This window comes from Brassica napus, chromosome A10, assembly GCF_020379485.1.
Source record: "Brassica napus cultivar Da-Ae chromosome A10, Da-Ae, whole genome shotgun sequence".
NCBI lineage: Eukaryota > Viridiplantae > Streptophyta > Magnoliopsida > Brassicales > Brassicaceae > Brassica > Brassica napus.
Genome location: NC_063443.1, coordinates 4,627,256 through 4,699,344, shown reverse-complemented (window position 1 = coordinate 4,699,344; position 72,089 = coordinate 4,627,256). Strand labels below are relative to the sequence as shown.

Sequence of the window (72,089 nt, the reverse complement as noted above, 5' to 3'; positions counted from 1 at the left end):
GCGAACCATTCGAGCGCTGCTCCTTCGAGATTTTCGACGAACAGGCGGCAATAGCCGGCATCTTTTTCGCCGTCCTTCAGTCTTGCTCTTCCCATCGCGATGTGGAAAGCCTGAAGGTGCGCTTTTGGATCGGCCGTACCATCGTACTTTGGTACTTTGATCTTTCCCGGATCGGACACCCTCATGTCCGAAATGCGACTGGTAAAGGGGGTCTTTCGAGCTCCTTCCAGCAGTCGATCGATCTCGGGGGCAGCACTAGTAGCATGATGGATTTGAGACTTTACGGCTCTCACTTCTGCCGCAGTCTTAGTGATGTAGTCGCGAAGATCGCGGATATCCGATGTCTCGTCAGTGGATTTCCGAGCCTGTCGGCGTTTACTGCGAGTGAGCTCGGTTTGCCTTTCGGCCAGCTCCTCTTGTTCGTTCCAATAGGCGACTTCTTCTTCTTCCGTCATTGGTTTTTCGAACGGGGAGCCTTCCCGAGCGGATCGGCTTCCGGTCCTTCTTGGATGTTTGTCTACATCCTCGTCGGTGTCGTTGGAGACATCGCTAGGATCCAGGTCAATGTGTTCGGCTTCGTTATCCTCCGAGTCCTTTGCAGGGGGCGGAAGATTTTCAGGGTTCCCCTTTTCGACGGGAGATTTCTCGCTAGGGTTTTGACCGGAAGGTCGTTCCCGCGCGAGTCCTGCTCTATCGAGTGGGGTGGCGATGTCGAGCCTCTTCCCGCGGATTTTGGTGGTTCCGTGGGGACAGATAGCTTGGGTTCTTGCCGTTAAGGTTTCAACCTGTTTGGTCAAGGTATTCACGAGCTTATCATGTTCTTCCGACCTTTTCTCATAGGTGGCGAACATCTTTTTGAACTCCTCGAGCGTCACGGCATTGGCTTGCGCGTTGGCCGCGGATACGTCCGCTACTGGAGTGTGGATATCGGTGCCGCTGCCTCCATTAAGAGGAGTTTGCACGTTATCCGCGTCGTTGGTTGACATGTCAGATTGTGTGTGGCTTTTGCGGGTTAGATTGATCCGTAAGTCCCCCTCCTTCTAGCGCCAAACTGTGGGAACCGAAATTCACACTGTCGATTTCCGTTTAAATAAGAAAACTAGGAAAACCCTAATTTCCCAGAGGACCCGGATATCTGCTAATTACCACACGTCAAGCAATCAGAACACGAGAATAACAACGATAAAAATAAGAAATAGAAAAGAGAGCAAAGTAGATCTTATTCCGAATCTGCGTATGAGCGTTACAACAAGGTATAAGCCTGGGCTCGAGAGCTGTCGGCGAGATTCCTAGTTCTAGCAACCCTAAGACGGCTAAACCTAATTGAGTCGCAGCTCGAAATAACAAAAACGGAAAATTGCCTAAATTGCTCTAAGTGCTAAGTTTTCTCTCAAAAAGTTCTTTTTCTTGCTCCTCGCCTAGGACTCCTTATATACTAGCTCCAAGGTCGGTTTACGCTTTTACTCTTCTGCCCTTAAGCCGTCATAGCATAAAAATGGAGGTATTCCATTTTTCCCGATCTTCACAATTATCTTCAAAACTTCCGTATTTATCCGCGGAAACTTGATATTTATCCTTCCTCGTGGGCCAAGCGTGAACCATGCTGTGGTTCACGGGCTTTTGGTTAGGAAAAATCATAGGATGGGCCTCGAGTCGTGTTTTAGGTCCCTTTGGGCCGTCTTCCGACTCGACACGTTTACTACTAGTTTTCCGCGGTTTCTAATCCGCGAAGTTTGATCGATGAATTAGAATAGCGGGAAACATGGACTGAGCTTGCTACGGTCTTCGGGAGATAGCATTCGAAGGTTTGACGAGAATGCAAGGACTGGTGTCGTATCGATGTTCGGAAAGGTTCAATCGCTACACAGCGATCGAACAATGCTATATATTCCTATAAATTTTATTTTACTTTTTATCCAATATATTAAAAATTGTCTTAATTTCTTGATATAAACAAATCACTGGAATATTTTTCATCTATAGTTTTTAAATTTATAGGAATGATCCGATATTTTTATCCAAAAATCCAAATGTAATTTTTACCTGAATTATTTGAAATTATCTCAAAAACGGGAACCAAACAAAAACCAAATTAAATCCAGAATTTATCGGATTCTTAACATTATTATCTGAACCAAACCGAAAGCCAAAATAACCAAATTGAAACTGATCCAAATTGATAAATAACCGTACAATACTTATATCTTTTGAACCGAAAGACCAAAAACTGCAACTGAACCAGAACCAAACCAAAACCCCAAAAATAAAAAGAAACAAATTGAAATCAAATGAAAAATCGAACGTCCACGCCTAGAGATATTAATGAACAACCAGACAGGTTAATATATTTCTTAACAAAAAATAATTATGCGCTTTTAAAGTGCGGGTCAAATCTAGTAGGTAATTATGATCGAAATTTAGGTTAGATCTTAATATATCCTTAGATATGGAAAAAAATTGTATTTTGTCTAAAAGTTTTAAATTTTAGATAGATTATGCATTCTGTGATTTATGGTACAAATAATTTAAATTTGAAATTTTTATAGGTAATTACGCCAATCCTTAATTTATGAATGCTAATCAGTCTCAAAAAAAGATAGATTCTTAGAAGATAACTTCTTATAGGCTTCCAGTGAATGGGATAGAGTCCGAGAGGGCATAGAGGAGTAATTAAGCAATGGCCATGTGTTACACACAAAAAAAAAAAAGCAATGGCCATACTTTAGAAATAACGAAGAAGAGTACTGACTTTTGATCAAAAAAAAAAAGAAAAAAAAAAGAGTACTGACTACTGAGTGATCCCCACCTGAAGAAATAGACAAATGGAATCATAAATGAAGATTCATCCTTCTTTCTCTTGTAATGCATGTACTTTCCAAAAAAACTATCCTATTCGTATCTCGACAATCTTAACTGGCACCGTACTCAATATATGACCTTCCGTACCTCTCTCATCAATCAATCAATCTAAAAAAAAAATAATAATATAGAGTTGAAATAAAAGCTTGTTGGGTAGAAAAAAGAATCAACATTTAATGGATACCGGCTAAGCCAGAGAGAAAGTAGGGTCGTGATTAATTACTAAGACTCTTGTTTTGTGTTCAAATATATATAAATGTGGAGAAAATCAAGTGGTAGAGATTTAAAGGAACGTACGGAGAAGTTTCATCAAGGATTAAAGAGTGTGTTGGATGGTGTAGAGGCAAATGCACGTGTGGATTGTGACATGACAGAATCAAATCCTCTGTTTTTGATATCTCGAAGATTGAGAAATTTCTTAGAAGGGAAAAAAGGATTGGGTGGTGGTTGCTGAATGACTTTAACCGGAGATTAGAGCCATTTGCATTGATTTGTCTCTCAACAATGAATCTCTCCTAATTTAATATTATTATAGTTAACTATAAAAATTAAATTTTACATAAATATATTAACCCAGTAGTAATAAGGCAGTTGTTAGAGCATGCTCTCAGAATACAAGGTAACGCTCCGTGAAAGAGCTGCTCTCTTCCATTTTCTCATTCTCTCTTTACTTTTTCATTTTCTTTGATTATTTTAATGACAAATCTAGAGCTTGCCAATAATGATGCTCTTAGAGCATCTCCAAAAGATACTCTATAACTCCAAATATAAAGTTTTTTGCTCTCCAAAAATAAACTTCAAAATTTCAAATTTAAAGTTTTGAGAAGGGAAACTCTATATTTGAGATTTCACTATTCAAAACTTCAAATTTGAAGTTTCATATTTTTATTTGCATTTTGGTCTCTATAATCACACATCACCTTTATGATTCATAAATATTTTCTTGTTTATTTTTTTAATTCTTAAAAAAATTATCTCATAAATATTTTAAATTTTGTTTACAGATTTTAAATTTTACACATAAAATTAAATAAACCTTTAAAATAAGATTTAAAAGATTTTAAACTAGATTTAGACAACAATAATATACAAAAAAAAAACTTAACAAAAAATTACATGAAAACATAACTATTACACAAATTTAAACATTACAACAACACTAATAGTCAGGTAAGTTTGATCTGGAACCTTCAAATTTTCAAATATTGTCCAATTTTCTTTGTGTAACTGAAGATAGTTGTTGTAGTTGTTTTTGATATTTTTTCGTACAATTCTTTCTTGTTCATATCGAATATATTCACGAGTATTAATATCATCGAATAAAATTAGTCTTTTAGCAATATTATATGTTTCTCTTTTATTTTCTTGTTCCAAACTAATGTATTTACAAGTATCAATATTACCCGATTTCAACAACTTTTAGCTTGTAATCTACAAAGTAAAAATGAGGGGAGCCATTTTTACTTCGAAATGCACTAATAGAGCATATATGCATTACGAAAATCATTTTATTTGGTTTGAAGTTTAATATTAATTAAGTTATTTTTATTTAATTTTTTATATTTAATAAAAAAAATTATTAATTAATATTGTTGTAATATGTTTTTATATGTCCTAGTTATTTACAAAAGTTTTATGAATTTAAATTAGTTATGACAAATATAACGACCATATTATAAAATATAAATAGTTTTGAAGTTGAGTTTGAAATTTTGCTTTTAGAGAAGAACACCTTTAAACTTCAAATATAGAGTTTTGAAAACTTCAAAATAGAGTTCCTTTTTGAAGATGCTCTTAGCATGCTCTGTAAATTTCCGAGTGGTAAGTTGTGGTATAAAAGCTAGTGGAACTGTACAACGTAATGTCGATAATCAAATAACACTGGTTCATTTCTCCCAAGTGGTACCGTGGTAGGAGCTGAAATTAAAGTTTGGGTTACTGCCAACCATGGAGGTCTATAGATTTTTATTGTAAAGCATTACTGGATTTTTATTAAGGGTATTTTGTCATTGTTTGTTGGTCACAAATATGTAAATATACTTTAATATATTTAGAAGTCCATATCAGCAGAATCTTTCAGTTAATTTTATTTTAAATTAAATGAATAATTTTTTTTATCATATTTTTAATTTTTAATGTTTATTTTATACATTTATAAATTACATTATTATTATTAAATATCGTCATAAATTATATTTTAATTTATATGATGAAACAATAAAATATTCTATAATATAAACATATATATTTTAAATGCAGAATTACATTAGTACAGTAAATAAAATATTTAAGAATTTAATAAACCAACTGTTTTATGAAATTTAAAATAAGATATTAAAATATCTAATATTTATATTATGTAATTATACAGCGGATAATATTAACTTTAATATTTTTATCGTTGCAGTTTTACTATTTATTCCAAAAAATATGAATTTTGTATTAAAAATCAGTTACATAAATTTAACATAACTTATATACAAAATTTTAAATTTTATAAATTATATACAAATTTTTTAATTTTTATCAAAAAATTTTGAAAACTGTAAATATAATTCCACATTTTCAAAAGCGGATAAAATCTAGTTTTAATCTAAAGGTTTTACCCAAAGAGAAATATAAGGTTATCCATATTTGGACCAATATTGTAATTTATGAGATTTAAACATTTAAAGATTATAAACTAAATGATCCATGAGGAAGAAAAAAAAATGATCCATGAATATCTAATCTATTAATTTAGGGACATATTTGTATCTATAATTAACAAGTCATAGTAGAAACAATTAAAGAATTAGTAAATATAATATATTTATTATTTACAATAATAATAAACCAAATATAAATTTGAATTTATTATTTTAATTATAATAAAATATGTTGAGACAAAATCTAACAAAATCTTACTTAAAATTTTAAATATTTTTTATAAAATAACATATTAATTAATTTTTTAATTAGTAATATAAAATTATTTATAAATCAAAGTTAATTAAAATTTTATTATAAGAAGAAAAGAAAAATTATATACTACTTTTTATAAATTATATAATTATATTCTGTATTATAAAAATACAAGTTCTATATGAATTAAATATGATATAATTATATTAAATAGGTAAATTAACAAATTTAAATTTCTTAAATTGTTTCTTCAAATAAATTATCACTCATCCTTAAAATGGGTTAAAATTCGTAAACTATATAATAGTTTTATATAAAAATAAATTTATTAACATAGGTTAAACTTTTATATATACAACTATATACTATCTTCTATTTATTTTGAAACTCTCAACAATATATTGTTTATAATGTTTATATACAAAAATATAATAGTATATCAAAGCCTATATAGTTCATATACTATTTTAAAATATGTAATTAAAAACTATGAAATTTTAGTAATTCATATAAAATATTAATCACAAATCCAACTTTAATTATATAGTTTTTAAATTTTAACAAAGTCTGTTGAGAAAAATTTAGAAGTTATTACCAAAAATTCAAATTTTTTTTTTTTAAAACAATGTATTACTGTAGTAACAAAACCAAATTCAAAATTCATGTAATCTTCCAAACTCAAAAATAGTAGTATAAGTTTTCAAATTTTCTTGACAAAAAATAAAATTTTGAAAATAAATATTAAAACTCAAAATAATAATATTTCAAATTTTACAAAAGATAAAATCATAGATAATAAAATAACTTTTAGAAATGCACCACGAAAAAAGAAATTATATATGTTGTAAAAATTAAAGCAACATAATGTTTTGAAATTTTAATTAAAAATAAAAAATAAATATTAATATCATAACATCCAAAAATATCTTATATCAATAAAGTTTATAAAAATAATATGAGAGATGCTACTATGTATAAAATTTACTAAAATAGTATTGCTATATTATATAAACAAAACAATTTTTTTACTTATAAATTCCATAAAATACTAAAAATACATGTTAAAGTATATTTTTATAAAACACAACATGTAAATATAAATTATCGTAAACATATTTATTTTTATATTATAATAAATTTATTTTAAAAATGTATTAAAGGAAAATGTAAAAATTAAAGAAAAAACATATTTCAAAAGATGTTATCTATTTGATTATTTCATATTGTTATTTTATTGTATCTAACTCAAAAATATATTTGTATGTAATAAAAATTAATAACAAAATAAAATATACTCCCTCTGTTTTTAATTGTAGTTAGTTTTAGCGAAACAAATTTTATTTCACAATATAAGTAGTTCACACATTTGAATGCACCTTTTCATTTATTGGATATTGGCATATTGTGTGACCATTGAATGATGAACATGAGACAAAACTGAAAAATTTATATAAAGTTTGGTGTTTTCAAGTCAAAGAGATTAGAGAGAGGTTGAAGAGTTTTAGAATGATGAACATTACATTTTTGTTGCAGCCATTGGAGAGGAGGAGAGAGAATGTGTAAGTTTTTCTTTATATAGGGAGACAAAAATCCAATTAGGTTAGATATTTTTGATTCAGACGACTTACTAGACGACTTACTTGTAAGTCGTCCAAAAGAGTTTAATATTTTTAGCGGGAAATTACAATATTTTTAGCGGAAAACTAAAATAGAAGACTTTCCAGACGACTTACTTGTAAGTCGTCCGGTTTAAATTATTTAAGCGGGAAAATATTTTTTTTAAAAATTTTAGGCGGGAATATTTGGACGATGTATATGTAAGTCGTCTGTTTTAATTTCTTCACCAGACGACTGAAATGTAAGTCGTTTAGACCCTAAACATAACCCCTAAACTTAATTAACTAACTAAACACTTCATAAAATCAAATTAAACTTCAAAAATGTTTACTATACACAAAAATAAATACGTATAGGTAAAAAATTAATGTTTCAAAAAAACATTCAAGCTTTTCAAAATCTAACCCTAAGAATACATACAATACTATAACATATGTTCCCAAACCCTAGACCAAAGAATACCATGATTCACTACCTACACTCATCTATGTTGAAAACAATTCAATTTTGTTATATTTTAATGTATATCACTTAAAACTGTTTATAATTACATGATTTTAATTTTTCGCTTATCAAAATATTTTTAAAAAAATTTATAAACTATTTTTAAGATCAGCTACAACAGAAGACATACTTTGAAGTTGTCCAGACGACTTCCAACATCTCAGACGACTTACTACGGCTATATTCGTAAAAATAGCTTATGTTTTTTTTTTTTAGTCACAAGGGACTGGGATGTAATTCAACAAGGCTTTTAGGTTAGTTTTGCATTTGATTCAAGTTTGGGTATAGGTTTAGGGTTAAAATCAAGTTGTGAGTTAGTTTTGGCAAAAACCTCTTTTTATAATTGGTTGAATTCATTGATTAAATGATGAATTTTTTTAAATAACAATTTTCTTATTATTGGTGTTTTTAAGCAAAACTAATATTTTAAAATAGAAGAATTATTGGAGAAATTACATGTTTAACACTTTCATTGTACCACTTTTCATTTTTACCACCACTAAGGAGATATTTTCAAAAATATCTTCTTCATTAAGTGGCAAACGACTCTTATGCTCTTGTTATTTATATATATAATAAATTATTATTTAAATAAAAAAATTAAAAAAATAAAAAATATAAAAAAGAATAAAAAAAATTAAAAAAATTAAAAAAATAGAAAATTATTTTTTTTTATGTTTTCGAATTATACTTTTTCAAATTCGAACTTTTTTCTAAATTTTTTTTCTGAAATTTTTTTTTCGAATTTTTTATTGTTTTTTTTAGAATTTCTTTTTGAAAAACGAAAATTATGTTTGAAACTATTTTTTAAAAAAAATTATATATTTTTAAGTATTTATTTATATATTTATTAGAATCTTAAATTTCACATTCCAAAAACCCTACCCCACCCCTCAACTCTAAACCCTAAGTCTAGATTAGTTAACCCTAAGAGTATAATTGTATTTTACCTTTCATTAAAAGTGAGGGTAAAAGTGATTAGTGTAAACATGAAAAGTGGTATAATGAATGTGCTATTTGTGGCAATTTCCTAGAATTATTACACAAATCATTATATATTAATAATTCCAAATAAGAAATATAAACAATAATATTACAGAGTTACACAATATATAATACTAAAATAAAAAGTATATATTTAAAACATTTATAATAATAATACATTTAAAAAAAAATATTTGCACGAATGTGCAGGTTAAAATCTAGTTTTTAATAAATTTAGACATATAACCACTTCAATTTTGGGACCGATACATTTACTTTATATATTTATATCTAGAATCTCATACTATTAAAACATAAGCAGTTTTTATCTACTTATAAATAGTCTAGGTTGGACCGGTACATTTAACTAACTTTCTTTTTATTTCTACATATACCTAACTTAATTATTATTAAATACATACTCTAACCTAAAATTAAGGAACTAAATAACCAATTTATTTATTTTTGACATCAACTAATCTACTGTTTAAAAAATAATGAATTCAATTTATATTAACATTAAATTTAAGTACTAATAAATTATATTTTATTTATTAAAATAAAAAGAATTCTATTGTGCAACTAATTTGTAAATATACAAATATACTTGATATATGGTGTTTTTGATATCATTGTATATATGTTTTCTAATTGGTTTTTGAGTCTTTATCGAGTCTTTCTAGTCATTTTCAAGTCATTATAGGTCTGGAGTTGCACTGGATAGGAGATAGACTTGTTGGAGCAAAAGAGGCAGAAAACAGTGCAATTTGGTGATTTTCACGCAGAACAATCTAAAGTGACTGTTCCCTATTTTCTCTCTCAACCGTCTGTGGCTTCTATATATCTTCTTTTTCTCTTTATTTTTCTACGTTGTTTTTTAGAAGAACAAGACCCTAGAGTTTTATACTTGGCGATTTGCTACTTGTTAGGGAAAAGACTCCATCTCTCTCGTCTAGAGAAGATTATCCTGAATCCTCTTTTTATCTCTTTTATTTAGATGCAATATTATTCAAAATCAATCTCTGTGTTTTCTTGCTTTATGGCTGATTAGTCAACTTGCTTAGTCTAGAGTGTTAGGGTGTTAGATCTGTGGGCTAAATATGAATATGTTATAAATCGATTGTCTTCATTCATTGCAAACTTACTGCTTGTGTTAAACTGGCCATTTAGCATCTGATCGCATGTTTAATATATTCATCAAAAGTGTTATAGGTTGCTAGACTTTGAATGAATGAGCATTGCATCCCTAACCAGCAAAAGTAGATGTTAGGGTGTTTTGTGAACATATCGGACTTGATCTTAATGTTTGTCATCGCGTCTCAGTCCAAATGATAGTTTAGGTACTGAGATTGATTGCCAAAAGGTGAAGCTCCACGACAGTGGGCTGATCTATTAGTGTGTTCTGAATTCTAGACTTGCTCTTAATTGAACTTGAATAATTATTTGGCTTACAAGTGTTTGACACCCGATGAAACCACCCTTGGCTAGCATTCTTAATCATCTGAAAACCTTACAACATCTCTTACTTACTTGTTTTGATACCATAAACTCAACCCCCCCCCCCCCCCCTTATTATTTTACTTTAATATTGATCCCATAAAGATAAAGTGTAACAGTTGGTCTCTGTGGATTCGATCCTAAAGTGATACATCGACATACCATTCGATTGTGGTAGTGTGCACATTAGGTTAATTGGTGTGTGTATACACGTAATATCAATTTGGCACCGTTGCCGGAGACCAGCTTTTTACCTTTATTTTTCGGTTATATATTTAGTCTCAGATCTCTAACGTTCTATATCTTTTTTGTTGGAGTTAATATTCCAGGTGGATGACCAGTAGACATAATCGGAGAAACGCACAAGAAGAACTAGTTACACTTACCAACCAGGAGCTAGCAAGGTTAGAAAGAACAACCATCAACATCCATGGCCGACCAACACCACTATGCTTGACTACGGCAACTAGGATGAACTCGCTGCCACAATGCAACAGATGCAACAACATATGCTTCAGATGCAGTAGACCATTCAAGCGCAGGAACAAACTGCTCAACAAGCTGCTGAACAGACTGCGCTAGAGCTGGAGCAAGCTGCTCCAATCGGACAGAGAAACCTTCCGCGTAACTTTCCTACTACCTGCTCCGCCATTACTCCTACACCCTGCCTCAGACAGGACTTTGACATCAAGCATGCTTTGATCGATCTGGTGCAGAGAAAAGTGTTCATTGGTCTCCTGACAGAGATTCCAATGAAACACATTGAGAGCTTCAAAAGAGTATGTAGCTTTACTAGAGAAAATGGCGTACCACCAGACTACATCAAGTGCATGCTATTTCCATTCTCTCTTGATGGAAAGACTGCACGGTGGTTGAACTCTCCCTACCGGATCTTTTATTCGTGGGAAAAGTTCTGATCATTGTTCCTAAGCAGTTTCTACACGAAGACGAGAACAGCTGCATTGAGGAACAAGATCACGTCTTTCAGACAGCTCACTGATGAGCCTTTTTGTGACGCATGGGAGCGTTATAATGACTACTGCAGAGAATGCCCTGACCATGGATTTGATGATGATTATCTCCTGGGCATTTTCTATGATGGAGTAGACTGGAAATACAAAAGTGCTATAAACTCTTCGAGCAAGGGGACTTCATGACTCAGACCACTGATGGAGCATTTACGCTGATTGAGAACATGGCAGCTAGCTCAGCAATGAGAATCAGGAGAACAATCGCTCCAACAAAGTCAACAGTGTCGACACCCAGAAATTAAATAGATGAGCTGACAGCCAAGGTTGATCAGCTACTAAAAAATATATCCTTTTTTTACAAAATATATCCTTTCTATTCTTGTTTGATCGATATGTTACAAAATATATCCTTTATATTCTTGTTTTTATTTTTTTCTGATTTATTACAAACCAGGGACGGTGTGAAGTCTGGGGAGGGTTTTCATCGACTCGTTTCTTTCTTTTGTTTTTCTTTTGAGTCAGTTTTTAGGATCGAGTCAGGCAAAACTTTATGGGAATTAGGACCTTATTTTGTGTTGATCACTAACCACCTTGTGCTTTAGTTATGTTATTCGGTGACCTTAGTAGTGGCGAAAGACACACATGTGGACCTAGAACACCTTGACATCATCTCATTTGGTTCTCCAAAAGCTTTCGGCTTGTCGAGGTTACACTGGAAAGACTTACCTCCATTTAATTTGAACCTAATCTTGACTGCAATTCTTCTTGTTATGGGCATTAGATCAGGGAAACGAGAATACACTCAAGACTTCTTATTCTTTCTATACATCTTGCTGATCCTGAGTGACTTGCTCATATTTAGCTAGGTCTCACCCTGCACCTTAGCTTTTATTCTACCTTCATGCATTTGTTTTTCATTGTCATATGTGCAGATATGTGCAAAAAGGCCAGAGAGGAAAGGATCAACGCAGCCTCTTACTTGTTATTGCTGCAGAAATTCAGTCATAAACGAGAACAAGCAGACTAGGGGAGCAAGCGCTCCATAATTAATAAACTGCGCATGAGCAAGGGTGGAGAACCAGAATGGTTGCAAAATTAGAACCTCCAGTGGCATCCATAAACATCATATGTTACCTCCTTCTTCGTCACATGACCATATCTTTTACTATTTCATGATATGGATTTGATCCTAAAGTGTTATATTGACATACCATTCGATTGTGGTAGTGTGCACATTGGGTTAATTGGTGTGCGTATACACGTAATATCAATTTGGCACCGTTTGCGGGGACCAACTTCTTACCTTTATTTTTTGGTTATATATTTGGTCTAAGACCTCTAACTTGCTATATTTTTTTGTTGCAGTTAATATTCCAAGTGCATGACCAGTAGACATACTCGGAGAAACGCAAAGGGAGAATTAGTTATGCTTAACAACCATGAGCTAGCAAGGTTAGAAAAACAACCGTCAACAGCCAAGTCCGACCAACACAACTATGGGTGACTACGGCAACCAGGATGATCTCGCTGCCACAATGCAAAAGATGACCTGAAGGGGCTGGGTATGATGATGCAACAGTTATTGCAGGGTCAACAGGTTCATGCTAAGGCGTTGAATCAAGTTACCACAGACATCAACGCCAGGATGGACAACATGTTCACCGAGCTGAGTACAAAGTACGACACTGTTGCTAGCCACATAAAGAAGATGGATGCTCAGATTGCTCAAAAAGCACTGTAATGTCAAGTGGCAGCAAGATACCTTTCTTGGAAAGAGTGTGATGAACCCTAAGGTTGAGCACTGTAATACAACAGAGCTGATATGTGAGAAAGCTGAGGGAAAAGAACCAGAGTAACTATCTGTGAGACTATTTCAGGCGCATAAGAGAGAACATAGCACCCTGCTAGCTCTGAAGTGACTGCTCCTGACAAACCTACTAACATTCCACCAGTGCGAGTCTATGTTCCTAAGGTTCCATATACAATTCCACCTAGACATTTGTTGGATCCCATTAGTGCAGATGGTGAGAATGCTTCTTAAAAATATCTCATTTGTACATGCTTGGGAGATTCGGCCATTGCGTATGTTCTTCAAAAATTGCAGAGAGACTCGAGAGGAAATTAAGGCTCTCTTTACTGAAGCGTTGACACCAACACTGAAAGTATTGCCTAAGGTTGATGACTCTGGAAAGTTTTCTTTTCCATGTTCCATTGTTGGAGTGGAATTCAAGGAAGCTCTTTATGACTCCGGGTCTAGTGTGAATCTTGTCTCAAAGGCAATTGTGGACGAGCTGGGCATTGTTGATGTTGAGCCCTCTCTGGTGACTTTGGCTTTTGGAAACTCTTCCACGGCAGTCCCTTATGGCACCATTCGCAATCTTCATATCCAAGTAGGGGACTATATTCTCCATACTGAATTTCAGGTTGTTGAGATGAGCAAGGATCATGAGATGCCTTTGATCTTTGGAAGGTCATTTATGGCTACAGTGGGAGCAATCATCAACCTGCCTAATAAGAGAGTCTCCTTCTCCAACATCAACAAGAAGGTTTTCTACAAGCCTGTCCCAACCATATAACAAATCCGATACGCCTCTTGCATCTCAGAGGTTAGTGGAGAACAACTGAAAATTGTTCTTAAGAAGGAGCTTGGTGATAAGAGTGAGATCAAAGAAGTTTTGGATGGAGATCCTCACACTGATACTGAAAAACTCAGTGGAAATGCAAAGGTGAAAGAAAAAAGTCCAGAAGAAAAGGGTCAAGGGCGACCCTACAATAACTTTGATACTGCGGAAGTGTGATGAGAAATCCATTGAATATGAGGTAAAGTGTAAGGGTACCTCTAAACCTTTCTCTAAAGTCAGAGTTATTCTCATACGTGAGCTGAAAGAGAAAGGATAAGCTGTTGTGAAAGAGTTGTTGAGCAGAGTTTTGAAGCTGAACATGTCTGATTGTGGAGCTTGTTTTGGAAAAAGCCCTCATGCTCAACCCGACTGATCTATGTCACCAAGTCAAGCTAGTGACTAAACCAAGCGCTTGGTGGGAGGCAACCAACTGGTAAGTGTAATATAACTTGGTTTTATTTTTATTTTGCTTATTTGATGTTTTAGTTATTGAGTCTCAAGTCAAAAAGCAGAAAAAATCCAAGATACTTCAAAAATTATGGGTTGCAGAAACGGAGCACCCTACCCTCTGAAAAGACCAGCCGCTCCTGGCGATAGAGCACCCACGATTTTTCGGAGAAACCACTCCACTCAGTAAGTATCTCGACAAAAAAAATATATCCTTTCTATTGTTGTTTTTACCTTCTCTCTGATTTATTATATACCAGGGACGGTGTGAAGTAAGTCTAGGGTGAAGGTATTCATCGTTTACAAACTCGTTTCTTTCTTTTCTTTTCCTTTTGAGTCAGTTTGAGTCAGTTTTTAGGATCGAATCAATCAAAACTTTGTGGGAATTAGGAACTTATTCCGTGTTGATCACTAACCATCTTGTACTTTAGTTATCTTATTCAGTGAACTTAGAAGTGGCGAAAGACACACATGTGGACATGTAACACCTTGACATTATCTCATTTGGTTCTCCAAAAGCTTTCGGCTTGTCGAGGTTACACTCAGGGCCGGTTTAACAATATACAGGGCCCTTGGGCAAAAAAAAAATTTAGGCCCTTATAATTAATTTTTTGGTGGTTTTTCCCCTATGACTAATTTATTTTCATTTTCTTATCAAAATATCATTAAAAATATATAAAACAACTTATCTAAATTTATTCATTTGTGTGCATTTTGTGAATATAAAATTTAAACTAATATAGTTTTATTATTGTGTAAATATGAAACTGAAAGTGCAAAAAAAAAAATTTAGGCCCTTGATATCAAAAAGAGAAAAAAAATCTGGGCCCTTTATGTTACTGATTTTTTTTTGACTTGGGGCGGGCCCCGGGCAGTTGCACTGCCTGCCCTGCCACCTAAGCCGGCACTGGTTACACTGGAAATACTTAGCTCCATTTAACTTGAACCTAATCTTGATTGCTATTCTTCTTGTTATGGGCATTAGATCAGGGAAACGAGAATACACTCAAGACTTCTTATTCTTTCTATCCATCTTGCTGATCCTGAGTGGCTAGCTCATATTTAGCTAGTTCTCACCCTGCACCTTAGCCTTTATTCCACCTTCACGCATTTGTTTTTCAGTGTTATATGTGCAGATATGTGCAAAAAGGCCGGAGAAGAAAGGATCAACGCAGCCTCTTACGTGTTACTGCTGCTGAAATTCAGTCAGAAAGGAGAACAAGCAGACTAAGGGAGCAAGCACTCCATAATTGATGCACTACGCAGGAGCAAGGGTGGAGAATGGTTGCGAAATCTGTATCTCTAGTGGCATCCATAGACATCATATGTTACCTCCTTCTTCGTCACATCACCATATCTTTTACTATTTCATGTAATGAAAAAAAACAAAGAACAAAAAAATCTTTCATATTCTTTTGTATAAGGTGATGGAAAAGGAGAAGAATTCAAGGAAAAATGAGCCACTTGGAAGGTCGAGCAGAAGAGTGGGTATCAAATTGAAGGGATGAAGAGTAGGCAGATGAATAGAACAGCCTGAAGGTTGGTCCAGAGCAGAGCAGTCGTTCCACAAAGATCAAAAAAGAGTAGAGGATGCGCGATATCATGCATCCTCTTAAAAAATGGATACTCCTAAACACTCTTAACTTTACCATTAAATAGCATGTTCCACACCTAGACCGTCTACCCTGAATAGTGCATGTAATGAGAAGCTCACGCTACTCTTAAGGGAACCTAAGGAGCTCTATCTAGAATGTATAGCTTTTGCAGGTTTGAGATATAGAGTATGAAGCTGATCTTGAACAGCGGTCAGTGGGGTTTTTCTAAGGGTGTGTTGTCCTAGTTTTACTGCTTGTATGGTTCAGAGATTTGTGGTTAAAGTATGGTTAGTGAGAATATGAGAGTTCCTATACTTTCAAATATTTCTCCCTGTTCTTGATACTTGACATTGTTTGAGGACAAAAAAAGATCTAAGTCCGGGAAAATTGATATATGGAGTTTTTGATATCATTGTATATATGTTTTCAAATTGGTTTTTGAGTCTTTATCGAGTCTTTTTAGTCATCTGAAAACTTTACACCAATCTATTACTTTCTTGTTACGATACCATAAACTCAAACCCCTTATTATTTTAGCTTAATATTGATCCCATAAAGATAAAGTGTAATCGTTGGTCTCTGTAGATTCGATCCTAAAGTGCTACATCGATATACCATTCGATTGTGGTAGTGTACACATTAGGTTAATTGGTGTGCGTATACACGTAATATCAATACTTTAATCCAAATGCAAGAACAAAATTATTCAAAACTCTCACTGAATACATAATAATATAATTCTTATAGATAGAGTAATAAAATTAGATATATATATATATATCATAAAATAAATATTAATAGTTAGCTACTATATTATGTACCATTTGTGATACAGTTGGGTATTTTGAATTACAGCTCTAATTTATATGACATCCTAGGTCTTATTTTGATAAATTTATAAGTACAGATCGGGTTCCGATATAACACATTGATTTTGGTTCTAATTTGTATCACAACCTAAAACCTATAAAGTAATTATACATCGTTTGATACATGTCATATTGGTTTTGGTTTGGATATATCCGAACTTAAATCCAAAATTTAAAAGAAATATTTAAGAAATAAATACTTATTTATAAAGAATTGGATTTCAGGTTTATATAAAATACTTATTTTGGATTATAATTTTTTTGGATTATCCGTTCTGGTTCGGCTAATAACACTTTAGGTTCAGATATGTTTTGTACACCCTACAAGACTTCTTACATTTCAGACTTCATACGGATTGTTTTTTTTTTTTTGGTTTGGGGTTAGGTTCGGACTTCGGATTACATATTTATGTCCAAACCTACTTAAAATAACGGGAAAATGCAATTATAAAAAATTTTCCAAAAAATAAAATTATCATGCGCTTTGAAAGCACGGATCAAAATCTAGTCCACATTTAAAAATTAAGCTTATGGACACCAGGGTGATGAATACAATACTATTTTCATGTTATTTTAATAATTTATTCTTTTAACGTTGTAAATAAAATAATGCTATATACCTAGGCTTATTAAAATATAATTTAAAAACATCAATAATATATCAAACCAATGAGGCATGGTGGTATAGTTTTTTGGTGTAAACATGGTGGTATAGTTATCGAAGGAACTTGGTTGAAAGACCATGCTTTGAGTATTTTCATTGTGATACTAGTTTCGTTAGGCAAGTGTGGATGCTTTAAGTTATAAAGCTCAACTTTTCGTAGGCTTTTAGGTTTGGTGTTGGGTTTTTGCCTATGACTCTTCTGGTTAACCAACCAAAGCAATCTAGTGTAGCCAGTTTAGTGTTTTATGAATATGATTATTCTGCAAAAATTCTGATTCTATTATTAAAACAGTCTAGTATTTTGTTATTCTAGCATTCATCTCACATACAAATCTAGTTTTTTTGCGTGTGTGAGCAAAGTCTAACTTTAACTCAGATCTACCTACTAAGGGCTTGACTTGTTCAAACGCTGCGGTTGCGGATGCGGGTGGTTGCGGTTTCTAGTTGTCTTAAGAGATTTGTACGATTGGTTATGCAGTTAGAAATTGGTGTGTTTGCGGGTTATTTATGACTTGTTAACTACCAAATACCGCAGCGGTTAAATAATAAATCAACAATATTTATATTTTCTATACTTATATAAATATCAAAAATAATAATATTATAAGAAATATAAAAATTATATTTAGAAATAGTTTTAAATTTTAAAAAATTATAGAAAATATTTTTATTTTTAAATTTTATAATATTAATTAAAATATAATAGATATATTTTAGTATTTAATAATTCCAATTTAATATTTTTATTGAATATTTTTATTTTTGTATTTATATTGTTTTCAAAAAAAAAAAATTATCTTTCCGCAACCGCAAAAGTTGTATTGAACCAGCTTTTGAATTTATGAGGTTTAGAGCGGTTTGAGTGATTGTTGCAAAACGCCAACAACCGCTACCAACCGCAAAAGCTGCGTTTTTAATCTGGTGCCGTTGTAGTCATACCAACTCTGATTTTTTTAATCTGGTGCCGTTGTAGTCAACACAAAAACAATTAGGTATATGTTTTGATTAATAACAGTGTTTATCGGAAAATAGCAGAAAAATAACTAAGATACAGTAAATGTAATATTTTCATTATAAAAATTAGATAAAAGAACATCTTATAATATTTATATACTATTTAAAAGAACATATAAAATTGTGAAATGATTTTTATATAATTGGGTAAATTTTACAGATAGCAGAATATAAACTAGATAAAAGAACATTTTATAATATTTTATATACTATTTAATTTATTATAAAAACAACAATGAAAAACAAACTGTGTCATGTGGTGAGAAAAATACAGTAAATGTAATATTTTCATTAAAAAGACTTTATAAGATAAATACAAACACTGACGTTTACATAACTACTAACAAATTTTTGTACTTTTATAGTAATTTAATTTTTGTTGGTTGTTCTATTACGGTCAATCCATGTCTCACTTCTATTAAGAATGATATAATTTTTTTTTTAAACTACTAACAAATACTGCATTAAGGGCCTGACTGGTTCAACCGCAGCGGTTGCGGTTGCGGAAGTTTGCGGATGCGGGTGGTTGCGGTTTCTACCGGTTTTAAGAGATTTGTACGACTGGTTCTGCGGTTAGAAATTGGTACGTTTGCGGAATACTTATGACTGGTTAACTACCAAATGCAACAGCGATTAAATAATAAATTAACAATATTTACATTTTATACAATTATAAAAATATCAAAAATGATAATATTATAATAAATATAAAAGTTATATTTAGAAAGTTATAGTTTAAATTTTTTTTAAATTATAGAAAATATTTTTATTTGAAAGTTTTATAATATTAAAATATAATAGATATATTTTAGCATTTTTATAATTCCAATTTATTTTTTATTGAATATTTTTATTTTTGTATTTATATTGTTTTGGGAAAAAAAGAAATTTTTTTTATCCTTCCGCAACCGTCCGCAACCGCAAACGCTAGCTGGAACCAGCTTTTGAATTTATAAGGTTCAGAGCGATTTGGAGCGGTTTGGAGCGGTTTGAGCGATTGTTGCAAACCGCTACCAACCGCTACCAACCGCAAAAGCTGCGTTTGCGGGTGGTAGCGGGAAAACCAGTCATACCCAAGTTTTTCTTAAGAGGAGTACTAATTAAAGTATATACAAAACGGAAGTATAAACGCAAACATAAATAAACAATTGGAGTTATGCTTACTTTGCCTGCACTTTCCTCTACATTTTCCAACGAACAAATCAGTTGATTCGTTACTTGGTATCTGGAAAAAAACTCACCTGTTTCATTATAAAAACAAAATGAGAGGAGCCTGGCAGAACGTGAACACGAATAGCTTAGTTTAATGTTTTTAATTACTCGATACGTCTCTTAAATTCTAGTGCCGACTAATTTTATTTTAACTGCACACTGGTTTTGTAGAAAAAGAGTGCGTATTATTCTAAGGTTTGATGATTTACTATACATTTTATTGTAAATTCTAGTACCTTATTGAATTGTTTAGCTTACAGCACTGCAGTTTGATAAAGGAATCTGACAAATCAACTTAATTAATTTAGTAAAAGATATTTTTAACAGAGAGAATTTACGTGTGGGAGAAGGGGACACAAGGAAGTAGTTCACGCGGTTTTAAAAGCCCATTAAAGACAGAGATGCACCAGCTGTTTTCTCCTCTTGATAATAAACATGACTTCAGCTACTTTGACGTTCAAGATTCTTAATTTTGTTTATAAATTTATAATTTATTATCATGTGATTTTCTAGCATCTTATTTATCGAAATAATTAGGTTTATAACTTTGTATTTTGTTTGTACTTGGAAAATCACATGCTCTTAGCTCCGAGAAGTTGCCTCTCAAAATAGAATCCAATGTATCTAGCTCCTATTATGTTTTGCAAAATTATATGTCGTTTCTTGAAATAGATAATTAGTTTTGTTTATATTGAGTGTTGATTTTGTGTAATTTTGTTTTACAGTGTTCGCAAATTTGACATAGTCAGACTGAGAAGTAGTAACTTAATTAGTGGTAAACAATAGCGTAACTAGAGAATTTTAATGGTCAATCAATAAATAAATATGCATTACTGAAAAATGAGATTCTCTTAATAGTGATATGTGATTGGGTGTTGCATATGGGATTCTGATTTAGGTTAAATCCTTCTATTAAATATATTGTAAAACACCTGTCTATCACTATTATTTAAAGAAAAAGTACTCATTTCTATGTGTGTGCAGTGTGCCCCATGCTACTTTCTTTGACTATGTTCATAGTATATTTTATTATTCTCTTATTACTAGTTTTGTTCTTCATATATCATCTATAAATAGAGACGAACTATTCTTCTCTCCCAACTTCCTCCTCAATTTACAATACCCTTTAAGTTAGTAACTTACTATCAATGGTGAAAGCTCTTCAAAATAGGACAAAGCGAATGTCTTCTCCATCATCATCTTCATCTTCATTATCAACATCATCATCCACAAGCAAGAGTAACCTGGCCAAGAAGTACAAAGGAGTGAGAATGAGAAGTTGGGGTTCATGGGTTTCAGAGATCAGAGCTCCTAATCAAAAGACAAGGATTTGGCTCGGTTCTTACTCAACCGCTGAAGCCGCTGCTCGAGCCTACGATGCTGCGCTTCTCTGTCTCAAAGGATCTTCGGCTAGTAATCTCAACTTCCCAGAGATCTCATCTTCTCTCTATAATACCAACAATGGTGACAACAAAAACAATATTAACATGTCTCCTAAGTACATACAGAGAGTGGCTGCTGCTGCAGCTAACGCAGATCCTTCTTCCTCATCTGTCTCTACTTCATCTCCGTTGCTTTCTTCATCTCCATCTGAAGATCTCTATGATGTCGTCTCCATGTCTCAGTATGACCAACAAGCAGTCTCCTTGTCTGAATCATCATGGTACAACTGCTTTGATGGTGATGATCAGTTCATGTTGCCGTATTTGACAACACCACTTGCTGATGATTTCTATGAGGAAGGAGATATCAGATTATGGAATTTTTGTTGATTCTTCTTTAACTATATGATCATACCTTATTTTTCTACAGTCATCAAAAACGAAAGATTATTTGTTTCAATATATATCAGTTATGTAACTGATACATTGTGTTATATCATTTTTTTTTCTTTATCGATTCTCACTCCTGAATATGTGCTATGTTGTAGAGAAAATATATGTGGAGATCATTGTACCAAAATAAAAGTTAGTTTTAAAAGTATATAGCAGTGATTAAGTAGAATTAACTGAGTTTGAAAGAATTCATTTCAAGGCATAAGTAACAGATTCTGAACAATTTCACAAGCTTTGATGAAGCTATTGATTCATTTGTCTAATTTTTATGTTTTAGTTTTTAAGAAATACAAATATATTTGGTAGAAACCGGTTCCTCTAAATTCTATGAACCTTTTGAATTATAATTGAACCTAAACCAGTGTAGATTCGAGTATGAGTAGGAGCTCACACTAACATGGATAAAGTCTTGGGGCGCAACGTCTTCGTTGTGTTCTGTGACATAATTTCTTTAAATTCCATGAACTTTAATCATTATACATAAAAAGCAAGTCGAATAATTTTTTTTAACTAATAAACATAATAAAACCCAAGCCATTTAATACCATATAAATAAAGTTTATTTCAAAAGAAAATCTAACGAAAAACTTGACTACATATTCTACTATTTCTATATCACTATGTAACGATAACACTATATTTGGATACAAAAAAATAAAAGAAAATAATTATTAACATGACTTATTTTGAATAAACTTGGGAAGAAAAATATCTAATAAGAGGTTCGTTGCATGCTATATGAAGGAAAATAATATACTTTCGTTCATCAAGATGATGATATACTTTTAAATTTATAATGAAATTTACATTATCAAATCTATCATATTATAATGATCAGTAATATTGACGTGTGTGTGTGTATATATATATATATACTATATATATATATAAATAAACAAAATAAAAATATCTTTAAATATCAGCTTAAACACACATAATTGGTTCTTTAGTGGAATTTTAATTAAATTATTTTCAAATACAGTTATTACAGATAGGGGTGTCAATTTGGGCTGGCCCGGCCGACCTGGCCCAAACCCGATAAACCTGTAAATATTTGAGCCCAGCTCGGCTCGGCCTGAAAATATTTTGGACCTAGAATTTAAAGTCCGGTCCGGTCCTTATAGAGCTATAGCGCTTTTCGAGCTTTTATTGGCTTTTCAAAAAATAATTTGTCATTGTCACTTCCACAGTTTTAATACATGCTAATTTTCATTAAAAATAGTTTTATTTTAAAAATATATATATAATGTGAGTTTAAAATTTTCTTCTTTATCATAAATGATTTATTTTTTCGTATGTTTTAAGAACATATTATAAACAAACAAAATTTAATAAGATTTAAAATTATCAAATATCAATTAAAACTAAACATATAAAGAGAAAAAAAAATTATGATAAACATGGTCAAACATTTCATACTTTGTATTTTGAAAAACTAAAAACTAAAAATTATGATAAACATGGTCAAACATTTCATACATAACCCACCAAACTGAATTACATGTATTTAATCGAATTAGAAAAATTTTAAACTGAATTAACAGTAAGAATGTTTACAAATACTTAACCAAATAACACTAAAATTTAATGGAAACTCAATTTCCTTCCAATTCAGTCCAACTTCTAGATTCAATACCCCTATCTTAGTTTAGTTTTGAAGTAGGAGCTTACAATCATGTTAATAGGTTAACAACAATAAAGCATGATAGTGTTGTTGATTAAATATTGTGAAACTTAAAATGTAATGTTAACTTGTTACTTCAGATTTCATATTATTAACATAATGTACGAATGGTGGAATTTTTGGCGTTAAATGGAAGGTGGCAGACCACCTCAAGCTTTGTTTGTTCTATTCTGATTTAGTTATCCAAACCACCTCAAACTTAAATAATAAAAAATATTTTTTTTTCTCATAATGCATTAATAAATCTCAACAAAACATCAAAATTATCAATCAAATGATACTCCTTCCGTTCCAGAATAATCCATGTTTTTTAAAAAAAATTATTTCTAAAAGATCCATATTTTACCTTTTCAATTTATATAATATAATGGCAAATTGTAAAGTTCAAAGACGTTAATTGTATTTACTGAACTTTGATTAGTTAAAAATTATAAGAAATAGCTAAACACAGAAAAGAATGCATTTATTGTCAAAATTATGTGTTTTATTAATAAGTGTGAAAATTCTAGAATATACAATATTTTGAAACAGATGGAATATTATTTATTCCGGTGTAAGAAAATGAAATGAAACATACACATGTATATTAGCTAATGAGTCAAAGTGTGAAAATAGATAGTTGTATGGAGAAATTTTACAAAGCCAAAGAGCAAGAAGCAAGTTTCATATGAGGCTGGTCGAAGAAGTCATGGTAACCCTATTTAATTACTGCTAAATAAAAATACTATAACAATAATTAAACTGTTTAAGAAAGAATGATATAGAATTCAGGGGAAAACAAGAGAAGACACAAGAGGTGCAGAAGGAGTTGCGACTTGTGATAATTTGTAAAATCAAAGAGGAAAAGAGTTAACGTAATAAATTGTGTTATTATGCTTGGAATCTCACAAAACAATGACATCCAATTTACTCCAACATTGTTATGAATAAAAATCTAACAGTAGATTCGAGCAGAAAGCCACATGAGTTGTTTTTGGGTTCTTGTTATGTGTGTCTTCTTGATCCATCTAGTGAGATGGGGTCCCATTTCCCCATTTTCCCTTTTTACTCAAACACTTTATCTCTATTTCTCTATATATATATTTTTTCTTTTTATTGCCGTCATTTGTGTTGTCTGCGTGCAAATGAATATCACTGACTCATTGACGAAAAAAAAACTGTAAGAATTGGATAGGGCTATAACCAGTATGACATGTGCTTTTGGTTACATTCACTGCATCCACATAACATGAGATCTCGGAACAGAGACGAGCTTAATTTTTTCTTTTAGTGATCGCACAAAACACATCACGTGGATATTATTTTCTTAATGTTTATGAAAGCTAAGACCATCATTAACTTTAATCTCTTAATTGGAATTCTTAACTTCGGTTAAGAGACGATTTTTAACTTTTTTTAGAGTTTAATTACAAAAATTAAAAATCATCTCTTAAATAAGAGATATAAGAGCCGCCTCTTAACCAAAAAATATAAGAAAAAAAAACAAAAAATATCAAATCATAAGTTAAGAATCCCGGCTAAGAGACCGGGGTTAATCATGCCCTAAAGTACGCATAAACTTTGAGTATTTTTGTACTTGTTTAGGCCACATATAATATATAATATCATAGAACGGAAACAAAACTTCATATAATTATTATAATTTAAAATCTTGACTCCGAAACGGAAGACCAAACCTTTTGTTCAGATGTAGATATGTACATAAGACACATAAACTTTGTGTCCAAATCCCATGGCAATATTTTAAATTAAAACCAACAACGGTCGTGAAATGATGATCTCAATTATACGATTATGTTGTCTCATTATATATATATATATATATATATACTTGGTGTTTTGCTCGCACATGCGGACATGATCGGTTTTTTAATAATTAGTAATATATGTATTATGATTTAAACATCATGATAACATATTATTTATATTCTTAATCATTTTAGTTATTTTCGATTTTTATTTCGATCTACGTCTTCTTAACACAAAGAAAAATTATAAAACTATGAAACCATAAAAGCATAATTAGATATCAAATATTCCACACAATAAAGTAAAGTAAGAATGTGAACTTTTGGTCTCTCTTAATCTACTTTGTATTTTTGAACCATAAACATGACTTAACTTACCAAAAAACTTTAAAGCAAAAAAAATCCAAATAAGAACAAAATAAATAAAAAGTAAGCAAAAACTAAAGTTCGATGATAATTTTGAAGATTTTTTTTTTTAAATAAATTGAGATAATGACAATATTTCATTGGTTTACTTGATCAATATATACATTGACTTATCTTAATATTTCATAAGTTTACTTTTAATAAAAGAAACATTAGATAATGATAGTTTTATTATTAAAGTTAATTTATGGTTAATTATATAATGATAAATCTAATTATTCATTAAAAATATATTTACTTTTAGCGTCTTAGAAACTAAACCATTAAAAACATGTTCATAACATGATTACATAGGCAAATCTCTAAATTTAATATCAAAACATATTTTTCTTATAGATTAAACAGTAATAAGACATATACGTGAAATAACTACTGAAGTAATTCAGAATACCTAATTCATAATTTCAAATTCCATGTAACAAAACCGATTTGATCTTAGTATTTGAAACTCAAAGAAAGAAGAAAAACATAGAACTCCAACTATAAAAAACAAATAGTAAAAGTATATAAATATAAATGTCAAAAACTATAATCGATGAAACTTGGAATGAATGAGAAAAAAAACTAAGAGTTTAAAACATCTTACATAATATGAAGATAAGAATTGTTCCTAACTTTTTTAAAATAATTATAATTGTAATTCCAATTATAAATTTGAAATAGTTATGTTATTTAAATTAATAAATGAATGATTTAAGCTAAAAACTAATAAAAATCTTGTGAAAGTTAAAATAATTATAATCATAATTCCAATTAGAACTTTCAAAATATTTATATTATTTAAATTAATAAATTAATTATATATCAAAATATTTATATTATTAAAATTAATAAATTTATGATTTAATCTAAAAACTAATAAGAATATAACAAATAAACAAAATCAGCTAAAACCATGGAAAATGTGACAAATCAGCAAAATCACTTCATAAATAATAGTATAGATATATATAACACTGAGTCTCATAAATAATGTTATTTGATTTGTCAATTATACCATGATGTAGATTTCGCGACGACTAAACAATGCATTTCTCTATCTATGTGATTATGTTACTTAGCGGTGTAGGGGCTCTAGCGAACAGATGTGGAAAGACAAAATTGTATAAATAGCTTAACTACAAATAGGTCAAGGTATACATGAGGCATCTAGATCTCTTGCATGAGTCTTTCAACAATTTACAATTGTGGGATCATTAATAGCGAAAACTCATTCCCACTGTAAGTCCCTACCCCCAGTAGAGAATTAAAATATTTTTGCTCGAATGCCCATATATAAGACAAACCTTAAGATTATTACTTTTTAATTATAGTACTTTTTATTATGGAGAAACATAATAAAACCATGCAGAGATTCTGAGCTACCATCTGTGATGCGACCCAAACTCTATATCTGAGCCGCCTTGCTTCCGCCACAAACAGCCACCATCGGTTGCTCCGATGTACTGCCACCGGTCTTCGTCTCTTGCCTTTGTCGTACGCCTAATTCGTTTACAAATCCCTTATATATTAATTGAGAAGCATTACAATATTTTTTTTACATACGTGTCATCACTAGAATGATTCTTAGAATCTTTAGAGAAATATGTTGGTCCATCGAAATATATAATAAGTTTTTTATTAAACTAACTATAAATCTATATTATTAAAACTGAAGTACATTTGAGAATCGCTTAGAAACATGGATAACAGTATAAAAAAGTATAATGTTGTTTGGAAACATGTATAGCAATATATTAAAACAAACAAAAAGTAATAGACTTACATTATTAAAAAAAAAACTAGAAGTTCATTATATTATGAGAAACTATCTTCTCGGCCATCTTTAAAATATACGAAATGGGCCAATCTAATTATCTAAAGACATCCTTTGTCTAAAATGATTATAAAATAAAATTTAAAATTTATATACATATTTCAAATGAAAATAATAATTTAAAATTGATTTATCTCAAAAATTGATTAAAGATATACATATATTCAAAAATTGATTTCTACTAAAACATTTTCCAATAGCCATTATAAAAAATGTTTGCAATATATATATAAGAAAAATACAATACAAGGCCCAATTTCAAACACCAATTTAAATTCTGATTTTTATATTTCACATTAAGTCATACAAATATAATATATGTGATTATTTATATGATCGTACGCATAAAAGTACTATTAATTATATGATTACTTATATGATGGTACATATAAAATACGAGTAGTTATATGATTACACATATATAATATATAATAGTGACATGAAAAATAAATAACAACATATTTTGAAAAAATACATTCGCGTAGGCGCGCGGATAAAAGTCTAGTGCATTATTAATGTGCTTCATTATTTCCTTACATAAAATTACAGAATTGCCTAATGTGGCTAAAATATATATGAAAGTTAATGATTTTGAATAATAAATATTTAATAAAAATAAGTGTATCTTATATTATATTTGTTTAATTTTAAACTATTAAAATGAATTAAACAATCATAATAACCATATAACAAAAAACTTAGATTTTTATGTATATATTATATTTGAATTTTTAAAAACGATTGTAAATTACTAAAACTGTCAAAAGTTTCATATTCAAAAAAGTTCATCGGTGGTTTAAATTTTTTATTATAACATGATACAAATGATTACAAAATCATATAAGTCGAAAGTCTCATTTAATAAGTACTAAGATTAAAAGATACATATATATATATATATATATATAAACTATATGCCATATAAAAATACGTAAATATTTTGATTTTGAAATTTACATTGAACAAATTTTCTTTTGATAAAAACTTTTAAAAAATATTGACAACTTAATTTTTAAAATATTATAAATTTCTTAAACTATTAATCCTACAATGAAAATTTTGTTATAACTAATTTAAAGTTTTGGCTATAACATATACAGATGATCAAAAAAACATATGAGTAGAAAGCATCAGTTAATAAATATTAATATTAAAATATAATATATGTATGTTACCATCATTTAAATTTAATTATATACCATATCAAATAGAAAAAAATATTTTTTTGGATTAATAAAATATATTTATATGTTCGCACCAATTTAATTATATAAGTAATAGTTAATAACTTTTAATATTCAATACATATGTATTATCTCATATTATGTTAAAACATATAATACACAAAATCATTTATATATATAATGTTCATCATGCGCAAGGCGCACGTCTTAACCTAGTTGTAATTTATTCTCTGATCTACATCTCATTCTTTTTTTCTTCCATTATCACTTAATATGGCATTTTTGATTTCTAATTTTTCCCATCTTATATTGAATGTGAGAATACATGTGTTGTTGTGTGACTGCATCCTTCTCCTTCTTCTTTTAAATCTGGATATGCGTGGCTGACTTAGGAAAAGGTGAAGACAAGTTGTGAACTTCCTCTTATTCTATTGTAGTACTTCGGACGTTAGTCCTATCACTACAAGAAAATAGAGCCATAACGACTAGGCGTTACAACTACAAAGGTGTGGTAGTAATTTTACGATGACTTTACATCTACTTAATGACAAAATTATTATTTCTCGTAAATTAGACGTAAAATTACGACATTCTTATGACGCCGTCTACATTGGTCGTGAAGTTGTTGTTATATTACGACTAAATTACATCCAACTATTTGCCTCTAATTAACGACTAAGTTACAAAAAATTGAGAAGGTTGGTGAGAACGTGATAAATGTTTGTATGTATAGTTGGTAAAAATGGTAGTAATATAGTTGTTAAGTTTTAGTAAATTATATGATGCAGTAAATTTGTTGCAACATTTCCACCTACCAAACTCAAAAATTTCTTATAAATATGCACTACTCTCTGATTCTAAATATGAACAAAACAATAGTTAAAAAATGTCTCAGGGTGGCAATATCTATGAGCTCCGGAGTTGGATGTATATGCACATAGAGATTCTGAAGGAGTTGTGACAAAAGAATTTTTCAACGGGGGCAGAGATATTCATTTACCAGGCCGGAAACACACCGCTCACGCATGAAACAGTAAAATGTTGTCCCTGTCGTAAGTGCAAGAATATCAAGTTTGCTCGTAGCGAAATGATTTGGAAATATTTAGTAAATAGAGGATTTACCCCACATTACTACATTTGGTTTCACCTTGTAAAGGGTGATAGTAGGAATGAAGCTAGTAGTAATACTCACTTTGAAACTGGTGGTAATTGGGAAGAACCAAGTCATTTGCATCCTGAAAGTAGTTACCCTCAGGAGGATCATGTTGCAAATCATGATAGGATGCATGATATAGTTATAAATGCATTTCGTGAAACAACTTCAGTAGTTGTTGTAGAAGTAGAAAATGTAGAGGAACTTAACTTGTATGCGAAAAGGTTCTATAAATGCTAGACACATCTAATCATCCAATTTATGAAGGTTGTAGAGAATGTCTTTCTAAATTGTCATTGGCAGCTAGGATGATGAATATCAAAATTAATCATAACTTACCTGAAGTTTATATGAATGCATGGGCTGAGCTGTTGAAAGAGTATTTACCTGAAGATAATTTGTCTGCTCAATCTTAATATGAGATTCAGAAACTGGTTACCAGTCTTAGCTTACATTCGGAGAAGATAAATGTTTGTATAAATAATTGTATGATCTACTGAAGGAGAGATGCAGAGTTGTTGGAGTGTATATTTTGCAATAAGCCACAATATAAACCACAAGGGTGTGGACGAAATAGGGTATCATACCAGCGGATGTGGTACTTACATATTACAGATATTCTGAAGAGATTATATCAATTTAAAAAGACTGCAGTAGCGATGAGATGGTATGCAGAACATACTCAGAAGGAAGACGAGATCAATCATCCCTTAGATGCAAAAGCGTGGAAACACTTAAATTCAATGCATCCTGATGTTACAAGCAACATTCGCAATATTTATCTTGGGCTGTGCACATATGGCTTTAGTCCTTTTGGAATATCTCGAAGACAATACTTGCTTTGGCCAGTCATCCTGACGCCATACAACCTTCCACCAGAGATGTGTATGAAAAGTGAATTCATTTTCATGAGTATATTGATACATGGTCCTAAGCATCCGAAGCGGTCCCTGGATGATTTTCCACATCCTTTGATAGAAGAATTCAAGGAGTTGTGGTCAACAAGGGTGAAGACAATTGATTGTTCAACGAGAAGAAACTTTACAATGCGAACAGTTCTTTTGTGGACCATCAGTGACTTTTCTGCATACAGGATGTATCAGGTTGGATGACGCATGTGAGGCTAATTTGTCTTTGTTGTATGGGAAGCACAAACGCATTTTAGTTGAAGAATGGTAGGAAGACATCTTGGTTTGATTGTTATCAGATATTTCTTCCCATTAACCATCCGTACCGAAGGAACATGACATTGTTTCGGTCAAAAAGGGTTGTACGGGACACTGCTCCACCATATTTATCTGGAGAGGAAATCGAGAAGGATATTGATTATTATGGTGCACAAGAAATAGTCCGCAAAGGGGGTGATTGGCATACTCCATCAAATATGGCTGATGGTTACGGGACACATCATAATTGGCACACAAAGAGTATATTTTGGGAACTTTCATACGGGAAGGATCTACTTCTTCAACACAATCTTGATGTGATACTTATAGAGAAGAACTTCTTTGACAACATCATCAATACATTACTGAACGCCCCCGGAAAGACAAAAGATAACAAGAACTCATGGTTAGACTTGTCTGCATTAGGTTCTAGGAGTTATCTGCTTATTAAAAACAATGGGCAAATTCTGGTTCCCATTTTCAGACTGTCAGAATAAGCGAAGGTGACATTGTTCAAGTGGGTGGCATCAAATGTGAAATTTTTTGGGTACGTGGCAAATCTATCAAGATGTGCTGACCAGGGGTAAACGTTTTCTGGGATAAAGAGTCATGACTGTCATGTGTTTATGCAACGACAACTACCATTTGCATTTGCGGAGTTGCTATCAAATATTGTTGACGAAGCACTTGCAAGTAACAAACTAATTACTTCTTGTATAAAAATTTATCTTACTAATTCGTTATAAATTAATATTTTCAGGCATTGTAGATTTTTCAGAGATCTTAGCACACATACCTTAACTAACTAATTACTTCTTGTATAAAATTTATCTTACTAATTCATTGTACATTAATATTTTCAGGAATTGTAGTTTTTTCAGAGATCTTAGCACACATACCTTAACTAAAGATGGCATCAGACAATTTGATGAGAATAACCCGATCTTATTGTGTAATTTAGAGAAAATTTTCCCTCCATCTTTTTTTTGACATCATGGAACATCTACTTGTCCACATCCCGTATGAGGCATTTATTCGTGGACCTGTTCATAAAGGATGGATGCATCCTTATGAGCAATCCATGAAACATTTGAAAGGAAAAAAAAAAATCTTGCAAGGGTGGAAGATTCAATAGTTGCTGGGAGTTTGAGTGAGGAAATATATCACTTCACGTCGTACTATTTTGGGTCACAATTCCGGACACAGAAAATGGCTCCAAGCGGATATGATGATGGTGGTGTTATGCCGACATAGGTTGTACCATGTGCTCCTGACATATTCTGTCATATTGGACGTCTAGGTGAGAAACTCAAAGAAGTTTAGTGGTCAAGTACAGAAGACGCTCATAGTGCCCACACATATATACTTTTTAACTACGAAGAGATGCAATCTTTTGAAAGGTAATTAATTAATTTAATTTTTTTTCTGGTATGAAATTTTACCAATTATATAATTATTTCAATACTGATTTAATGATCTTTTGCAAAACAGTGAGTTCGTTGCCCATGTTGAAGAAGCTATACGAGGAATATCAACAATTGATCTTAACAAAACAAAAGAGCAACACTTCGTGAAATTGTTAAAAAAAACAGGTACATATCACAATAGAATTATTTATGTTAGTAATTTAAATTAAATATTAATGAAGTTATATATAATTACAGGTAGATTATCATGATCTATTCTATCTTACGTGGTTTCACAAATTGATACAAGGTCCGGTCTCTAAGGTCACCACAACACCTATGTATTTCAGACGAGGCTACACTTTTCACACTTACAAGTATAGAAGTCGGCGAGCAACAGTGAACTATGAAATATGTATGAAAGGTGAAACAGATTTTTATGGGATCTTACAAGAGATCACCAAAGTGGAATTCCCCGGTTTGGTGAAGATGAAATGCGTCCTCCTAAAATATGACTGGTTCGACCCCACCGTCAATAGAGGTGTTCGATATATCAAGTTTGGAGTTGTGGATATCATTGCTGCACGAAGGTACAACAAATTTAAACCCTACATATTGGCATATCAAACAGATCAAGTTAGTTTTATTCCATATTCGAAGAAAAACCAATCTGGAATATCTTGGTTAGCCGCTATAAAAGTTACATCTCGGGGCTGAGTAATCGGTGATGACCAACCGCCTTTGCAAGAAGATGTCGTAAATGAAGTGGAAGTACCTGAACAACCTATAGATGAAATTTTACTTGTTGATCCGCAAAACCCGATATATGAAGATCTTCAAGGCGATATAACGGACAAGGGCAATCAAGATGAATCTAAATAAAATGATGATCCTAGTGATGGTTTTGATGACGAGTCAATTTCATTATATCATATTTCTTAATTATGTAACAACTCTATGTTTCATTATATTGTAATACTCATTGTTTTCATTATCTTGCTTATGTATGAAATTAATGTTTTAAAGAAAAAAAATTCATGTTAAAACAAGTGATGAGACTTTGTGGTTTGGGGTTTAGAAGTGTAAAATGTATATATAACTTTATAAGTTTGGGGTTTGGAGTTTTAGTTTTAGGGTATAAACATGTGTCGTCCCTAACTCGTCGTAATTAATTAACATGGGTCGTCCCTAATTCGACGTAATGGAAAAACGACCCTAAATCGTCGTAATATTTAAAACGCAATTCGTCTTAAATCGTCGAAAATCTTTAAAAATGCAGATCGTCCCTATCTAGTCGTAATTTTTCTTATTTTTTATGAAGAATTCAAATTCCATATATATTGTCGAACCCCATTCCTCCTAAGAAACTGAAGGGAATGCACGGTCATCAGAATAGTTCTTATCAACTCCGCGTAGCCGAGGAAAAGCTACGCGGAATGGATAGAAATTGTTGTGGTGGCCTTGCACTTCCTTCAGTTTCTTGGAAAATCGACCCTACGTCGTTGTAACGTTACTTCTACGTTACGACGATTCCTAAAACACGGGTCGAACCTAAATCGTCGTAATCTTTAAAAACGCAGGTCGTCCCTAAATCGTCGTAATCTTTAAAAACGCGGGTCCTCCCTATCTTGTAGTAATTTTACTTCTACTTTACTATGGATTCAAATTCCATATATATATCCAAAATTAGATTAATTTTTTAATAACAGATTAAAATTTTTTCAAATAATAATTTAAATTTGTTTATTTTAAAACAGATTTATCGATATGGCTGGTGGTGGTAGGAAGAAACTTAGGAACAGACCAACCTATGGGACTACATTACTTGGTGGGCAGAAAGATCCGTCAGCTTCTAGCTCCTGTACTGTATCCACACCGGATTTTGTCCATTAGAGCCAATATCAGAGAAAATCACCTCAGATGACTCAGAAGTCTATGCCTCCTCTACACCGTATGTGCCTCCTGCACCGTATGTACCTCCTCAACAGCATCCTCCGTAGCCTCAGCCACCTTCTCATGATGCCCCAGCTCCTGATACTGCTCCAGCACCTGTTGCTGTTCCGGGAGGTATCCATCCGGATTTGATGGTGCCACCGGATTCTCCGTATGATAGGTTTACGGTCGAGGACCTGATCCAAATGCCCGGTCGCAAAGGTTTACCCAGCATCGACCCCGTTCATCCAGCAAACACTTTTTGGGAATTTTTTAAATATTTTTAATTATCTTCAGATTTACTTCATTTATCATAATTATATATCTAACTGAATTTCTAATCAAATTTTGCAGGTTTCTAATGGACAATTGCCTTGGACGATCTGTTTCATAAACCATCAAATCATACTTCATTGAACCGCATCCGAACTGGAGTCTTACACCGGGCCATATTCGGAGGACTTGCTTCAAGTTTTTTAAGTTTTAATTTTTAAAATTTATTTAATCTATTTTGTTTTCCAATTTTTTTGTTACAATTATTAATGAATTGTTTTTGCAGCAAAAATGAAATTGTTCTATTTCCGTCAACCAGCAAGTGAAAACGGCGTTCAACCATAACCGTAAGGCGATGAAGTGCCTTAAGAACATTGTTGGCAACTGGAAAGAGAAGTGGAGATTTCATGGGGATGCTGCAAAAGCCGTCTACATCAGCGAGTAGATTTAGACAGGTCTGAAGGCCTATTGGAATTTGCCTCGCTTGGTTCGCACGTCCAACAATTTCTCAGTAGCCCGGTTGACGCCTGATGCCAAATGCAATTTTCCATTACCCCATACTTCCGGACATATCCCACTTGTCGGGGTCACCCTAAAGATGGTAAGTGTTAATAATTTCTTCATTTTTTTATAATCAATAAATTGTTTATTAATGAATGCATGATTAATTTTTAAGAATTTTGTAGGCCGCTGAGGAAGGAGAATCACCTTCTTTTTCCCGACTTTACAATAAGACACGCCAGCATGCGGATGGAACGTTTGTGGATGCTCGGGCAGAAAGGATTCACAATGATGTGGAGGGTCGGATCCAAGAGGTTTGGACTCAGTTGTCGCAACAAAATCTGGATGGCACACCAGGCTAGTTGTCGACCGTCGAACATGAAATTTTTTTGAACAGATAATATATTTTTATATATATTTTAATATGTTTAAATTTTAAAAAATATATTTACTAATAATAAAATTCAATAATTAATTACATATTATCCCGAAAAAATGGGATGGATGGTCAGGAACGGTTCGGCGAACGATGTTCTGAGGGGGACAACAGCTTTTGGTGCTTCTAAGGCAGGAAGAATCTCAGCTCCAGGCAGATTTTACGGCTGCCAACAACGTCATATGGGAGCTCCAGAACAGGACTCAGATTAGGGCCATGGCGTCGATGTTTGATCTCGTTGCGGATTCAAACCCGGTGCTTGGGCAGATGTGGGGGAAGGTAAGTCCAACCATAAACCGCGACCCCACTCAGAAAAGCAGGCGGATCTAGAGCGACGAGCCGAGCACCGTAGTTCTGAGCTTCGGGACGACCTTAACCTTTAGATTTTCTTTTTCGGTTTGTATTTTGGATATTAGAATATTTTTATATACTAGATTTTTGTTTCAAAATTTTGAAATTAAATAATTTTGTCACAATTTTCATTTTTCATAAAATAATTAGAAACAATGTTAATAGGTTATAAACATTACAGCTAGTTTACATCGACTGTAGATGTAAACTAGTCGTAAATATTACGACGAATTCACGTCGATAATCGATGTAAATTCGTCGTAATATTTGATATACCATGGATTTTACCCATTTTTAGGCATGTTATATAGATTTTTTTGAATAAGTTATAGTTGTTTTGGAGTCTTTTTAGTATGTTTTCAAGTTTTGTGGTGATTTTGGTGCATTTTGGAGAGAAAATGACAAAGGTCCGAAGTTGATCATCGAGCACGACTATCGATCGATGGGCGAAGGCATCAATCGATCGACACACACCCTGTGGTGTCGATCGACGGTGAAGCGCGCGGAAGCCAGATTGGGTTCCAACCGACTTAAAGCCCAAGTCCCACAAGAATTACCAGATTACCCCTGACGAGTATTAACCTAATATTTATGTGCTCTGCCATTGTTCCAGGCAAGACACGCTTTCATACTTTCTACTTTTCATACATAAAAATACTTAGAGTCTTAGGTTTAGAGAGAAGATCCAAAAACTCCTTCAGAGATTTGTGATTGGAACTCTAGTTTCTTTACTCTATTTTATTTTATGCAGTTTTCTTATCTTGTTGTTATGAATTACTTAGCCATGTCCTAGTAGTTCACCTTGTTAGATTTAGGGTTCAGATATTCATGAAGGATTATCCCAAAATATAGAATTGCTAAGTGTCAGGATATTAATCAACTAAACCTTTGATATACCTTGGATTTGACCCATTTTTATCCATGGTATATTATTATTTTACTATATTTATATATATCTATGTTTTCTACTCTTCTAGGTATGTTTTCAGGTTCAGGTGCATTTCGGAGTAAAGCTATGACTTTGGAGCATTTTAGAGCATAAAGGACATTTCACCCGAGCTGACCACTTAGAGGTTGACGAGAGGAAGAATAATCGATCGATGCGCATCAGTGCTGACGATCGATATCCGGAAATGCCTCGACAGATGAAGATTAATATCGATCGATGTACACAAGTACCGTCGATCGATGTCGAGACACCAGACGCGACATTTTGGATTCAGCAGACTTAAAGACCAAGGCCAAGCCAAATTACCAAAATGCCCTGACGAGTTTTTAACCTAGTAGAATATATACTGCCTAAGTGTTTGACGGCAGGGAGAGCTTTTTCTTTTCTAGACCTAGTTTTGTTACAAGTTTCATTTGGAGAGAAGATCACTTGTGATTGGAACTCCTTGTTTCATTTTCTTATCATCTATTCTATGAGTTTCTATTTATCTATTGATATGAATTGCTTTGCTATGTCTGAGTAGTTCAACTGTTAGATCCAGGGTTCAGATAGGTTTGTGGGATTAGCCCCATACTATAGATCTGCCTTGTTGTGATATTCATGATAGATTTGTATTCATTGCTTGTTTTAGCCTAGCTAACTAGGACATGATCATAGGATTGCATATGCAAGCACCCTTGTTATCCCATCCTGACATCTATCAATCATACTAGGATTGCTAGAGAGGGCTAACCGCCAATTTAGAATCTTAGTAGAGCATTTTCATACTCGCGCATAGGCCTGGCTAGAACCCATCGATCGATGTCCTCAACTGACAATCGATCGATGTTAGTAAACGTGTATCGGTCGACGTCTTAATAGACTATCGATCGACACTCTCTTGTGTCTGCATCTAACCGGTGAGACACAAGATCTAGTCTGTTAACCAGTGGTACATGCGACAGCTGATCACCGAGTTAAGCGAATGAGCTCTAATATATCATGCATGCAACAGTTAGGCATCTATAGGAATTATAATCTCCAACACCTGAATAGTGGCCCTGCATCTAATATCATTTCCAACCTAAGTTACATTTATCATTTACTCGCTAGTTACTATTGCTATTTTATTTAAAACATTACAACCTTTAGAATTAATAAACACTAGATTTAATTGTTCCCTAGCTCCTTGTGGATTCGATCCCTAAGTACTACATCTGAACCTCTTTTGATGAGAGTAACACTCCTTAGGGTAATTTGAGTGGTATCAAATTTGGCGCCGTTGCCGGGGAGCTTTGATCGCCATTAGATTTAGTTTTATTAATTCTTATTCTTTTCTTTACCCCCTTTTCTAATAATCTTTCTTTTTCTTGTCTTTTCAGGTGCATGCCCAGCGGTACCAGAAGCAACAAGGAGAAAGACTTGCTGTTCTCAGACGATCCTGCTCATTTGGAACGCACCATCCGTAGAGGTCAACGTTCCACATCGCTCGACGCAACCACTTCGTCGTCGATCAATACGCACAACCAACCGTCGACCGACACCAGACCGTCATCGTCGATCGATCCCAATCGTTCGACAACGATCGATACTACACCGCATATGTCGATCGATACCGTGTCGTCAAAAATGGTAAACATTATTATTGTAACTCAGGATGAGAACGGAAACCTGTATGACCAGGCCGGTCATCTGCGTAATGCAACAGGTCAGAAAATAGATGCTCAGGGAACTGTAATCCCTGATGCTGATGCTATAGGAGCTGCTCAACCTGTAGATGAGGACGCTCGATCGAAACCACTGGCCGACTACAATCGCCCAGATGAGTACTATTCCAACAGATCAGCGATTCGACTTCCGGAGATCCAGAAGCAGAATTTCGAGCTGAAGCCTCAATACTACACTCTCGTGTCGCAGATACCCTACTCTGGGTTACCGCACGAGCATCCTATGGACCATTTGGAACGGTTCGAGGATCTAATCGCTGCCATTCGGATGGAAGGAGTCCCCGAAGATTACCTGCTGTGCAAGCTCTTCAGATACACGCTGAATGGAGAAGCGATGCACTGGCTTAGGCAGCAACCCACAGGATCTTTAACATCCTGGAGCGACATCAAGAATGCTTTCTTACGAAACTTCTTCGATGAGGCGCGCGCTGAAGAACTTCGGAACAAAATTTCCACATTCTCGCAGAAGGCTGGAGAGTCCTTCAAAGATGCGTGGATTAGATTTAGGTTTTTCCAGCGAGACTGTCCACACCACGGATTTAATGAAGTGCAGCTGCTAAGCACTTTCTTCCGAGGTCTCGCCTTACAGTATCAAATGGCTCTTGATACGGCGAGTGAAGGAAACTTCACTACTCGGAATCCGTTGGAAGCTGTGAGACTTATCGAAAACCTTGCTAACAGCAGCAGCACCAAAAACACTGACTCTGAACGGAAGAAGTCTGTAGCCTCTATCGGGAAGGAACAGATGGACGAAGTAAGAGCTAAGTTAGATGTGGTGCACGAGCTTCTTAGGAAGCAAGTCTGTTCAGCTGAAGGAGAAGTAGCAGATACAGAAGGAGAAGAAGATGTGAACTACATCGGAGGTACCGGATTCCAGAAATTTGGAAACCAGGGCGGAAACAGAAACTTCTTTGGAAATGGCCAAAGAAGTAACCAAAGTTCACAATTTCAAAAACCCTTCAACAACAGCAAGAGCTACTCGAACTCTTACTATCAAAATCCACCACCCCAGACTCAGGAAAGTAAGATCGAAGAAATGCTTGATCGAGTACTGTTGGGACAACAACAAATCACCGTGGATTTCAACGGTAAGATAGACTCTGCCTACAACAATCTGAACACCAAAATCGAGACCTTAGGGACTCAGGTGAGAAAACTTGAAACCCAAGTAATTCAGACGGGCGAGACTATTAAGAGGCAAGAAGCTTTTGCTACAGAAGCAGGAGCCGACAAAGGGAAACACCACGTAAATGCCATAACAGATGATGAATTCTGGCAAGTGGTGAGAAATGAAAACCTTGAGGAAGGGGATTTCGAAGTCGAAAACTCTATGAGTCTCGGCGGATCCCAATGGTGTCGACCGATGTCGATGAACTCGCATCGATCGACAGACCATGATGAAGATCGATGGACGGATTACTCCAGACATCGATCGACGTCGTCTGCCGATTCGACTGAATGCAATGCGGTTCGAATTCTAACTCATGAAGAATTCGCAGCTAAGCATCCTCACCCACCCTCCCCTTTCTATGAAAAAATCGATCGATCGGTTAACTCAACCATCGATCGACAGAGTGAGTCCGACATCGATCGTCACAACACACCTCCCATCGATCGACAGGCACCTCTGACATACCGAGTGCGGTTACCCTCAATCGATAATGATTACATCAATGCACTCAGACCACCACCTAAACCATTAGCAAACCCACCCGAACCAACACCCAACCCTTTAAATAGTTCAACAGAACCTGTTCAAGAGGAACAAGAATCTGAAGGGAGAAGGTTAAGGAAAAGGAAGGAGAAGATTCCTAAAAACCTTAAGAGGGAAGCTAACGATAAGGAGATGGATGGTTTCACTAAACGAGTCCTCAGAATCCCAATCGAAAAACCTTTTGATGAAGCTTACTTCACACACCGGTTGTGGATGTTCTTCAGAGAAACAAAGGTAACTGAGGAGGACATTAGGAGAATGTTTCATCAAGTCAGAGGAAAGATGAAACACAGGATCACATTGACGAAGAAGAGTGATCCTGGGAAGTTTGCAATACCATGCATAGTCAAGGGTGTTGAATTTCCCCATTCAATGTGTGACACAGGAGCATCGGTTAGTATCCTCCCTCGGATCATGGCGGACCAGCTTGGTTTGACCATCGAACCCTCAACAGAATCCTTCACCTTCGTGGATCTTTCAGAGAAACGATCCGGAGGCATCATAAGAGATCTGGAGGTACTGATTGGTAATGCCCTTGTCCCTGTAGATTTTCATGTCTTAGACATCGAGCTTAACTGGAACTCTTCACTTCTGCTTGGAAGATCCTTCCTAGCTACAGTAGGAGCTGTATGTGACATGAACAAAAATAAATTGTGTCTAACGCTCATAGACCCAAACATCCACTACGATCCCATCCGACCTAAGACAAAGGTAATTAATTCTGTGGATTATGGGAAAGAACTAGGCTTTATTGGCGCATGCCATTGTGGAGCAGAGTATGAATCGGAGTACGAAACAGAGTATTCGGAATCGATCGACACCCCAATCTTTCCATCGATCGATTCCAATGTGTCAACGGTGACCGATGACCACAACAATACGTCACTCGACGTAATGCACCCACTTGACCATTTCGCTTCACCTAATCATTGCTACCAACATTTTGCCTTCCAACCTCCAACCAGGAGAGGACATGATGATTATTCCATAGGCAGTTGGGCAGACAGTGGTTTCCATGAAAGTTTTGCAGTTGACACTGTAATTACTTCACCTCATGAGGAACATACCGAGGAATACGATGAGGATTACTGGAAAGAACGTGCAATAGAAATGTCTTTGCAGGATGAAAGACTTGAAACACACAATTTCACCAACACGTTTCCAACATCGTTCGAAGCTGTGAAATCCACATCGGTCGATACACACCCTCGTCCAGCAAAACAACCGCCCACATCGATCGACACACCAAAAGGAACATCGATCGATATTCTCGCCGCAGCGAAAACTCAGGAGCAGGAGAATATTCCCTCCCTAACTAGGTTTACAGATACCTATATAAATCGTTTTGCACAACAGAAACCACCTATACACATTAGAGCAAACACACAAGCAAATAAGATGAACACTCTTCCTTCTACATCAACAGAAAAATCCATGAAGAGCAATCATCTCAAGAACACAAATTCTGCAGAAATTACTCTGCCATCGATCGATGTAATTGTATCTACGTCGATCGATACTACTCTAAACCCTAATCTCTCTATTTCTAAAAAGAATAATTATGCAAACATTGATTACGGTTTTCTAACACCTGATGAATTTGGTATTTTCAGGGATCCAGATGGCAACGCACGTGCAATGGATGGAAGGATTTTACAAGTGTCCAGAGAGGACATAGCAGACATCCTTCAAGTAACCAATGGACCCGACAACCTGTTCTCACAGCAACGTGGTACTCCAGACGTCATTCTAACAGATCCTAACAACCACGCAGGAGTCACCACAACAGAAACCAACCCAGATCTATCACGCCAACCAAAAGGGCAAGCATCGATCGACGGTATCATGGAGACATCGATCGACAGGGTAACACCAATGTCGATCGATATGGATGATCCGACGTCGATCGACAGACGCTATGAATGTGGGAGGCGCGCTTTCGACATGTATGGAGCCAGAAAGTTCACTTGGGAACAAATGGACGAATATGGAGTCTATAGAGATGAGCGTGGACACGCACGAAGCGCAGCTGGTGAGATGATACCTGTCACAAAGGACAACATCAGGAAAATACTGGAAAGAGCATCTCTTTTTGAAGAGAGCCACATCTGTCTTCCAGAACATGCCACTTCCTTCACACTCACAAGTCTGGCACCAGAACTCTACACCAAAGAAGAAATCGATGAAATGGTGTTTGGTATTTGTGGAGCTCAGGAGAAACTAAGAGAGGAGCTCAAAATACTGGTAGATGAAACACACCAGCCTTTGCATAGAGGCTACAATGAGCTTTTCAGATGTATGGCAGAAATGAGGACAGAAATTGAAAGTTTACGTCAGCAACTTGAGAAGGAAGCTACGACCTCAGCATCGATCGACGCACCACGTGCAACATCGATCGACGTCAGTCTTCCTACAGCTAAGATCCTTGCTGAACCACGATGTTCAACACAACACATGGATGAATGGGAAGTCTCATACATCGACACGAGGATAAACGACGTTTACTGCCCTCTCAACAACAACGTGGACTGGCTAAGCACTAAAATCGAGCTACTACAGCAAGATCTGGACACCATTCGCAAGAAGGACCAACATCCAGCCACATCGATCGACATGTGCACCTTCACATCGCTCGACGCCAAAGTCTCAGTAATGAATGAGCGGCTGAGGACTTACAAGGATATGCATGACCGTTTTATATCACCAGTCATGATAGATTTAAACAAATTTTCTAGTCAATTACTTGATGCCCAAAAGGATATTGAGAACATTACTAATCAAAGTTTTTTGCAGGTAAAATCAGCATTCGATCGACAGGCTAAGAGGACCCTGGATCGATGGTAAGAAACCTGTGGAGTTACTTCCTTACACAGAAGCAGAGGTTGACAAGATCACATCCAAGATCTAGACACCATGGAGGAACGACTTGACAAACGCTGCGATGACATCTACTTTCCATTCGACAACAAAATCAGTGGACTAGACAACCACGCAGAATGGCTACAAAAAGAAGTCAAAGCCATTCAGAGGCAACTCGCAGCTCAACATCAGATATCAGCATCGATCGACAGGACAAAAGCAAAATCGATCGACAGCAACTCACCGAGATCGACCAACAAACACGTAATCGCATCGATCGACGCCGAGTCTATACCAATCGGCGAGCAGCTGATACACAAGACAGTAGAGTCAATGCAAAAGGAACTAACAGATCTTTCAGCATACGCCTATGACAACATAGGCTGGCACCAGGTCAGCATTGACAACATTCAAGCAAGGCTACAGAACATCTCCAATGTACTTGGGAAGATGGATGACAAATGGACAAGAAATGATGAGGCCACAAGAAGTTTCATTGCATCTTGGTCCAGAATGCGCAGAGATGACGTGGATGCTTGCTTTCCAACAAGCAGCTGCTTCTCCACCTGATACCACTCAAATTACCCTAAGGAGTGTTACTCTCATCAAAAGAGGTTCAGATGTAGTACTTAGGGATCGAATCCACAAGGAGCTAGGGAACAATTAAATCTAGTGCTTATTAATTCTAAAGGTTGTAGTGTTTTAAATAAAATAGCAATAGTAACTAGCGAGTAAATGATAAATGTAACTTAGGTTGGAAATGATATTAGATGCATGGCCACTATTCAGGTGTTGGAGATTATAATTCCTATAGATGCCTAACTGTTGCATGCATGATATATTAGAGCTCATTCGCTTAACTCGGTGATCAGCTGTCGCATGTACCACTGGTTAACAGACTAGATCTTGTGTCTCACCGGTTAGATGCAGACACAAGAGAGTGTCGATCGATAGTCTATTAAGACGTCGACCGATACACGTTTACTAACATCGATCGATTGTCAGTTGAGGACATCGATCGATGGGTTCTAGCCAGGCCTATGCGCGAGTATGAAAATGCTCTACTAAGATTCTAAATTGGCGGTTAGCCCTCTCTAGCAATCCTAGTATGATAGATAGATGTCAGGATGGGATAACAAGGGTGCTTGAATATGCAATCCTATGATCATATCCTTGTTAGCTAGGCTAAAATAAGCAATAAGTACAAATCTATCATGAATATCACAACAAGGCAGATCTATAGTTTGGGGCTAATCCCACAAACCTATCTGAACCCTGGATCTAACAGTTGAACTACTCAGACATAGCAAAGCAATTCATATCAATGGATAAATAGAAACTCATAGAATAGATGATAAAGAAATGAAACAAGAAGTTCCAATCACAAGTGGTCTTCTCTCCCATATGAAACTTGTAACAAAACTAGGTCTAGAAAAGAAAAAGCTCTCTCTGCCGTCAAACACTTAGGCAGTATATATTCTACTAGGTTAAAAATTCGTCAGGGCATTTTGGTAATTTGGCTTGGCCTTGGTTTTTAAGTCTGCTGAATCCAAAATGTCGCGTCTGGTGTCTCGACATCGATCGACGGTATATGTGTAAATCGATCGATATTGATCTTCATCTGTCGAGGCATTTCCTGATATCGATCGTCAGCACTGATGCGTATCGATCGATTATTCTTCCTCTCGTCGACCTCTAAGTGGTCAGCTCGGGTGAAATGTCCTTTATGCTCCAAAGTGCTCCAAAGTCATAGCTTTACTCCGAAATGCACCTGAACCTGAAAACATACATAGAAGAGTAGAAAACATAGATATATATATAGTAAAATAGTAATATACCATGGATAAAATTGGGTCAAATCAAGGGTATATCAACTCCCCGAGACTTACCCTTTTGCTTATCCTCAAGCAAAACATACAGGCAGTCTCTCTGAAAGAGGTTTGAAAATATTTGGGAACTTAAGATTTTTTAAAAAACATAGAAATCTTTCCTCAACAATTTTGCAACCACATTTAAACAGTCCTAATCACAAAAGCACACTATGCAAAATCCTAGCTTAGCAACCATTTCTAACATAACACAACTCATCATTTCACGTCTGACATCCCCTCTACTGATTTCATTTCTTACATAAATATAAAGTGAATGCTTTACCTTGGGAGTATCGATCACAGGATGCAAGGATTTCAGATAGGTTTCTGGAGCTGCAGGTAAAGGTTAGTTCCTAGTTTCTCTCTCTCTAAATTTCTCTCTTGAGTCAAAGTCTGCTTCCATTGCAGGATCAGTGACCAAGTTTGGACAGGCTTCCATGAATCAAAACTTAATGGTGGTTGCCACCAAGTTCTGTTCACTTCTTTTTGACATATATCCAAGAGTTCTTTGCGAAAGTGAGCCTTGAAGATTGCCGCCTCCAAGTCCCGTTTCTAACTCTTTTATTTGAGTCTTTATGAATCAAGCCTTAATGGTTTTAGCCACCAAGTCCTGTTCAGACTCATCCTAATTAAACAATAGATCTTTCTTATAGATATATATATATATATATATATATATTTTTTAAATAGAACTAATCTAGGGTCGAAATCTAGAGAGAGAAAATGTGATAAAGAATCTAAAACCAGGCGTTACCTTCCAGACCTATCTGAAGAATCCGATCCCATGTATACCAAGCCCCAAGACAAGCGGTTATGTCAGGTTTAGTGTTGGAAATCAGCTTTGGTTACTTCATACGGTTCAAGGCATGTGTGTAGTTGATAGGTTGATCTGCTTTAGCATCTTTAGTGCTATCTGCAATCAGTAAATCTAAAATGGTGCTAAAGATTGGTTAGATATTCATGTTTAAACCAGTATAAGATTATAATCCCTATTTTCGATAGCTAAGCATAATTTATTTGAAATTCCTTTTTACGTAAGAATAAAATAAATTATATCAGTAAATCTCCCCCAGACTTAAATTACACTGTCCCAGTGTAACTCAGCCGGAGTTATGATGAAAAGTGTATGATGTACGAAATGTAACAAGTAGATAGGATACATCTGACCGTGTTAGATATCGATCAATGGATAAGTGTTACATCGATCGTCGTGTGGTTGCCTATGTCGAACGATGTCGACGTCTCGTCGTCGGTCGATATAAAAGTTTTCCTACTTGGGTCTCCTAAATCTGAAAGAAATAAAACGAAAGAAATTAAATGCTAGCTAATAAAACCAAAGTAAAATACCTAATAATGGGTTGCCTCCCACTCAGCGCTTGGTTATAGTCATTTAGCTTGACTGTGGAAGTGATTTGCTATTGGGTGGAGAAGCAGCTGCTTGTTGGAAAGCAAGCATTGTGGGAACCGAAATTCGCACTGTCAATTTCCGTTTAAATAAGGAAACTAGGAAAACCCTAATTTCCCAGAGGTCCCGGATCTCTGCGAGAGCCAACGACAAGTGATCGAATATATGCGGAAATCATGAAAAGATAACAAACGAGTTTAGAGAAAACAGTAGATCTTATTTCGAGTCCGCGTAAGAGCGTTGCGATCATTACAAGAGAATACAAAGGCTTTGGCCGCAGGGGCCGTCAGCGAGTTACCTAGTTCTAGCAACATAAAACCCTAATCCTAGTTGAGTTGCAGCTCGATAACAAAGGACGAAAAAGATATCTAAAAGGCTTAGATTGATTTCGGACTGAACCTTGTTAAAGGCTGCCTACGTACCCCTTTCGAGGATCAAGCCGAACGTAGTTCAATTGATAGAGCTGGACAAGAGATCGAACTGCCAGGGCGAGTTCGTCTGGTAATTGAGTGCAAGTCATAGAAACCGAACTTGTCGAGAATAAGCCTAAAGTTTCTAAGTGCAGAGAATTCCGAATCTAAAAAGCTCACCCTCTTGCTCCTCGCCTAGGACTCCTTATATACTAGCTCCAAGGTCGGTTTACGCTTTTACTCTTCTGCCCTTAAGCCGCCATAGCATAAAAATAGAGATATTCCATTTTTCCCGATCTTCACAATTATCTTCAAAACTTCCGTATTTATCCGCGGAAACTTGACATTTATCCTTCCTTGTGGACCAAGCGTAAACCAGGCTGTGGTTTACGGGCTTTTGATTAGGAAAATCGTAGGAAGGGCCTCGAGTCGTGTTTTAGGTCCCTTTGGGCCGTCTTCCGACTCGACACGTTTACTACGAGTTTTCCAAGGTTTCTAATCCGCGAAGTTTGATCGATGAATTAGAATGGCGGGAAACATGGACTGAGCTTGCTACGGTCTTCGGGAGATAGCATTCGAAGGTTTTGACAAGAATGCAAGAACTGGTGTCGTATTGACGTTCGGAAAGGTTCAATCGCTACACAGCGACCGAACTTTGGCTCGAGCCTGGTCGCTTCGTAGCGACCAAACTTTGGCTCGAGCTCGGTCGCTACGTAGCGACCGAGCGGGACGATCGCTCGGTCGCCACGTAGCGACCGAGGTTTGGCTCGAGCTCGGTCGCTACGTAGCGACCGAGCGGGACGATCGCTTAGCGACCGAGCTTTGGCTCGAGCTCGGTCGCTACGTAGCGACCGAGCGGGACGATCGCTCGGTCGCTACGTAGCGACCGAGCTTTGGCTCGAGCTCGGTCGCTACGTAGCGACCGAGTGGGACAATCGCTCGGTCGCTACGTAGCGACCGAGCTTTGGCTCGAGCTCGGTCGCTATGTAGCGACCGAGCGGGACGATCGCTCGGTCGCTACGTAGCGACCGAGCTTTGGCTCGAGCTCGGTCGCTACGTAGCGACCGAGCTTGGCTGAGCTCGGTCGCTACGTAGCGACCGAGCGGGACGATCGCTCGGTCGCTACGTAGCGACCGAGCGGGACGATCGCTCGGTCGCTACGTAGCGACCGAGCTTTGGCTCGAGCTCGGTCGCTACGTAGCGACCGAGCGGGACGATCGCTCGGTCGCTACGTAGCGACCGAGCTTTGGCTCGAGCTCGGTCGCTATGTAGCGACCGAGCGGGACGATCGCTCGGTCGCTACGTAGCGATCGAGCTTGGCTGAGCTCGGTCGATAAGTAGCGACCGAGCGGGACGATCGCTCGGTCGCTACGTAGCGACCGAGCTTTGGCTCGAGCTCGGTCGCTGCGTAGCGACCGAGCTTTGGCTCGGGCTCGGTCGCTACGTAGCGACCGAGCGGGACGATCGCTCGGTCGCTACGTAGCGACCGAGCTTGGCTCGGGCTCGGTCGCTACGTAGCGACCGAGCTTGGCTCGGGCTCGGTCGCTACGTAGCGACCAAGCGAGACGGATGCTCGGTCGCTACGTAGCGACCGAGCTGTGTGCATGCTTGGTTGCCGCGTATCGATCGAGCTTGGCTTGTCTGCGGTCTGATTTCCATACTCGAGCTTGTCCGCGGCCGATTTGGATACATGTCCGTTGCCTTCGGACAATCGGTATTTAGTGGTTCGATCGAGATTTGGACGATATTTTACTGCAAGGCTGTTCGTAAAGATATCTTTACGAAGATTACTTTTCGTAAAAACGGTTATGCTGATTTTTACGGACTTTCAGACATTGATTCCGTCGTGACCGATTTTGACCCCAACAAGCATCCACGTCATCTCTGCGCATTCTGGACCAAGATGCAATGAAACTTCTTGTGGCCTCATCATTTCTTGTCCATTTGTCATCCATCTTCCCAAGTACATTGGAGATGTTATGTAGCCTTTCTTGAATGTTGTCAATGCTGACATGGTGCCAGCCTATGTTGTCATAGGCGGAAGCTGAAAGATCTGTCAGTTCCTTTTGCATTGACTCCACTGTCTTGTGTATCAGCTGCTCGCCGATTGTTGTAGACTCGGCGTCGATCGATGCGATTATGTGCTCGTTGGTCGATCTCAATGAGTTGCAGTCGATCGATTTTGTCTTTGTCCTGTCGATCGATGCTGATATCTGATGTTGAGCTGCGAGTTGCCTCTGAATGGCTTTGACTTCTTTCTGTAGCCATTCTGCGTGGTTGTCTAGTCCACTGATTTTGTTGTCGAAAGGAAAGTAGATGTCATCGCAGCGTTTGTCAAGTCGTTCCTCCATGTTGTCTAGAGCAGTGTAGATCTTGGATGTGATCTTGTCAACTTCTGCTGCTGTGTAAGGAAGTAACTCCACAGGTTTCCTGCCATCGATCCAGGGTCCTCTTAGCCTGTCGATCGATGTTGATTTTTCCTGCAAAAAACTTTGATTAGTAATGTTCTCAATATCTTTTTGGGCATCAAGTAGTTGACTAGACAATTTGTTTAAATATATCATGACTGGTGATATAAAACGGTCATGCATATCCTCGTAAGTCCTCAGCCTCTCATTCATTGCTGAGACTTTGGCGTCGAGCGATGTGAAGGTGCACATGTCGATCGATGTGGCTGGATGTTGGTCCTTCTTGCGAATGGTGTCCAGGTCTTGCTGTAGTAGCTCAGTTTTGGTGCTTAGCAAGTCCACGTTGTTGTTGAGAGGGCAGTAAACGTCGTTTATCCTTGTGTCGATGTATGAGACTTCCCATTCATCCCTGTGTTGTGTTGAGCATCGCGGTTCTGCAAGGGTTTGAGCTGTAGGAAGACTGACGTCGATCGATTTTGCACATGGTGCGTCGATCGATGCTAAGGTCGTAGCTTCCTTCTCAAATTGTTGACGTAAACTATCAATTTCTGTCCTCATTTCTGCTATACATCTGAAAAGCTCATTGTAGCCTCTATTCAAAGGCTGATGTGTTTCATCTACCAGTGTTTTGAGCTCATCTCCCAGTTTCTCCTAAGCTCCACAAATACCAAACACCATTTCATCGATTTCTTCTTTGGTGTAGAGCTCTGGTGCTAGACTTGTGAGTGTGAAGGAAGTGGCATGTTCTGGAAGACAGATGTGGCTCTCTTCAAAAAGAGATGCTCTTTCCAGTATTTTCCTGATGTTGTCCTTTGTGACAGGTATCATCTCACCAGCTGCGCTTCGTGCGTGTCCACGCTCATCTCTGTAGACTCCATATTCGTCCCTTTGTTCCTAAGTGAACTTTCTGGCTCCATACATGTCGAAAGCGTGCCTCCCACATTCATAGCGTCTGTCGATCGACGTCGGATTATCCATATCGATCGAAGTTGGTGTTCCCTGTCGATCGATGTCTCCATGATACCGTCGATCGATGCTTGCCCTTTTGGTTGGCGTGATAGATCTGGGTTGGTTTCTGTTGTGGTGACTCCTGCGTGGTTGTTGGGATCTGTTAGAATGACGTCTGGAGTGCCACGTTGCTGTGAGAACAGGTTGTCAGGTCCATTGGTTACTTGAAGGATGTCTGCTATGTCCTCTCTGGACACTTGTAAAATCCTTCCATCCATTGCACGTGCGTTGCCATCTGGATCCCTGAAAATACCAAATTCATCAGGTGTTAGAAAACCGTAATCAATGTTTGCATAATTATTCTTTTTAGAAATAGAGAGATTAGGGTTTAGAGTAGTATCGATCGACGTAGATACAGTTACATCGATCGATGGCAGAGTAATTTCTACAGAATTTGTGTTCTTGAGATGATTGCTCTTCATGGATTTTTCTGTTGATGTAGAAGGAAGAGTGTTCATCTTATTTGCTTGTGTGTTTGCTCTAATGTGTGTAGGTGGTTTCTGTTGTGCAAAACGATTTATATAGGTATCTGTAAACCTAGTTAGGGAGGGAATATTCTCCTGCTCCTGAGTTTTCGCTGCGGCGCGAATATCGATCGATGTTCCTTTACTGGTGTCGATCGATGTGAGCGGTTTTTTTGCTGGACGAGGGTGGGGATCGACCGATGTGGATTTCACAGCTTCGAACGATGTTGGAAACGTGTTGGTGAAATTGTGTGTTTCAAGTCTTTCATCCTGCAAAGACATTTCTATTGCACGGTCTTTCCAGTAATCCTCATCGTATTCCTTGGTATGTTCTTCATGAGGTGAAGTAATTACAGTGTCAACTGCAAAACTTTCATGGAAACCACTGTTTGCCCAACTGCCTATGAAATAATCATCATGTCCTCTCCTGATTGGAGGTTGGAAGGCAAAATGTTGGTAGCAATGATTAGGTGAAGCGAAATGGTCAAGTGGGTGCATTACGTCGAGTGACGTATTGTTGTGGTCATCGGTCACCGTTGACACATTGGAATCGATCGATGGAAAGGTTGTGGTGTCGATCGATTCCGAGTACTCTGTTTCGTACTCCGATTCATACTCTGCTCCACAATGGCATGCGCCAATGAAGCCGAGTTCTTTCCCATAATCCACAGAATTAATTACCTTTCTCTTAGGTCGGATGGGATCGTAGTGGATGTTTGGGTCTATGAGCGTTAGACACAATTTGTTTTTGTTCATGTCACATACAGCTCCTACTGTAGCTAGGAAGGATCTTCCAAGCAGAAGTGAAGAGTTCCAGTTAAGCTCGATGTCTAAGACATGAAAATCTACAGGGACAAGGGCATTACCAATCAGCACCTCCAAATCTCTTATGATGCCTCCGGATCGTTTCTCTGAAAGATCCACGAAGGTGAAGGATTCTGTTGAGGGTTCGATGGTCAAACCAAGCTGGTCCGCCATGATCCGAGGGAGGATACTAACCGATGCTCCTGTGTCACACATTGAATGGGGAAATTTAACACCCTTGACTATGCATGGTATTGCAAACTTCCCAGGATCACTCTTCTTCGTCAATGTGATCGTGTGTTTCATCTTTCCTCTGACTTGATGAAACATTCTCCTAATGTCCTCCTCAGTTACCTTTGTTTTTCTGAAGAACATCCACAACCGGTGTGTGAAGTAAGCTTCATCAAAAGGTATTTCGATTGGGATTCTGAGGACTCGTTTAGTGAAACCATCCATCTCCTTATCGTTAGCTTCCCTCTTAAGGTTTTTAGGAATCTTCTCCTTCCTTTTCCTTAACCTTCTCCCTTCAGATTATTGTTCCTCTTGAACAGGTTCTGTTGAACTATTTAAAGGGTTGGGTGTTGGTTTGGGTGGGTTTGCTAATGGTTTAGGTGGTGGTCTGAGTGCATTGATGTAATCATTATCGATTGAGGGTAACCGCACTCGGTATGTCAGAGGTGCATGTCGATCGATGGGAGGTGTGTTGTGACGATCGACGTCGGACTCACTCTGTCGATCGATGGTTGAGTTAACCGATCGATCGATTTTTTCATAGAAAGGGGAGGGTGGGTGAGGATGCTTAGCTGCGAATTCTTCATGAGTTAGAATTCGAACCGCATTGCATTCAGTCGAATCGGCAGACGACGTCGATCGATGTCTGGAGTAATCCGTCCATCGATCTTCATCATGGTCTGTCGATCGATGCGAGTTCATCGACATCGGTCGACACCATTGGGATCCGCCGAGACTCATGGAGCTTTCGACTTCGAAATCCCCTTCCTCAAGGTTTTCATTTCTCACCACTTGCCAGAATTCATCATCTATGATGGCATTTACGTGGTGTTTTCCTTTGTCGGCTCCTGCTTCTCTAGCAAAAGCTTCTTGCCTCTTAATAGTCTCGCCCCTCTGAATTACTTGGGTTTCAAGTTTTCTCACCTGAGTCCCTAAGGTCTCGATTTTGGTGTTCAGATTGTTGTAGGCAGAGTCTATCTTACCGTTGAAATCCACGGTGATTTGTTGTTGTCCCAACAGTACTCGATCAAGCATTTCTTCGATCTTGCTTTCCTGAGTTTGGGGTGGTGGATTTTGATAGTAAGAGTTCGAGTAGCTCTTGCTGTTGTTGAAGGGTTTTTGAAATTGTGAACTTTGGTTATTTCTTTGGCCATTTCCAAAGAAGTTTCTGTGTCCGCCCTGGTTTCCAAATTTTTGAAATCCGATACCTCCGATGTAGTTCACATCTTCTTCTCCTTCGGTATATGCTACTTCTCCTTCAGCTGAACATACTTGCTTCCTAAGAAGTTCGTGCACCACATCTAACTTAGCTCTTACTTCGTCCATCTGTTCCTTCCCGATAGAGGCTACAGACTTCTTCCGTTCAGAGTCAGTGTTTTTGGTGCTGCTGCTGTTAGACAGGTTTTCGATAACTCTCACAGCTTCCAACGGGTTCCGAGTAGTGAAGTTTCCTTCACTCGCCGTATCAAGAGCCATTTGATACTGTAAGGCGAGACCTCGGAAGAAAGTGCTTAGCAGCTGCACTTCATTAAATCCGTGGTGTGGACAGTCTCGCTGGAAAAACCTAAATCTAATCCACGCATCTTTGAAGGACTCTCCAGCCTTCTGCGAGAATGTGGAAATTTTTTTCCGAAGTTTTTCAGCGCGCACCTCATCGAAGAAGTTTCGTAAGAAAGCATTCTTGATGTCGCTCCAGGATGTTAAAGATCATGTGGGTTGCTGCCTAAGCCAGTGCATCGCTTCTCCATTCAGCGTGTATCTGAAGAGCTTGCACAGCAGGTAATCTTCGGGGACTCCTTCCAATCGAATGGCAGCGATTAGATCCTCGAACCGTTTCAAATGGTCCATAGGATGCTCGTGCGGTAACCCAGAGTAGGGTATCTGCGACACGAGAGTGTAGTATTGAGGCTTCAGCTCGAAATTCTGCTTCTGGATCTCCGGAAGTCGAATTGCTGATCTGTTGGAATAGTACTCATCTGGGCGATTGTAGTCGGCTAGTGGTTTCGATCGAGCCTCCTCATCTACAGGTTGAGCAGCTCCTGTAGCATCAGCATCAGGGATTACAGTTCCCTGAGCATCTATTTTCTGACCTGTTGCATTACGCAGATGACCGGCCTGGTCATACAGGTTTCCGTTCTCATCCTGAGTTAGAATAATAATGTTTACCATTTTTGACGACACGTTATCGATCGACGTACACGGTGTAGTATCGATCGTTGTCGGACGACTGGGATCGATCGACGATGACGGTCTGGTGTCGGTCGAAGGTTGGTCGTGCGTATCGATCGACGACGAAGTGGTTGCGTCGAGCGATGTGGAACGTTGACCTCTACGGATGGTGCGATCCAAATGAGCAGGATCGTCTGAGAACAGCAAGTCTTTCTCCTTGTTGCTTCTGGTACCGCTGGGCATGCACCTGAAAAGACAAGAAAAGAAAGATTATTAGAAAAGGGTAAAGAAAAGAATAAGAACTAATAAAACTAAATCTAATGGCGATCAAAGCTCCCCGGCAACGGCGCCAAATTTGATACCACTCAAATTACCCTAAGGAGTGTTACTCTCATCAAAAGAGGTTCAGATGTAGTACTTAGGGATCGAATCCACAAGGAGCTAGGAAACAATTAAATCTAATGTTTATTAATTCTAAAGGTTGTAATGTTTTAAATAAAATAGCAATAGTAACTAGCGAGTAAATGATAAATGTAACTTAGGTTGGAAATAATATTAGATGCAGGGCCACTATTCAGGTGTTGGAGATTATAATTCCTATAGATGCCTAATTGTTGCATGCATGATATATTAGATCTCATTCGCTTAACTCAGTGATCAGCTGTCGCATGTACCATTGGTTAAGAGACTAGATCTTGTGTCTCACCGGTTAGATGCAGACACAAGAGAGTGTCGATCGATAGACTATTAAGACGTCGACTGATACACGTTTGCCAACATCGATCGATTGTCAGTTGAGGACATCGATCGATGGGTTCTAGCCAGGCCTATGCGCGAGTATGAAAATGCTCTACTAAGATTCTAAATTGGCGGTTAGCCCTCTCTAGCAATCCTAGTATGATTGATAGATGTCAGGATGGGATAACAAGGGTGCTTGCATATGCAATCCTATGATCATGTCCTAGTTAGCTAGGCTAAAACAAGCAATAAGTACAAATCTATCATGAATATCACAACAAGGCAGATCTATAGTTTGGGGCTAATCCCACAAACCTATCTGAACCCTGGATCTAACAGTTGAACTACTCAGACATATCAAAGTAATTCATATCAATGGATAAATAGAAACTCATACAATAGATGATAAAGAAATGAAACAAGGAGTTCAAATCACAAGTGATCTTCTCTCCCATATGAAACTTGTAACAAAACTAGGTCTAGAAAAGAAAAAGCTCTCTCTGCCGTCAAACACTTAGGCAGTATATATTCTACTAGGTTAAAAACTCGTCAGGGCATTTTGGTAATTTGGCTTGGCCTTGGTTTTTAAGTCTGCTGAATCCAAAATGTCGCGTCTGGTGTCTCGACATCGATCGACGGTATATGTGTAAATCGATCGATAATGATCTTCATCTGTCGAAGCATTTCCTGATATCGATCGTCAGCACTGATGCGTATCGATCGATTATTCTTCCTCTCGTCGACCTCTAAGTGGTCAGCTCGGGTGAAATGTCATTTATGCTCCAAAGTGCTCCAAAGTCATAGCTTTACTCCGAAATGCACCTGAACCTGAAAACATACCTAGAAGAGTAGAAAACATAGATATATATATATAGTAAAATAGTAATATACCATGGATAAAAATGGGTCAAATCCAGGGTATATCACCACCCAATAGCCAATCACTACCACAATCAAGCTAAATGACTATAACCAAGCGCTGAGTGTGAGGCAACCCACTATTAGGTATTTTACTTTGGTTTTATTAACTAGCATTTAATTTCTTTCGTTTTATCTCCTTCAGATTTAGGAGAACCAAGTAGGAGGACTTGAATATCGACCGACGACGAGACGTCGACATCGTTCGACATAGGCAACCACACGACGATCGATGTAACACTTACCCATCGATCGATATTTAATCCGGTCAGATGTATCTTACCTACTTGTTACATTTCGTACGTCATACACATTTCATCATAACTCCGGCTGAGTTACACTGGGACAGTGTAATTTAAGTCTGGGGGGAGATTTACTGATATAATTTAATTTATTCTTACGTAAAAAAGAATTTCAAATAAATTATTCTTAGCTATCGAAAATAGGGACTATAATCTTATATTAATTTAAACATGAATATCTAACCAATCTTTAGTACCATTTTAGATTTACTGATTGCAGATAGCACTAAAGATGCTAAAGCAGATCAACCTATCAACTACACACTTGCCTTGAACCGTATGAAGTAACCAAAGCTGATTTCCAACACTAAACCTGACATAACCGCTTGTCTTGGGGCTTGGTATACATGAGATCGGATTCTTCAGATAGGTCTGGAAGGTAACGCCTGGTTTAGATTATTTATCACATTTTCTCTCTCTAGATTTTGACCCTAGATTAGTTATAGAGTATTAAAAAAAAAAAAAGTAAGATCTATTGTTTAATTAGGATGAGTCTGAACAAGACTTGGTGGCTAAAACCATTAAGGCTTGATTCATAAGGACTCAAATAAAAGAGTTTGAAACGGAACTTGGAGGCGGCAATCTTCAATGCTCGCTTTCGCAAAAAACTCTTGGATATAGGTCAAAAAGAAGTGAACAGAACTTGGTGGCAACCACCATTAAGTTTTGATTCATGGAAGCCTGTCCAATCTTGGTCACTGATCCTGCAATGGAAGCAGACTTTGACTCAAGAGAGAAATTAGAGAGAGAGAAACTAGGAACTAACTTTTACCTGCAGCTCCAGATACCTGTCTGAAATCTTTGCATCCTGTGATCGATACTCCCAAGGTAAAGCATTCACTTTATATTTATGCTAAGAAATGAAATCAGTAGAGGGGATGTCAGACGTGAATTGATGAGTTGTGTTATGTTAGAAATGGTTGCTAAGCTACAATATTGCATAGTGTGCTTTTGTGATTAGGACTTTTTAAATGTGGTTGCAAAATTGTTGAGGAAAGATTTCTATGTTTTTAAAATCTTAAGTTCCCAAATATTTTCAAACCTCTTTCAGAGAGACTGCCTGTATGTTTTGCTTGAGGACAAGCAAAAGGATAAGTCTGGGGGAGTTGATATACCTTGGATTTGACCATTTTTATCCATGGTATATTATTATTTTACTATATATATATATATATATATATATATATATATCTATGTTTTCTACTCTTCTAGGTATGTTTTTCAGGTTCAGGTGCATTTCGGAGTAAAGCTATGACTTTGGAGCATTTTAGAGCATAAAGGAAATTTCACCCGAGCTGACCACTTAGAGGTCGACGAGAGGAAGAATAATCGATCGATGCGGATCAGTGTTGACGATCGATATCCGGAAATGCCTCGACAGATGAAGATTAATATCGATCGATGTACACAAGTACCGTCGATCGATGTCGAGACACCAGACGCGACATTTTGGATTCAGCAGACTTAAAGACCAAGGCCAAGCCAAATTACCAAAATGCCCTGACGAGTTTTTAACCTAGTAGAATATATACTGCCTAAGTGTTTGACGGCAGGGAGAGCTTTTTCTTTTCTAGACCTAGTTTTGTTACAAGTTTCATTTGGAGAGAAGATCACTTGTGATTGGAACTCCTTGTTTCATTTTCTTATCATCTATTCTATGAGTTTCTATTTATCTATTGATATGAATTGCTTTGCTATGTCTGAGTAGTTCAACTGTTAGATCCAGGGTTCAGATAAGTTTGTGGGATTAGCCCCAAACTATAGATCTGCCTTGTTGTGATATTCATGATAGATTTGTATTCATTGCTTGTTTTAGCCTAGCTAACTAGAACTTGATCATAGGTTTGCATATTCAAGCACCCTTGTTATCCCATCCTGACATCTATCTATCATATTAGGATTGCTAGAGAGGGCTAACCACCAATTTAGAATCTTAGTAGGGCATTTCATACTCGCGCATAGGCCTGGCTAGAACCCGTCGATCGATGTCCTCAACTGACAATCGATCGATGTTGGCAAAAGTGTATCGGTCGACGTCTTAATAGACTATCGATCGACACTCTCTTGTGTCTGCATTTAACCGGTGAGACACAAGATCTAGTCTGTTAACCAGTGGTACATGCGACAGCTGATCACTGAGTTAAGCGAATGAGCTCTAATATATCATGCATGCAACAGTTAGGCATCGATAGGAATTATAATCTCCAACACCTGAATAGTGGCCCTGCATCTAATATCATTTCCAACCTAAGTTACATTTATCATTTACTCGCTAGTTACTATTGCTATTTTATTTAAAACATTACAACCTTTAGAATTAATAAACACTAGATTTAATTGTTCCCTAGCTCCTTGTGGATTCGATCCCTAAGTACTACATCTGAACCTCTTTTGATGAGAGTAACACTCCTTATGGTAATTTGAGTGGTATCAACCTTCTTAATGCATGTGTTCTAGAGTAGCGAACAAGGACTTTGCCTACAGACATTAGGGCGCATTCGGAAGTTTGGTTCTCTGTCTGAAATAGTTTAGGTTGTGCTAGGATTGCTAGAAATAAGCAAAAGCTGATTTAGTTTAGCCTAGTGAACACGTCACACCCGTGCGTAACGCTCCCTAGAAGGAACATCGATCGACAACTAATTTGTTGCATTGATCGACACCCCGTTGTTGGAACCGTTCGACACTTTCTCAGGACCAACAAGCGACAGCTGAGGTCCTAGATCCGGTGATAGATAGTCTAAATATACAGAAGTTGATTGACTATTCTTATTTGTTTGAGTTCTAGAATATCCATATATGCTTAGTAGTCTACATCTCTATAATCATGACTTTCTGAATAGAAACCCTAAGTCTAACGTTTCCCATATATGTCTTAAAACCCAATCAATCAATTGAATAATTACTTATTCACCCCTGCTAAGTTACATTTAAACCATTCAACCTAGCTTAACTACATAACTATATAGATCTATTGTGTGTCTTAGCTCCCTGTGAATTCGATCGCTAATTACTACAATTGAACATCTTATTTGAAAGAGTAAATCACTTCTTCGGATAATTTGAATGATATCAAATTTGGCACCGACTGAAAACCTGCATGACCATAAGGGTCATCGGCGTAATGCAGCAGGTCAGAAGATAGATGATCAGGGGGCTATAATCCCTGATACTGATGTTGATATTGCAGCTGCTCAAGCTGTAAAAGATGCTGCTAGACCGAGGACATTAGCTGATTACAACAGGCCAGATCAGTACTACGAGAACAGATCTGCTATCCGTCCTCCAGCCATACAGAGGCAAGACTTTTAGTTGAAGCCCCAGTACTTTACACTCGTGGGACATACACCCTACTGTGGGTTATTACTTGAGCATCCTATGGACCAACTGAAGAGGTTCGAGGATCTAGTTTCTGCTATCAAAGCCAATGGAGTCCCTGAGGACTATCTGTTTTGCAAGCTCTTCAAGTACTAACTTGCTAGAGAGGCTTCACACTGGCTTAAGCAGTTACCACCAGGATCTCTTACATCCTGGACCGAAATCAAGAATGCATTTCTATGTCATTTCTTTGATGAGGCACGTGCTGAAGACTTGAGGAGTAAGATTGCTACATTCACACATGAGCCTACAAAGTCATTTAGAAGCTCATGGATCAGATTTAAGTCATATCAGAGAGATTGCACACACCATGGTTTCAATCAAGTGCAGCTACTCAGCTCTTTCTTCAGAGGAATCGCGATGGGCATATCAGATGGCTCTAGACTCAGCTAGTAATAGAAACTTCATCACTAGGAATCCAAAGGAGGCAATCAGACTTATTGAGAACTTGGCATCCAGCAACATCACCAAGAACACTGATTTTGAAAGAAACAAATCGGCCCCTGCCCTAGGGAAGGAGCAGTTGGAAGATGTTAAAGCTAAGCTAGATAGTGTTCACAAGCTTCTCAAGAAATAAGTTAGCTTTGTAGAGGATGTAGAGGCTGTAGATGTCGACAGTGACATGGACAAAGAGGAGGATGTGAACTTTGTCAATGGTTAAGGTTTTCAGAATCAGAGGTATGGAAATCAGAGTGAATATAGAAACTCATATGGCAATGGTCAAAGGAGTGGATACAACCAGAGTTCACAATACAAGAAATCCTACAACAGCAACTACAACAACAACAACAAACCTTATGGAAATCTACTACCAAAATCAACCACAACAGACTCGACAAAGTAAGATAGAGTCCATGCTTGATCAAGTTCTTGAGAGTCAGCAGAATTTGATGGTGAATTTCAATGGAAATATATATGATTTCTATATAGAGCTGAACTCAAATTTTGAGTCTTTGAACAGACATGTGAGGAAGCTGAAGAAAAAAATGGTTCAGACAGGAGACACTATTAAAAGGCAGGAAGCCTTCATGAAGGGTAAAGGGGATGACTCACTTAAGCACCACTTGAATGCCATCATGGATGATGATTTCTGGCAAGTGGTTAAAGAGGAGAAGCTTCAGGAGGGCGACATCCGTGTCGAAAGCTCCATGAATTTTGGTGGTTCACATTAGTGTCGATCGATGCCAAGATTTGACCATCGACCGACGGAGACAGGCGAAAATCAATCGACATCAGTTTCTCCACATCGATCGACAGAGGAAGTTGCATCATGCGCGACCGTTAGAATCCTAACTCACGAGGAGTTCCCAGCAAAACACCCTCGTCCACCCAAACCCTTTCGTATCAAGAAGTCTGACATCGATCGACACTAGGATCCAGCTGCCGATCAACAACCAGGCTCAACAGATGATCGACACATCTCATCTAGCATCGACCGACAACCACCTCTGACCTACCGAGTGCAGTTGCCAAAAATAGATGTAGCACGCCTGAATGAATTCAGAAACCCATCTCAACCTTCAGAACATATGGAAGACAACTTCGAACAGCTTTTAGATGATGCACCTGAGTCAATGCAAATTGATCAGACTTCGACACCCTGTTGTTGGAATCTATCGACATTTTCTCATGAACAACAAGCGACAGCTGAGGTCCTAGATCCGGCGATAGATAGTCTAAATATACTGAAGTTGATCGACTATCCTTATTTGTTTAAGTCTAATGTTTCCCATATCTTTCTTAAAACTTAATCAATCAATAGAACAATTACTTGTTCACCCCTGCTAATCGGAAGGTCAAACAAGAGCAATGGATGGACGCATTCTCAATATATCCAAGGACTATTCAAATACTTAGGGTTTAGAGTTGAGGGGTATGGTAGGGTTTTTGAAATGTGAAATTTAGGATTCTAATAAATATAAATAAATACTTAAAAAAATAGTTTCAAAAATAATTTTCAATTTTCCGAAAAAACAAAATTTGAAAAAGAAAAATTTCTAAAAAAAGTTCAGAAATTTTTTTTATAAAAAGTTCAAATTTGAAAAAGTATAATTCGAAAAACATTAAAAATATTTATTTAAATAATTATTTATTATATATATATAGAGAGAACAAGTGTATAAAAGTGTTTGCCTCTTAACGAAGAAGATGTTTTTGAAAATATCTCTTTAATGGTGGTTAATATGAATAATGATACCAAGAAAGTGGTAAACATGAAAAATTCTTTCTTTTTTTTGGGATTTGTCTAAAATTCTTTTTTTTTTTGGGAATTTGTCTAAAATACCATTTTTCTTGTACCAAATTTCACTTATACCATAACCACTTTTACCATTAATATTTAAATAGCAAAAATACCATTGTACCCCTCATTTCATTAATTTTTATTTCTCCTCCAAATCTCTGTCACGAAATTAAATTGAGACGAGATCTCCGGCGAACTCGGCGATCTCCAGCGAACTCGGCGATCTCCGGTGAACTCGACGATCTCCGGCGAACTCGACGATCTCCGGTGAATTCAGTGATCTACAGTGAATTCGACCATCTTCATGTTTGTTTGTTTGTTGTTATTTTTATCAATACAGAGAGTGTTGGTGTGAGCATGAGCTGTTATCGAGGTATAATGATTACTTTGCAAAGGCACTCTCTGGAGTATTGTTCCCATGGTTGAAGATGTTCAACGAGTCTCCTAATTTCTCCACTCTCAACGATGTGAACCCCAGCTTTGCTTTGATTTTCGAATTAAAAAAAAATAGTCTTAGTCTTTGATTTGATTCTCTCTGATCATCTCATCTCTTCTTGCAGGTTCCCTTGTCTCATATTCTACTGATTCCACTTCCTTCATTTATCTTGGTGCTTCTCACATTCCCTTCTCCATCCACAAGAGTTAAGGTAAGTGGTAGTATTTATAAAACTAAACCTTGAAATGACTTTGTTTGATTCTGATCACAAGCATGGTCTATGTACAGACTACAGAGAAGGTTGAGGCAATATATCTCTTGTTGAAGGACATGGCTCTTTCACCAGATATGCCAGGAGGAAGCAACGCGATGAAACATATGTTCACTTTTGCCTTGAGATCAGCTATAAACATAAAGAAAGTCGAGGACTTTTCATTTTTGTGTAAAGTAGATGATATTTCAGGAAAGTTTTGTCGTTTCACAATATAATATATTTGAACAAATTTAAATAACTTTAGTTTTATTAAAACGGTGTAACCAATTGCATTTTTATTATTTCTATTTATAAATCCCTAAAATCCGAAACCCCAAACCCCAAAACCCCATATTCCTTATCTTCTACTTCATATATTCCAAACCCCATGTTTATTTCCATTCCAAACCACAATTCCCACATTTACTTATTTATAAAACAAACTCCCACAATTTCTTATTCATAAAACAAACTCCCACATTACCTTATTCATAAAACAAACTCTCACATTACCTTATTCATAAAACAAACTACACAAAATCAAATACATCAATCGGATACATCGACATTCTCGTCATCACTAGAAATATCATCATTTTCATTAAACTCGTCTTCTACAGCTTCGTCTGTGGCATCATCGGTAAGATCTTCGTATTCGTGATTATGCGGATCAATGAGAAGGATGTCATCAACTTCTTGTTCAGGTTCCTCGACTTCATTTATCTGTTCTTCTTGCAATGGTGGTTCTTCTCCACTGATGATTCGTCCTCGAGGTGTAACTTTGATCACTGCTAACCAATTTATACCCGAATCTCTCATCCGAGGGTATGGAAGGAAGCTAACTTGGTCTACTTGTGAAGCTAAGATGAAAGGCTCGAATTTGTTGTACCGACGTCCACCGTTGACATCAACTACACCAAATTTGTTAGACCGAACACCTCTGTTGACGACGGGGTCGAACCATTCACATTTGAAGATGACGCATTTCAGCTTCAGTATCCCTGGAAATTCGACTTCAATAATCTCCGTCAAGATCCCGTAGAAATCTGTTTCCCCTTTCACACATATTCCATAGTTACTGGTCGCCCGCTGTCTACCATACTCATATGTGTGAAAAGTGTAGCCTCGTGTGAAATACATCTGTGATGTGGTGACCTTTACAAGTGGAGATTGAATTACTTCGTGTAACCACTTAGGATAATCTGCATCGTCGTCATAATCAACCTGCAAAAATAAAGAGAACATTAAAATACAAATCATGTATGAAAAAATAGTTTGAGTTATAATACCTGATTCCGCAACCACTTAATGAAGTGCTGATCTTTCCTTTTGTCTACGTCACTTGTGGATATACCAGGAAATGTTTCTTCGACTTGAGAAACAAATAGGCTGTAAAATTAATCACATTTCATAGGAATGAATCTCTTGCAATTATATAATTAATTATATGTGTTTTGAAGTGTCCATATATGTTACCTTTCAAAATAATACATCAATGGATCCTCGCAATTGAGTAGAATATAGGTGTGTGCACTATGAGCGTCTTGTTCACTCGACCACCAAACCTCTTTAGACTTCCCACTGAGTCGTCCAATCTGGCTAAAGATGTCTGGAACACCAGCAACTGCATATGTTGGCGCAACTCCACCATCATCATATCTTCTTGGAGCTCTTCTACGGGTACGTACTTTTGACGCAAAGTAGTACGATGTGAAGTGAGAAACTTCTTCCGTCAAACTTCCAGCAATTATAGAACCTTCAACTTTGGCGAGGTTCTTTGCTTTTCCCTTCAAATATTTCATGACGTCAAAAAATCCAGGAGGAAATATCTTCTCCAAGTTGCACAATAAGATGGGAATGTTCTCCTGAAGCTGTTCTACAACTTCTTCTTTAAGAGTGCGTGTGCTCAGATCCCTGAAAAATGCTCCAATGCCTTTTATATTCCAAAAACAATTAAACACATTGTTAGTCGTATATTATTTTGCAAACTAGACCGTTATAAAATTATTGTGATATAAAACACTACGAACCTGCAAGTGCTTCATGTGCGTTTGTTGGAAGTAGCTCCGCAAATGCAAAGGGCAGTAGTCGTTGCATAAAGACATGACAATCATGACTCTTCATCCCAGAGAACTTTTGACCCTTTTCAACACATCTAGAGAGATTTGAAACATACCCATCGGGGAACTTCACTTCTGATGCCACCCAGTTGAACAACACCGACTTTTTTCTGAAGACAGTCTGAATATCGGAACGGGAACTTGTCCATTGCTTTTAATATGTAACTCGCTTCTTGAGCAAATATCCGGCAAGTCCAACCTCGATTTTATGTTGTCTTTTGTCTTCCCTGGGACATTCAATATTGTATTCATGATGTTCTCAAAGAAATTCTTCTCTATATGCATCACATCGAGGTTGTGGCGCAGAAGAAGATCCTTCCAATATGGCAACTCCCAAAATATACTCTTCTTGTGCCAGTTTTGATGAACACCGTAAGAATCAGGCATATTACGAGGGACATGCCAATTACCACCCCAACGAACTGTTTCGTTAGCTCCGTAGTAGTCGATTTGTGCTTCAATTTGTTCTCCAGTTAGATATGGTGGAGAAGTGTCTCTCACAACCCTTTTGTGCCTAAACAAATTCTTGTTTCTTCGGTAAGGATGGCCAATGGGAAGAAATCGACGATGACAATCAAACCAACTTGTCTTCCTACCATTCTTCAGTTGAAACGCATCTGTCGTTCCATTACAATATGGACAAGCTAATCTCCCATGTGTAGTCCATCCAGACAACATCCCATATGCAGGAAAGTCACTTATGGTCCACAAAAGCATAGCTCGCATCGTAAAATTCGTCTTCGTTGAACAGTCATACGTCCTCACCCCTGTTGACCACAAATCCTTCAACTCTTTTCTCAGTGGTTGTAGGAAAACATCCAGGGACCTTTTTGGATGGTTCGGACCAGGTATCAATATCGTCAAGAATAGCAACTCCCGTTGCATGCACATCTCCGGTGGCAGGTTGTATGGCGTAAGAAAGACTGGCCACAATGAATATTGTCTCCCTGACATTCCGAACGGACTAAATCCATCTGTGCATAATCCGAGATACACATTCCGGCTATTGCTAGCAAAATCCGGATGTACTTTGTTGAAATGTTTCCAGGCTCTTGCATCTGATGGATGAGTCATCTCACCATCCGTCTGAGTATGCTCGGCATGCCATCTCATCTTTGCAGCAGTCTGCTCTGATTGATACAATCTTTTCAATCTGTCTGTAATTGGTAGGTACCACATCCTTTGGTACGGTACCCTATTACGTCCCCGTCCTTGCGGCTTGAATCGTGGCTTCTTGCAGAATCGACATACTTCTAGCTTCTCATCATCTCCCCAATAGATCATGCAGTTGTCGATGCAGACATCTATCATCTCCGAAGGCAACCCAAGACTATAAACTAATTTATGAATCTCATAATAAGAATCAGCAGACACATTGTCTTCCGGCAAATACTCTTTAAACAAGTCCGCCCATTCGTTCATGCAACTTTCAGGTAGATTGTGATCAGTTTTAATATTCATCATTCTAGCAGCCAACGACAATTTAGAGAGACCTTCTCTACAACCACTGTAAAGTGGTTGATTCGCCGCGTTTAACATTCCGTAAAACTTTTTTGCATCTATATTAGGTTCTTCATCTTCATCATGAGCTACGAATGCATCAGCTACCATATCATGAACCCTATCATAATCTACCATCTCCTCCTGATGGTAACTATGTTCATTATGCAAATGATGATTAACCGGTTCTTCCTGAAAATTGCTATTACTACTACTAGCTTCATTCTGATCATAATTATAACCTTCCCCATGTTGAAACCAGATATAGTAATTTGGCGTGAAACCTCTATTTATTAAATGCTTCCAAACATTTTCACGGTTTGCCAATTTCGAATTGTTGCATTTCCGACAAGGACAGAACATCTTACCACTTTCTTGGGCGAGCGGTGTTGAATCTGCTTGGTGCATAAATGTCTCCAGCCTCGCAAGGTATTCTTTCGTCACTCTCCCGTTAGCATCTCTATGCATATACATCCAATTCCGCAACTCGTAAATAGTCCCAGAGCCAGCCATTTTTTTTTCTTTCACGTTTTTTGTTGTTGGTGTGTTTAAAATGATGTTCCAACATCCATATTTATAGAAAATTTCGAATCTGGTAGTTGTAATTTTACTATGAAATTATGACAAAAATTAATTGTATGGCCAAAAAAAAAACGTGAGCCACCTACCAAGTTGGTGGATTCAAAATTTCCTCGTTAAGTACACGTAAAATATTTCGTCGTAAAGCACTCGCGAAATTTACGTGGCTTTTACGAGGAAAAACTATTTCCTCGTAAAAGCCACGTCAATTTACATCGTCTTTACGACGAATATTTTTTGTCGTTAACTTACGACGAAATAACGATGCTTTTCTTTCTCAACGTACTTTCCTCGCAAATCAACGTTTTTTTACGAGGATTATTTTTCCTCGTTAAACTTCCTCGTTAAAGTTACGTTTTCTTGTAGTGTTATAATTAAATAAATTAGTTTTAAATTATAATTTAGTGATACTTCTGATAAAAACTAGTTTTCTTAATATATGAGCATTAAGGTAAAACATCATTTAATATGAAATAGAGAGTATCTTTCAGGGACCAATTTTCTGCTGTAGAAACTTGGCAACAACTTCGACTAAAGCGAGAGAAAGTGCAGTCGAGTACGGTTGTTTGGTTCTCTCAGGGAATCCCCACATTTGGGTTCATAACTTGGTTAGCAGTTAAAAATATGCTCTCTATGGGAGACAGAATGAGTAGCTCGGGTGTTTCAACAACATTGTAACTTTTGTGGGGAACCTGATCAAACGAGGAATCATCTGTTTGTTGCGTGCCCATTTAGCTATACAGTCTGGGACAATGTTACAGGTCGTCTCCTTGGCCACAGGATGAATCCTGATTGGTCTGATACACTGTTGTCTGTTCAACATTTTCGACGGCATCCTATATATGGACTCTCTCTTGGTTAAAATTGTTTTCAGATTACCATTTATACTCTTTGGAAGGAGCGTAATGGTAGAAGACATCAGAAACCTTGGTTTACAGCAGCTCAGCTACTTGCTCCATTGACAAAACCATGCGCAACGGCATCACATCGCTCAAGTATGGGAGAGACCATAAGCTAAAAGGGCTTAGGAGAAGATGGCTTGAAGTTGCACCTTGATTTTTTCATGCCCATTTACTGAAAAACTATCCTTATAGTTTTCCTATTCTTTAGTTTCAAAAATTCTTTGTAAATGAATGATGCACATAGATCAATAAATTTGAAAATTCATCAAAGAATATGAAATAGAGAGATTTATATTTAGTTGTCGATATAAAAGTTTAAAACATGTTAATAATTTTATTTTTGTATAAAATATTACATATTTTATTAATTTACCCGTCTTAACAGCGGATAATATTTTATTTATTTATTAAATTAAATAAAATTTTAAAATAAAATTTCTTAATTTACTACTTTAATATAGTTCTTTTATATTTAATTATTATAGTACTTTTATTTAATTAATATAGATTATAATTATAAATTTATAAATAGCTTAAAATTTTATAATAAAATTGTAATAAATTATTACCAATTAAAAAGGAACAATTCTCTCAAATAGACATTTTTAAGTTTTTGTCTCAAAAATAGACCTCAAATGACCAAAATAGTATTTTTTGTTTTAAAAATTTTAAATTTTTTTATTTCTTAAAATTTAAAATCCTATCCCCAAAAACCCACTCCTCAACTCTAAACCCTAAACTCTAAATCCTAAACCCTAAAACTTAAACCCTAAACCCTAAATTCCACCCCTTAACTCTAAACCCTAATGTCTAGATTAATTAACCTTAGGGGTATATGTGTATATTTACTTCTTTTGATAAAAAATTTAAGTCTATTTTAGCCAATTTTATTTTTAAGATCTATATTTATGACAAAAAGTTTTTTAGGTCTATCTTAGGAAATATCTCTTAAAAAACCAGTTAATGCATTATTTTATAAAAATATTCAAAACATTTAATTAGCTTTTAGACTTTTTCTCAATGGATATTTTTAAAACTAAAAATAAATTTAAATTTAAAGTTAAAATTAATTTATCATTAGTATATTTATGAATTATTTATTTAACTAGAAATATTATATATTAAAGGGAAAATTTGGAAAAATACATTTAGATGAGATTGTATTATGAAAACTACACCATTTATTATTATTTTTGAAAATTACACTTAACTTTATATGAAATGACTAATTTAACCTAATTAGCAATTTACAGTAATTTAATATGCAAACTGAAATTAATATTTAAACTGGAATTATTGTTTGTTAAAATTTAAAATAAATACAGGTTCAGAATTAAAGTACTTTTATCTATATATCTCTTTCCCAACCGAGAGAAGTTTAGGAATTCTTTTTTTTTATTTACATCTATTTTTCCTGAACATCCACCAATATCTGCCAAAAAAGCAAGAAAAATGGTTCAAAATCTTGAAAAAAAAAATGCCCATCACAAACAATAACCAAAACATTGAATAAAAGAAACAAGTCTTTGCTATCGGGAATGAAAGAGCCACTATAGCTTTAAGAAAAAGGAGCCACTAGCTGCTGCCTTGACTTTGGTTCAAAATCATGAAAAAAATTCGAATGAGAAAACAAAAAAAAACAAAAAATCAATGAAGCAAAAGGTTCAGTAGTTGTAAAAAAAAAAAAAAAGGTTCAGTAGAAAGTAATGAGCCTCCCTTATCCCAAAGTGACGACATTAAATTCTACGCAGAAAGATACCAACATAATCTTTTATCTTATATATATGTATATATCAACTGATATTACGTGAAGATAATCTTATATATTTCAAATTATGCAATATAAATTTAAGTATGTTTAATTATTATTATTTTAAATAAATTAATAAGAATATTAGTAATTTTGGATTTCATTTTATTCTTCAAAATATAGGTCAAAATTGTCTTATCACATATGAACAAGTTTAGTTTTCAAAATAATTTAAAGACAATGTATTCTCCAAATTTCAAAACTTAAATAGGCTAATTTGCAAAATATCCATATATTCAATTAGTTAAGTTAAATAATAGAGTCAATATGAGTCTGTGAATGTCTTGCTGTCAAAAAAAAAATTAAATAATCAAATATGTCATATTAAGTAATTGATGAAATGGTCTTAATATGATGACTTTTGTAAATAAATTTTTGGGAAATTTTCATGTTTACCATTTTTATTGTACCAATATTTATCTTTACTACCATTAAATGGACATTTTCAAAAATATATTCTTAATTAAGTGGCAAACGACTATACACCACATACTTCAATGAGTGCGGTTTGACTTTCCCGATCCCGTCGTTCATCCTCGAAGATTTTTCTCAACTCGGGATAGCTTTTGCACAAATGTGTTCCCCAGTTTTGTAAGATACCTTTTGACGTTATCTTTTTTTTTAACACTGGGTTTGAATATCAAAACGAAAGAGTTACAAAATGGTGTGAATGTTCTCCACATACGGAGAAATCCAAAAGGGAACCAACTCTATTGAAAAGGACAGAAAAAACACATATAAAGAAACGATCAGGAAGAATCATAAGAGATCTGGAGGTACAGATTGGTAATGCCCTTGTCCCTGTAAATTTTCATGTCCTAGACATCGAGCTTAACTGGAACTCTTCACTTCTGCTTGGAAGATCTTTCCTAGCTACAGTAGGAGCCGTATGTGACATGAACAAAAACAAATTGTGTCTGACACTCATAGACCCCAACATCCACTACGACCTCATCCGACCTAAGAGAAAGGTCATTAATTATGTGGATAACAAGAAAGAACTTGGCTTCATTGGCGCATGCCATTGTGGAGCCGAGTATGAATCGGAGTACGAAACAGAGTACTCGGAATCGATTGACACCCTCACTTTTTCATCGATCGATTCCAATGAGTCAACGGTGACCGATGACACAATAACACGTCACTCGACGTAAAGCACCCAGTTGACCATTTCGCTCCACCTAATCATTGTTACCAACACTTTGCCTTCCAACCTCCAAGCAAGAGAGGACATGATGATTATTCCATAGACAGTTGGGCAGACAGTGGTTTCCATGAAAGTTTTGCAGTTGACATTGTAATTACTTCACCCAATGAGGAACATACAGAGGTATACGATGAGGATTATTGGAAAGAACGTGCAATAGAAATGTCTTTGCATGATGAAAGACTTGAACCACATAAGTTCACCAACACAATTCCAATATCGTTCGACGAAGTGCACTCCACATCGGTCGATACCCACCCTCGTCCAGCAAAACACACCCTCGTCCAGCAAAACAACCGCTCACATCGATCGACACTCACACAGAAAAATCGATCGATATTCGCGCCGCAGCGAAAATTCAGGAGCAAGAGAATATTCTCTCTCCAACTAGGTTTAGAGATACCTATATAAATCGTTTTGCACCCCCGAAACCACCTCTACACACTAGAGCAGACACACAAGCAAAAAAGATGAACACTCTTCCATCTACATCAAAAGGAAAATCCATGAAGAGCAATCATCTTAAGAACACAAGTTCTGCAGAAATTACTCTGCCATCGATCGATGCAACTGTATCTACATCGATCGATACTACTCTAAACTCTAATCTTTCTATTTCTAAATTGAATAATTATGCAAACATTGATTACGGTTATCTAACACCTGATGAATTTGGTATTTTCAGGGACCCAGATGGCAACGCACGTGCAATAGATGGAAAGATCTTACAAGTGTCCAGAGAGGACATAGCAGATATCCTTCAAGTAGCCAATGGACCTGACAACCTATTCTCACAGCAACGTAGCACTGCAGACGTCATTCAAACAGATCCTAACAACCACGTAGGAGTCGCCACAACAGAAATCAATCCAGATCTATCACTCCAACCAAAAGGGCAAGCATCGATCGACGGAACTACTGAGACATCGATCGACAGGATAACACCAACGTCGATCGATAGAGATGACCCGACGTCGATCGACAGACGGTATGAATTTGGGAACCGCGCTTTTGACATGTACGGAGCCAGAAAGTTCACTTGGGAGCAAAGGGACGAGTATGGAGTCTACAGAGATGAGTGTGGACGCGCACGAGGCGTAGCTGGTGAGATGATACCTGTCACAAAGGACGACATCAGGAAATTACTGGAAAGAGCATCTCTTTTTGAAGAGAGCCACATCTGTCTTCCAGAACATGCCACTTCCTTCACACTCACAAGACTGACACCAGAACTCTACACCAAAGATGAAATCGATGAGATGGTGTTTGGTATTTGTGGAGCTCAGGAGAAACTGGGTGAGGAGCTCAAATTATTGGTAGAAGATACACATCAGCCTTTGGATAGAGGCTACAATGAGCTTTTCAGAAGTATGGCAGAAATGAGGACAGAAATTGAGAGTTTACGTCAGCAACTTGAGAAGGAAGCCACGACCTCAACATCGATCGACACACCACATGCAACATCGATCGACGTCAGTCTTCCTACAGCCCAGATCCCTGCAGAACCGCAATGTCATGCACAACAGAAGGATGAATGGGAAGTCTCTTACATCAACACGAGGATAAACGACGTGTACTACCCTCTCAACAACAACATAGACTGGCTAAGCACTAAAATCGAGCTACTACAGGAAGATCTGGACACCATTCGCAAGAAGGACCAACAACCAGCCACATCGATTGATATGTGTACCTTCACATCGCTCGACGCTAAAGTCTCAGCCATGAATGAGAGGCTGAGGACTTACGAGGACATGCATAACCGCTTTATATCACCAGTCATGATAGATTTAAACAAATTGTCTAGTCAATTACTTCATGCCCAAAAAGATATTGAGAACATTACTAATCAAAATTTTTTGCAGGCAAAATCAGCTTCGATCGACAGGCTACGAGGTCCTTGGATCGATGGCAAGAAACCTGTGGAGTTACTTCCTTACACAGCAGCAGAGGTTGACAATATCACATCCAAGATCTACACTGCTCTAGACACCATGGAGAAACGACTTGACAAACGCTGCGATGACATCTACTTTCCAT

At 36.4% G+C, this 72,089-nt stretch overlaps 1 protein-coding gene and 3 non-coding genes across 4 annotated transcripts; 2 read left to right on the top strand and 2 right to left on the bottom strand.

Annotated features, from left to right (window-relative positions):
* Positions 1 to 11,324: 11,324 nt before the first annotated feature.
* Positions 11,325 to 11,431, bottom strand: LOC125579637. Its single transcript, XR_007317697.1, has one exon. It is a non-coding gene; the product is annotated as a small nucleolar RNA R71 (small nucleolar RNA).
* Positions 11,432 to 20,382: 8,951 nt separating this feature from the next.
* LOC106350879 (ethylene-responsive transcription factor ERF014) lies at positions 20,383 to 21,741 on the top strand. Its single transcript, XM_013790717.3, has one exon. The coding sequence runs from the start codon at positions 20,907 to 20,909 to the stop codon at positions 21,528 to 21,530; it is 624 nt and encodes a 207-aa protein (XP_013646171.2). The 5' UTR covers positions 20,383 to 20,906; the 3' UTR covers positions 21,531 to 21,741.
* Positions 21,742 to 38,758: 17,017 nt separating this feature from the next.
* Positions 38,759 to 38,864, bottom strand: LOC125579642. Its single transcript, XR_007317702.1, has one exon. It is a non-coding gene; the product is annotated as a small nucleolar RNA R71 (small nucleolar RNA).
* A 14,165-nt stretch (positions 38,865 to 53,029) lies between these two features.
* LOC125579639 lies at positions 53,030 to 53,136 on the top strand. Its single transcript, XR_007317699.1, has one exon. It is a non-coding gene; the product is annotated as a small nucleolar RNA R71 (small nucleolar RNA).
* The last annotated feature ends 18,953 nt before the right edge of the window (positions 53,137 to 72,089 follow it).

Coding starts and splice junctions, on each gene's coding strand:
- LOC106350879 (XM_013790717.3), top strand. CDS start 20,907: ATGGTGAAAGCTCTTCAAAATAGGACAAAGCGAATGTCTTCTCCATCA.